This window comes from Mobula hypostoma, chromosome 2 (assembly GCF_963921235.1).
Source record: "Mobula hypostoma chromosome 2, sMobHyp1.1, whole genome shotgun sequence".
Lineage (NCBI taxonomy): Eukaryota > Metazoa > Chordata > Chondrichthyes > Myliobatiformes > Myliobatidae > Mobula > Mobula hypostoma.
In genome coordinates, this window is record NC_086098.1 from 85,922,324 (window position 1) to 85,994,412 (window position 72,089).

The window sequence follows — 72,089 nt, forward strand, 5'->3', positions numbered from 1 at the left end:
TATCAGGCAAGCGGTACAAAACCCTGAAAGCACGTTCAACAATCGCTTCTATCCGGCTTCTATTCAGTAGCTTCCAATCAATAAGATTATTGAATGGCTCCCTTCTACAATAAGATGGACTCTTGACCTTGCCATCTAACTCGTTAAAGCCTCGGACCTTCTTGTCTGCTGGCACTGCACTTTCTGTGTAAATGCACCACTGTCATTGCCTTCCCTTGCACTGCCTCAATGCAGTGTTGTAATTAAATGATCTGTGCAAATAACATGCAAAACTCACCTTTACACTGCACCTGGCTACCTACAGCATTAATAAACCAATTTATTGGCTTACCAGTGTGGGTGTCCAACAAAATCTGAATACCCAGCACAAAGCACAAACTTTGAAGTAACTCCAAGTAACTCGGAAGTTGAGTGACATGTTGGGTTCAACTACAGAAAGATTGGAGTGCAAGACAATGAAATCTTGTCGACTTATGGGATTTGAGGAGATCTCTAATACTCAAAAATATTATTGTAACACTTTAAAGCAATTGACATTTAAAATACAAACTTTTAAAAAATCTTTAAAAGTTTGAAAACAATCTTAAGAGCACCAGGAAGCAGTTAAGTACGCTTCATTGTAGGAGGGGGAGCCAGCTTGTTCATTCCCCTCACTCAGCAGCCTAAGCCAAACAAGAGCAGATGTTACAAGAGTGGAAATCAGCAATCCTAGAGATCGGACTTACATCTTTGCTTTGGATTCCAAACGTCCGAGGTCATACAGGCTCCAAGTAGAATTGCCATGTTATTCCCAGAGGACTAGAATATAAAAGCAAGGATGTAATGCTAGGGATTAATAGGTCACTGACCAGACTACATTTGAAGTATTCTGAGAAGTTTTGTGCCCCTTATCTAAGAATGGATATGCTGACATTGGAGAGGGTCCAGAGGAGGTTCACAAGAACAATCCTGCGATTGAAAGGGTTAATGCAAGCTTGGATATCCAGCATCTACAGATTTTCTCTTGTTAATGTATGAGGAGTGTTTGATGGCTCTGGGCCTGTACTCACTGGAGTTCAGAAGAATGAGGAAGAGATCTCATTAAGACCTATTGAATATTGAAAGGTCTAGATTGAGTGGGGAGTCTAGGACCAAGGGTCAAAGCTTCAGAATAGAAGGACATCACTTTAGAACAGAGATGAGGAGGAATGTCTTTAGCCAGAGGGTAGTGAATCTGTGAATTTGTTGTCACAGACAGTTGTGGAGTCTGAGTCAGTGGGTATATTTAAAGTGGGGGTTGATAGGTTCTTGATTAGTAAGAGTGTCAAACGTTGCAGGGAGAAGACAGGAGAAGGAGTTGAGAGGGAAAATTAAATCAGCCATGATCAAATGGTGGAACAAACTTGATGGACCAAATGGCCTAATTCTGCTTCTATGCCTTATGGTACTTAGCAATAGGTTGAGCCATTAATAGCTTAGGGGAACTGGAATTGACAGAGGTCACAATGTGGCCCTGCCTGCACTCAGTAACTCTCTGACGGAGGAGGGAAGTCAGTGGGTTCACGCTAGAGACAATAATTCTGGCCAATGTTTTTAGTATAAAATTGAAGAGCTGCTGGAAATGATACCTTCGAGAGGAGACATTAAACTGGAGCCCACTGAGCAATTTGAAGACCAGCGGAGAAGTTCTCGCCAGTGTCTATATTTATCTCTAACACCTCCAAAGAGCTGGCTATTATCAAATCACTCGCTGTAACAAATTGACCGCAGTGCTTCCTACACTACAAGATTGATTACCTTGCAAAAGAAGAAAACGTTGGCTGTTTTCATGCCTTGGGACTTCCTGAGGGTGTGGAAGATATGATAGAAATGCAATCTCATTTCTTCAATTGCTTCTTGGCTAGTAATTGTCAAACCGCACTGTTCAGTCCAGCAATAGTCACATCAATCTCCACGGGCCTGACAATCAGCTAGGGAACAAGCTCTTTGTATTGGATTCTATGCTGGGTGCATCTAACGGCTGGCCGTAGGCATATAAACTCTAGCCTCGTTTTTATCACTTGTAATGCAAACTGTATGCTCACTGCCCGTTACTGCTGCCTGACACACTGACGCAGAACCCGTCTGGTTTTATGTGCGTGTGTGTGTGTGTGTGTGTGTGTGTGTGTGGAGGGGGGTGCTGTCTACACACTTACACAATCCCTCTCTGGGTTTTGTCTGAGTGTGTGGGTGGTTGCTGTAGATACGCATGTGTGGCCTCTGCTTCGTGTCTCTGTGTGTGTGCGTGAGTGCGCACATGAGTCTGTGTGTGTGAGCATGTGCGTGTGTATGGCTGTTTACACACTCACACAAACCCTCTCTGGGTTTTCTCTGAGTGTGTGGGTGGCTGCTGTATTATTAATATAGGACATGCATGTGTGGCCTCTGCTTCGTGTCTGTGTGTGCGTGTGTGTGAGAGCGTGCGTGTTAACATGTGTGTGTGTGTGTGTGAGTGAGTGTGCAATGCCAGCTTGAGCTGACATGATTGTTACTAAAGTCATGTCACAACTCAGCAGTCAGTGCACAATAGAAATCCCTATTTGTGACTGACTCGCTGCTCTGTGAATCTCACATGAAGCTTTGAACAATCTCTGCAGCTTTTTCATCCTCTCCGTGTTGCAGAGATCGCGACCGAGGTAAAATCTAACAGCAGACTCAGGAAAGAAAAAGGATGAATCTCTGAGAAGTATATATTTACAAGGGCCCAGAGAAAGAGTAGAGAGCTAGTATCAGTTTGATGGGCCAATCAGCTGGTGGTCTAAATCATCCTAATGAGTTATTTTGCATCTGTAACTCCAGCCTTTTAGGTAACATAAACCGGGCAGCACAGTCAAGTAGCGGTTATTGTAACATTTTACAGCACCATTCAATCGGGGTTCATAAGGAGTTTGTACGTTCTCTGCGTGACCACATGGGTTTCTCTGGATCTTCCAGTTTCCTCCCACACTCCAAAGACGTACCAGTCAGGGTTAGTAAGTTATAGGCACGCTGTGTTGGCCCTGGAAGCATGTTGACACTTGCAGGCTGCTCCTGTACATTCCTTACACTACGTTGGTTGTTGACACAAACGACACATTTCATTATATGTTTTGAGGTTTTGACGTGCATGTGACAAATAAAGTTAATCTCTCTTTAATCAATTATTTACCTTTGAAATGAAATATTAATCTACACTTAGTGGCCACTTTATTAGGTACACCTGTACATCTGCTCGTTAGAGCAAATCTCTAATCAGCCAATCATGTGGCAGCGACTCAAGGCATAAAAGCATCCCGGCATGGTCAAGAGGTTCAGTTGTTGTTCAGAACAAACATCAGAATGGGGAAGAAATGTGATCGAAGTGACTTTGGCTGTGGAATGATTGTTGGTGCCAGAAGGGGTGGTTTAAGTATCTCAGAAACTGCTGATGTCCTGGGATTTTCATGCACAACAGCCTCTGGAGTTTACAGAGAATGGTGCAGAAATCTAAAACATCCAGTGAGTGGCAGCTCTGTGGGTGAAAATGCCCTGTTAATGAGAGAGGTCAGAGGAGAATGGTTAGACTGATTCAAACCGACAGGAAGGCAACAGTAACTCAACCACGTGTTACAATGATAATGTGCTGAAGAGCATCTCTGAACGCACAACACATTGAACCTTGAAGCAGATGGGCTACATCAGCAGAAGACCACAAACATACACTCAATGGCCACTCTATTAGCTGCAGAAGGTACCTAATAAAGCAGCCACTAAGTATATTTTGTTGAGAGGTTGATTGACAATATTGGCTTAAACACTGGGGAGAAACTCTTATTGTTCCTAAAATAGGATTATTATGCCTGCCTGAACTGGTGTCACTGTCTGATGTCTCATCTGTAAGATGAATGTCACAAGGCACAAATCACACACCCCCCACCTCGTCCTCATTGTTCTTCAAATAAAAGATGGCTTTATTTTTGAACAACAGCTCCTTGAAAGGTTAAACATTCTTCTTTTTCTCAAAGGTTAACACTGTATAAACACAGCTTGTGTGAAGCTTTGGCCAAATACTTTCAATGCACTCAGTGTTTTGGGGAATTTAAGTACACAGAGTGACCTTTATATTTTTAAACGGTTGGAGTACTGTATATAGTCAGGAAATGGTTAAAGGATTTACTAGGGTTATGTGGGAAAACTATTATCTCTAAAGAGCTCATGGCATAAATAAGAGCCCAGACTACCAGCAACAATGTTCCACACATAACAAAAAACTCCCAGAACCACCTATCTACCTTACCTCACCTGCCAGTTTGTACTACTTCCCCTTCCCCACACCCCCACCTTCTCACTCTGGTGCTTTCCCCTTCCTTTCCAGTCCTGACGAAGGGTCTCAGCCCAAAACATCAACTGTTTATTCCTTTCCACAGATGCTGCCTGACCTGCCGAGTTCCTCCAGCATTTTGTGTGTGTCTAGCTACACAAATTGGAGTTAATTGGAGTGGCTAAATAGATAAAAATATATTAAATAACATGGCAAATAAAATAAAAAGGGAAGTTAGGTGCAGATGAACAAAATCCAGCCAAGCGTTGGCATGGTCTTAAAGCACTGAATGCCCTCCTCCTGTAACCATGGAAACAGTTAAGGTAATATTGTTGAGACGCCTACAGTTTGTCACAGAATAGAATGGGAATAAATCTGTTTCTCTCTGAAGCCAGGTTCCTGCCAGAGTGTGAATTGCTGAGAAAAATCAGACAAAGGACACTCTCTGTTTGTACCAGGAACATCCATGTAAGATTTCCTCAGGGTAGTGTCCCAATTCCAGTGATTTCACCAACTTCTGGCAGTTTCTCCCACACCCCCCCCCTCTTTTTCCATACACCATTCTGGCTTTCATCCCTTCACTTCTCTCTCGTGCCCCTCCTCCTTCCCTTTCTCCCATGGTCTACCTTCTCTCCTATCAGATTCCTTCTTCTCCAGCCCTTTACCTTCCATCTATCACCTCCCAGCTCCTTACTTTATCCCTCCTCCCCACCTACTCACTTACCCCTCACCTGGTCTCACCTATCACCAGCCACTCCCCCACCTTCCTATTCAGGTGTCTTCCCCTTTCCTTTCCTGTCCTGTCCCAATGAAGGGTCTTGGCCTGAAACGTTGACTGTTTATTCCCCTCCAGAGATGCTGCCCAACCTGCTGAGTTACTCCAGCGTTTTGTGTGTCCTGCCCAACCATCTTCACCAGCTGCTTCATCGATGACCTTTCTTCAGTCGTAAGGCCAGAGGAAGAAGTGGTCGCTGATGACTCACAACGCTCAGCACCATTCGCAACTCCTCAGATAACGAAGCAGTGCCCGTCCAAATTCAGCGAGACCCGGACAACGTCCAGGCCTGGGCTGATAGGTGACAAGTAAAACTGAGGCCATACAGGGGCCAGGCGATGATGATGTCAGACACAGAAAGTCCAGTTATCACCCCGTAATGTTCAATGAATCCCACACCATCAACATCCTGGGGGTTACCTCTGACCAGAAACTAGCTGGAGTAACTATATGTTCAATGGGCCAGAGGCTCAAATCCCATGGTGATAACTGCTCTCCGGACTCCCTGAAGCCTGCTGGCCGACCACAAGGCTCAGGTCAGCAGTGATGGAATAAGACCAGGAAAAGGACAGCTTCAACAACACCTGAGAAGCTCAAATCTACACAACACTTTGCAGCCTGCTTGAGACAGCCTATCCAAATACTACAGACACGTCCCCATTCCCAGTGTGGGTATGGAATGTTCCTGTAGTGTTACAGACCCGTCCCCACTCCCAGTGTGGGTATAGAATGGTCCTGTAGTGTTACAGACACATCCCCACTCCCAGTGTGGGTATAGAATGGTCCTGTAGTGTTACAGACCCGTCCCCACTCCCAGTGTGGGTATAGAATGGTCCTGTAGTGTTACAGACACATCCCCACTCCCAGTGTGGGTATAGAATGTGTTACAGACCCGTCCCCACTCCCAGTGTGGGTATAGAAAGGGGGTTACATTGTCTCTAGTGCTGTCGCCTGGTTTCTACCTGGTGACCGACAATCCCAATCAGAAATATTCGCTAGGTTTTCCTTTGCCCCTAACTAAGTTGCACATACAGTGGAGAACGTCACAGTAAACTCCCAGAGGTGGTGCCTCCTATGGGGAGTGTCCTTCTATAGTTAGGGCCTGACACAGAGTCAGCCTGTGGCCAGCAGCTACAACCTCTCACACAGGTAGCCGGAGTTCTCGCTGTTGGGGAGATGAGACCATTCCCTCTCACCGCCTGCTGGGCCCTGCAGCTGCGAGTGGAGACTGCCCTTGGGCACGGCCACCTCCGGCTCCGGGCCCCACTTCACTTGTCTGAGCCTGACACCCTCCTTGTCCGAGGCACAGAGCAGGAGCACGCGTATGTCCCGTCGGAATTTGGAGTTCATCCCAAAGTAGATGAGGGGGTTGTAGAAGCTGGCAGACTTGGCGAACAGGCTGGCTAACAGACTGGTCAGCTTTGGCACATGGCGGCCGCTGGCCGACCACATGGAGATCACGGCGTACGGAGACCAGGCAACGATGAACACTGTGCAGACCACCATGGAAACCTGTAACCATAGACCAAGGACAGGTTAGGGGAGGGCAGCTCAGTAACGTCTTCAAACCTGCGTGGTGTCAAGAACTGGTGACCAAGCACTTCCATCCCCTGACTCCCTTCCAGAACAGTCCAGCAACACAACATGGTATCGCATGGCAGTGGAGTGGGGTACCTTCCTTCCAGCATCTGACTATTCAGAGCATTAATACTTCAAACCAGCCATAGGGAGTGTGGGGAGTCTGTCCCTCCAGTGGTGGGGAGACAAGGAACACACACACACTCTGCCCTGTGACACACTCACTGCTCTCTGACACACTCACTCTGCCCTGTGACACACTCACTGCTCTCTGAAACACTCACTCTGCCTTGTGATACACTCACTGCTCTCTGACACACACACTCTGCCCCGTGACACACTCACTGCTCTCTGACACACTCACTCTGCCCTGTGACACACTCACTGCTCTCTGACACACACACTCTGCCCTGTGACACACTCACTGCTCTCTGACACGCTCACTCTGCCCTGTGACACACTCACTGCTCTCTGACACACACACTCTGCCCCGTGACACACTCACTGCTCTCTGACACACTCACTCTGCCCTGTGACACACTCACTGCTCTCTGACACACACACTCTGCCCTGTGACACACTCACTGCTCTCTGACACGCTCACTCTGCCCTGTGACACACTCACTGCTCTCTGACACACACACTCTGCCCTGTGACACACTCACTGCTCTCTGACACACTCACTGCTCTCTGACGTACTCACTCTGCCTTGTGATACACTCACTGCTCTCTGACATACTCACTCTGCCTTGTGATACACTCACTGCTCTCTGATACACACACTCTGCCCTGTGACACACTCACTGCTCTCTGACACGCTCACTCTGCCCTGTGACACACTCACTGCTCTCTGACATACTCAGTCTGCCTTGTGATACACTCACTGCTACCTGTCACACTCACTCTGCCCTGTGACACACTCACTGCTCTCTGACACACTCACTGTGCCTTGTGATACACTCACTGCTCTCTGATACACACACTCTGCCCTGTGACACACTCGCTGCTCCCTGACACACTCACTCTGCCCTGTGACACACTCTCTCTGCCTTGTGACACACTCACTCTGCCCTGTGACATACTCACTGCCCTGTGATACACTCACTGCTCTCTGACACACTCACTCTGCCTTGTGACACACTCACTGCTACCTGTCACACTCACTCTGCCCTGTGACACACTCGCTGCTCTCTGACACACTCTCTCTGCCTTGTGACATACTCACTCTGCCCTGTGATACACTCACTGCTCTCTGACACACTCTCTCTGCCTTGTGACATACTCACTCTGCCCTGTGATACACTCACTGCTCTCTGACACACTCTCTCTGCCTTGTGACATACTCACTCTGCCCTGTGATACACTCACTGCTCTCTGACACACTCACTCTGCCTTGTGACACACTCACTGCTCTCTGACACACTCTCTCTGCCTTGTGACATACTCACTCTGCTCTGTGATACACTCACTGCTCTCTGACACACTGACTATCCTGAGGCTCTGGTCAGGTCACTGGTCTGAGTGCTACTGGTACCATGTAACCCAGTACTACCTGTCGCATGGTTGGGTGGTCGGCGACTAAACCGACTCCCCCACCAGGCTTGCCTGGGTGAGGAGGGTGGCTAGACACCCTGCAGGATGAGAAACAAGACCTGTCAAAGGGCGGATGAACCCTCTCGTAGGGTCAACAGCCATCTAGCAAACACGTGCCGTGAAGCATGGAAAGGGCATCCCTTGCATTGAAGCTTGGTGTGGCCATTTACTGCAACAGAACTTCCCCCAGCCGTCTTGGACCCCACCATGCCGCTGGATTGGGGGGGGGGATTTCGAGAGGGTGGGTCTGGACCTGTGCAACCCCCTACTCACCTAAAATCCATTCACACACGCTGTTCCTTTCTGAGGAGTGGGGTACCCCACTAACTGACAGAAAGGAGCCGTCATCATCCTATGGGATGGATAACCAGAGAGAGAGATCCTGAGGGAGACTCACACTGCGCTGTGACACATTCATCATGCTCCCTAACACACTCACTCACCTTGCTCTGTGATACACTCAGTGTCCTGTGACACACTCACATTGACCTGTGACACACTCACTATCCTGAGACACACTCACCCTGTCCCGTAACACACTCACACTGCACTGTGACACACTCACTAACATGCGGCACACTCACCCTGCCCTGTGACACTGTCACTGTCCTCAGACACACTCACTCTGTCCTTCAACACTACCCGTGTGAAGACGCGCTGTTTGTGGCCCGTACGACGGAGTCTGTGACAGGGGTACAAACTTTATCCTCCCAACCCCAGGGTCCACACAGTCACACAGCTCACCCGAGTCACGTCCTGCTCCAGCTTCCTCTGACAGTCCCCCACCTTGGCACCCTCCATCAACGCCCGGTTTGACTTGACCGTCTTGATGATGGAGACGTACGAAAAAATCATGACAGCCACCGGCAGGAAGAAGCAGCAGGTGAAGACCGAGATAATGTAGGACTTGTAAACAGTGGAGAATATTGCTGTGGCCCAGTCGATCTCACATGTTCCGTATTGCCGGTCTGCGTTGGAAGGAAAGATTGTGAAAAGGAATCAGAGAGGGAGAGTGACAAACAGGGAGATGGAGGAATAGAGGAGACTAATTTCCTGACATAGCCGGTTGGTGGTATAGTGGCATCAGCGCTGGACTTCAGAGCGAAGGCTCCCGAGTTCGAATCCAGCCGGCTCCCTTGAACACTTTCCATCCGTGCTGGGTTGAGCGTCGAGCTAGCAACTCGGCCTCGTAAAAATAAGAAAGCCTGCTAAAAAAAACTCTGTCATGACAGCATCCTGATGACTCCACTCGGAGTTAAGGGCTTTCTCCTTCTTCTTCAATTTCCTGACATTTTACTTGCCTTGGCAGCTCAAACTTAACTACGTTAATGGATGACAGGAGTCACACATCAATGCACCAGTACATTTCCGCAGATGTATCGTGGAGAGATTTCAGACTGGTTGCAGCACCATCTGGTATGGAGGCTCCAATTCACAGGATCGATAAAACTCCGAGGGTTGTAAACTCAGCCTGATCCATCACAGACACCGGCCTCCTCACCACTCCACATCATCACTCCACATCATCACAAGGCAATGCCTCAAAAAGGTGGCTTCCGTCATAAAGGGCAGGCAACACCCTCTTCTCATTTCTACCATCAGGGAGGAGCTACAGGAGCCTGCAGACCCACACTCAATGTTTTCAGGAACCTCTGCCACCAGATTTCTGAACGGTCCATGACGGGATGAACACTACCTTTTTGTAGTTTTTAAAATATATTCTTTTTGTAATTTGTAGTAATTTTTATGTACTGAACTGCACTGTCACCACAGAAAAAAACAAATTTCATGACACATGTTGGTGATAATAAGCTTGATTCAGATTCATACATTGGCCCAAACTCACAAAGGCAGAAAGTTCTTAATACAAACGCATTCACCTTCTGAACAGTGAAACTTAATTTATATGACAATCTCTATGATTTCATGGTACAAATTGCCTCTTTATTTAAACTGAATTCAAAGCTCTAAAGATCTAACTGGGATAATAGTCTGAATCCATTAACTAACAGCCAGGATTTTGGGATTAACGGTTTGAAATTTGAGATTAACAGTCCAGGTTTCCTGACTAATTGTCAGAGCCTGCGGTTAACTGTCTGGGTCCACAGATTAAACCTCCTCTATGGACGGTCCCAAGCCCGGCTGCGAAACAATGAGGGGTGGGCTCAGGGTTAGCAACCCCATCCCGTAAAATCCCAGAGCTACAGAAATGGCAAGAGAAACTGAAAGACCTGATCCCAGGGGGAGGAAGGATATTTAAAGATGAGCTGTACCTGGGGACAGTTTGAAAGACTGGCCCAGGGCAGAGGGCTCTGGTGAGCTACTGTTGGTGGTCTATGTCCCAGTCGGGGTGATGGGCGTAACTAACTAACCCTACAGATTAGGAGCCCTGGTTTTGGAATTGACAGACTGGGTCCGAGCTGGTGTCTGTAAGGAGTTTGTATGTTCTCCCTATGGCCATGTGGGTTTCCTCCGGGTGCTCCGGTTTCCTCCCACAGTCCAAATGTACACGGGTTAGTAGGTTAATTGGTCACATGGTGTATTTGAGCAGTGCAGACTCATTTGGTTTGAATGGCCAATTACTGTGCTGTATCTCTAAATAAAAATAAATTATTAAACAATAATAATCCATGCTCAAAATTACCATGGCACGTGAGAGAATTTTTTAGAAGGTTGTTGCCAGTTTAGGTACACATTCTCTAAAACGTTCGCCAGCCTGAGACTAACACGTCCCGTTATCACAGCGCACTGTTCCCACAGCCAATGAGAACGTGAATGGAGCCAACCCTGGCCTGTTCAGATGCTTCTTCAGGTATCTCCGATCTCAGATACTTCTACCGTTAATAATCAAATGTCATTATACTGACGTTATTTATTTAGAGATACAGAGCAGAACAGGCCCTTCTGACTTAACGAGCCGCACCACCCAGCAACCCACCTATCTAAACCCTAGTCTAGTCACAGGACAAGTTACAGTCACCAATTAACCTACTGACTGGTACATCTTTGGACTGTGGGAGGAAACTGGAGCAGCTTGAGGAAATCCGCACGCTTCACGGGGAGAACGTACAAACTCCTTTCAGACAGCAGCAAAGTTAAACTCTGATCTCTGACACTCCCAGCTGTAATGGAGTCATGCTAACCACTACAGTACCATGGGGCCCCACGGTGGTATCTTTTGTCTAATATCTTCTGTGTCTTTCTGTGGGTATTTTTTGCTCGAGGTTAATCTACAGCTGCAGGAACCCGCAAAGTTCAAAATAAAGTTATTATCACGGTACGTATATGTCAGCATACACTACCCTGAGATTCATTTTCTTGCAGGCATTCACTGTAGAACAAAGAAGCACAATAGAATCAATGAAAAACTATGCAAAGACTGACAAACAACCAATGTTTCAAAGAAAATAACTGGAAATAACAACATCAATTAAAAGTAATAATAAATAATCATTCAAAGTGAGTCCATAGGTTGTAGTCAGTGATCATTCAACAAGATCCCACCTGTGTAACTCCCCCAGCCAAACAGCGGTGCGGCAGACCAGAAGAGAGCTGCAGCCCAGACCAGCGTCAGCAGCACGATTATACTCCCATTGTTGATGCAGTGAGCTGTGGAGATACCACACCAAGGTTAGACCGAGGACCGGGACCTAGAGACAGGAATGTTCCACAACATTCCTCCCGTCTCTGTCTCTGCTAAAAAGGTGTCCGTCCCACCAGCTATTTCAGCAACCCAGGTGCTAATCTTCATCTACAATCCCCTCCCCATCCTTATTCCCAGCCCCATCCTCTCATGCCCAACCCATTCCTCCATCTTAATCTTCTTTCTTGTTCTTCCATCCTTAAGCCCGCTTTTGTTCTTTCCAGATCCCATCCCATTCCCCATTCCCCTTCTATTGCTCTTGCCCATTCTCCAATTCCCACCTCATTCCCATTTTCCCAAGTCCATTGTTAAATCCACGCGCCAACCCATTCCAATCCCCCGTTCTCCAATACATAAGACCATAAAACACAGGAGCAGAATTAGACCACTCAGCCCATCAAGTCTGCTCCACCATTCCATCATGGCTGATTTATTTTCCCTCTCATCTCCCTTCCTCTGCCTTCTCCCCATAACCTTTGATGCCTTTACTAATCAAGAATCCATCAAACTCTGCTTCAAATATATTCAATGACTAGGCCTCCACAGCCTTCTGTGTTCCACAGATTCACCATCTTTGGGCAAAAGAAATTCCTCTTCATCTCTGTTCTAAAGGGATGTCCTTCTATTCTGAGGCTGTGCCCTCTGGTCTTAGACTCTCCCACTATAGGAAACATCCTCTCCACATCCACTCCCTCTAAACCTTTCAATATTCGAGAGGTTTCAATAAGATCCCCTCTGATTCTAGTGAGTTCAGGTTCAGAGCTATCGAAAGTTCCTGTTATTTTTTTTCTTTTCCAGGATTATTCTCGAGAACCTCCTCTGAGACCTTCTCCAATGTCAGCACACCCCTTTTTAGATAAGGGGCCCCAAAACTGCTCACAGTACTCCAAATGAGGCCTCACCAGTGCCTTATAAAGCCAGACTCATTCCCATCCTTGTTTTTCCCAAAGCTACTCTCCCACACTACTTCCTAACCCTACCTCTTACTTCCCAGTCTTGTCCTGCACCTCCATCCTGGTATTCCCACCTCCACTCCCATCATCTTCACCCATTCTCATTCTTGGATCCCAGTTCGCATCACCAACCCCCTCTCCTCCTCCCATTCCCCATTTACCCACCAACATTTCATTGCAAGAGAACTGTTAAAACTATAGTCAGCGACACACGCACACCCACACACACGCACACACACACGCACACACACACGCACACACGCACACACACGCACACACACACACGCGCACACACACACGCACACACACACACGCACACACACACGCACACACACACACACCCACATACACACACGCATGCACACACACACACATGCACACCCACACACACACACGCACACGCACACACGCACACACACACACACACGCGCACACACACGCGCACACACACACACGCACACACACACGCACACACACACACACCCACATACACACACACATGCACACCCACACACACACACGCACACGCACACACACACACAATGCAGATGGAACTCAGCAGGTCAGACAGCATCTTTGGAGGAGAATAAACAGTCAATACTTCGGGTTATGAGTGGGTATGAGAATCCAGTCCAGTAAAGAGTCTCGGTACAAAACGTTATTCCCCTCCATAGATGTTGCCTAACCTGCCAAGTTCCTCGCGTACTGTGTGTGTGTTGCTCTAGGCTTCCAGCGTCTGCAGAGCCTTTTGTGGAACTACGACAGTTACCTCTGTATGGTTGACACCCTTTCATGTACCTTACGATACTGATCACTGTCAGTGTATTAATGCTGACCAGACCAAAGAGAAGTGTGAGGAAGCCATCGACCTAAAACACAAAGGCCACACGTTATGCTGTCTCCCTGAGTTTAGAAACAGCTCTAACATCATGAAGGGAAGAACTGGGAGAAGGAGGGGAAGGAAAGAACAGAGGAGATAGACTACACAGGAATTCCAGAAACTACGAGCAGGAGTAGGTGTTAAGATTGGAGGAAAGTAGGAAGAAGGTGAGGGGTTTGGAGGGAGGTGGGAGGTAGGTATTGGGATTGGAGGGAGGTGGGAGGTAGGTATTGGGATTGGAGGGAGGTAGGAGGTAGGAGGTAGGTGTTAGGATTGGAGGGAGGTGGATTATTAAGGATTATCCACGAGCAGGATTAGTAAAGATTTAAAGATTAGCTTTATTTGGAAGCATATAATGAGATGCATTATTTGTGTCAATGACCAACACACTGTGCTGGGGGCAGTCTGCAATTCCGGCGCCAGTAGAGCATATGCCTACAGCTGACTAGGTCTCACTAGCCCGTATGTCTTTGGAAGGTGGGAGGAAAGCGGAGCACTCAGGTGGTCACGGAGAGTACGTATAGGCTCCTTACAGACAGTGGCAGGAATCGAACCCCGATTGCTCGCGTGGTACAGTGTTACACCAGCCGCCCAAAACAGTCACAGCTGATCTGCCCCAGGTCTCCACTCCTCTTCAGTGCCAGTTCCCAAGAGTCCTCAATCCCCCAAACTTTCACATTCTTATCTCTCTCCAGTTTAAATATAATCCAGTGACTCAGTTTTCACTGTCCTTGGCAGCAGAGAATTCCACAGATTCCTCTCCCTCTGAGAGGAGACATTTTTACCCACCTCAGTTTTAAATAACCGGCCCTTATCTCTTACAAACAAGAGAAAATCTGCAGTTGCTGGAAATCCAGGGCAACACTCACAAAATGCTGGAGGAACTCAGCAGATCAGGCAGCATCTATGGAGAAAAGCACAGTCAACGTTTCGGGCCGAGACCCTTCGTTGTGTTTCCTTGTTCATGACTGTCCCTCCAATCCCAGCACCTACCTCCTACCTCCCTCTAATCCCACCTATCTCCCACCTCCCTCCAATCCCAACACCTACCTCCCACCTCCCTCTAATCCCACCTACCTCCTACCTCCCTCCAATCCAACACCTACTTCCCACCTCCCTCCAATCCCAACACCTACCTCCCACCTCCCTCCAATCCTAACACCTACCTCCTACCTCCCTCCAATCCCAACACCTACCTCCCACCTCCCTCCAATCCTAACACCTACCTCCTACCTCCCTCCCAACACCTACCACCCAGCTCCCTCCAATCCTAACACCTACCTCCTACCTCCCTCCAATCCCAACACCTACCTCCCACCTCCCTCCAATCCTAACACCTACCTCCTACCTACCTCCTATCTCCTATGTCCCTCCAATCCCTGTACCTACCAGATGAAGAGTGTCAAGGCACCTGGGTGAAAGGAACACTAGTCTATGTGGGAGGGAACAGTTGGCACAAAACCTCTATGTATACCATGGTACATCACACCATTCTTTAAACACATTCATGTAACTTAGATGAGATTTTAAAATATATCGTTTTTCAAATCTTTTTTTCCCCTAGTATGACGATTAACTGACTGATTTCCATTTGTACTTCAAAGCATGATTATATAGATTATCAATCTACCCTTTGCTCTCACAACACGGTAGCATCGTGGTTAATGTAATGCTAGTTCAGCCCCAGAGACCCGGGTTTGATTCCACCGCTGTCTGTAAGGAGTTTGTACATTCTGCCCGTGACTGAGTGGGCTTCCTGCAACATTACAAAGAATGTATGGGTGCAAAGTAAATTTATTACAAAAATGTAGATTATTAAGGACCCCCACCATCCAGGTCTATAGAGGGGATTAAACAGTCAACATTTAGGAATGAGACCTTTCATCAGGACTGGAAAATTCCTCCTCCTTCACCCATCAGCATTTCTGAACTAACCTCTAGAAAGCCCTCAGACTCTAGAAACTACAGCAAAGTCGTGGTGATTCAGAACTGCCAGAGGAGACTTCCGGTAGCGCTCATGGAGTGAAGTCGCGTTCTTGACTCGCTCCATTACCTCTGAGTTTTTTTTCTCTATGGTCAGCTATACTTTAATTAACCATTAAGGCATCAACTCTTACAATACGTTGAATTAAACTGAATTCTCCGACAACTGGATGGAACTTAGATCTGCTATGTCTAAGAACGAGAAAGACGGCAAGGATGGTAAACCTCCGGTTAAACCGAAAGTTACGGATTTCCCCCCGACTGAATCACCGGTGACTTTGAAAGCGATAGCGGAGTTAATTCAGAGGGAAATCTCAACCTCTGTTAGGGAGATGATTCGTACGGAAATTGCAGGCCCTGTTAAAGACCTGATTCATACGGAAATCTCAACTAATTTCCAGAAAATTGCCGATTTAATTGATAAGATGCAAACATGTATTGCGGAACATCAGTCGGCTATATCTGATCTTCAAAAATTCGCGCAACAAAGTGAGCTTAAGATGGGGAAAATCGAAGAAACAATTAATGTAATGAAGAAGAAACTGGACTTTTTGACTTTTAAAAACTCTGACTTGGAATCCAGAATGCGACGGCAGAATTTACGAATGATTGGCGTCAGGGAAGCTGTTGAAGCCAATAACCCCATGAAATATTTCTCTCAACTTTTAAAAGATGCATTCCCTACTGTATTTCCTGACCAACCACCGCTACTGGATCGTGTTCACAGAATCCCATCATACTCGTCTAGGTCAGATAGACCTAGGCATGTTATTTTACGTTTTCATTACTTTCAAGACAAGGAGAGACTGTTTCGATTCGCTCGATCTAAAGGTTTCATTGATTTTTCGGATCTTAAGTTCCGATTCGTGGAAGATTTCAGTAAACCAATCTGGGACCAACGGGTCCGTTACAGATCCGTGATGTCGGAATTCTATAAGAGGGATTTAAGACCAGCGCTGCTGTACCCTGCACGTCTAAGGATTCGCATGTCAGATGGAGCCCTTCGTTTTTTTGATTCTCCATCGGATGCCCAGAGTTATCTGGATTAACTTTCATCTCCAACATCTTAATTGCTTTCTTTTTAATTTTCTCCGTCGATCGGAGGCTGTGAATTGGTTGGTTTTAACTTTTCTGTGCCCTATTTGGGCAGAAAAGTTTACTTTCGATTTCTTAATATGGCTACTAAACTTTCTTTTTAACTGCGTCATTTCTTTCTTTTCCCAGGGGATTCTGGGTGGTTACTTCCCTTTTGTCATCTTACGTATTTCCTGTGCGGCCTTAAATTTTGTAGTTTTTGTTTAAATTTTATTCTGTTTTGCTTTTTATAATCACTTTATGTTAATAATCCTATTTTTTTTTGTTGCTGTGTCTATTCATGAGTTTGAGGTTTATTGTGGTTTTTTTTAATATATATTTTCCGGCTTTTGTTCTGTTCTGTGTGTATTCTAATTGAGCTAACTTTTTTTTACTTATTTTTTTACTGTTTTACAATTAGCTGATCCTTTTCATATTTATACCTTTTTTTTAGGGAGCGTATACCGGAAGTCATGGGGGTAGTTTTAGCGCTTGCTTCTTTCTGGCGGGTCTGCTTTAGATTTTGCCTTGGGGTCTTGGGCTGGGGGGTGGCGGGAGGGGCTTCACGTTTTAGTTTGTTTTTCTTTGGGCTATATACATTATTGAAGTACTGGTTGCGTCCTTTTCCCCGGTATCTTTTGTATGTTCTGTTCCCTCTCCGGGTTTGTGGGTCGCGCCTATTGTCAATCCTCCCTGTTGTGGGTTGACTTTAGGATTTATGGAGTCTATTATTAATTTTGTCTCCTGGAATACTAATGGTCTTAATCATCCTATTAAAAGAAAAAAAGTTTTTAAAGTGTTCCGGAGACTTAAAGCACAAATTTTATTTTTACAAGAGACCCATGTACGGAGGGGGGACAGACTACGTTTTTTCAAATTCTGGAAGGGACAACAATTTCATTCGAACTCCAATGCTAAGATTCGAGGCGTCTCTATTTTTATAGATTCCTCAGTTACTTTTATACAACAGGATATTATCTCTGATCCGAATGGTAGATTTTTATTGGTTAGTGGTTTACTATTTAATAAAAAAGTAGTTTTGGTTAATGTTTATGCTCCTAATATGGATTGTCCGGAATTTTATAAATCATTGTTTGATCAGTTTCCGAATTTGAACGAGTTTTCATTGATTTGGGGCGGAGATCTTAATACCTGTTTATCTCCAGCTTTGGACCGTTCAGCTCCTTTACGGACTTTACCTAATAAATCTGCAAATTTGATTAATTTTTTCCTTTCTGATTCTGGGTCGACGGATATTTGGCGTTTTCTGCATCCTCAGGAAAAAGATTTTTCCTTTTTTTCACATGTTCATCATTCCTATTCAAGAATTGATTATTTTTTTATTGATTCTCGTCTCATTCCTTCAGTGATTAAATGTGATTATGATTCTATAACCATTTCGGATCATGCTCCACTTAAGCTTTCTATTAAAATTATGGCCAATATACCAAACAATAGACAATGGCGTTTTAATTCGCTGTTGCTTCAGGACTCGGGCTTTGTTAATTTTATGAATGAACAGATTGAGCTTTTTTTTATAATTAACCATACAGAAGATATTTCGGTTAACACTCTTTGGGACACTTTTAAAGCCTATATTCGGGGTCAGATTATTTCGTATTCCGTTGCTTTGAGGAAGAAACAGAAGCAGGAGGAGATGGCAATTGTGGACAAGATTAAAGAAATTGATAAGAAATATGTTATGGCTCCTTCTGAGGAGCTATACAAACAAAGAACTGAACTTCAAATGGAACACAGTTTACTACTCTCGTCCTCGATTGTAAACCAATTAAAGAAAACAAGAAGTGATTTTTATGTTCACAGTGATAAAATTGGCAAGCTGCTGGCTAATCAATTGAAATCTAATTATGTTAAATCTCAAATCAATCAGATTTATAACCAAAATGATCGATTGATATTGGATCATGTGGGGATTAATCAAACCTTTTGTGATTTTTATTCTTCTTTATATCAATCAGAGTCTCCTCGAGATTCTAAATATATGAATGATTTTCTAGATAAGTTAGACTTTCCTCAGATTTCACAGGATATGTCTTCTTTATTAGATACTTCCATTACAATGGATGAGATTAAGAATGTTATTTTTTCTATGAATCTGGGGAAAGCTCCTGGCCCTGATGGGTTTACCGTTGAATTTTATAAATGTTTTGCTTCTTTATTGATTCCCTGGCTCTATAAGGTTTTTGAGGCTTCCTTGAAACTTGGTAAACTTCCGGAATCTTTTAATAGAGCATCAATTTCTTTAATACTAAAGAAGGATAAAGACCCTGCTCAATGTGCATCTTATAGACCAATATCTTTATTAAATGTTGATTCTAAAGTCTTTTCTAAGCTATTAGCAAATAGACTAGAAAAAGTACTTCCTTCTATTATTTTGGAAGACCAAACGGGTTTTATTAAAGGTCGTTACTCTTTTTATAATATTCGTACATTGTTAAATATCGTTTATACTCCCTCACAAAATGTTCCTGAGTGTGTTATTTCTTTAGATGCCGAGAAAGCTTTTGATAGAGTAGAATGGCCTTATTTATTTAAGGTGCTTGAAATGTTTAATTTTAGCCTGAAATTTATATCCTGGATTAAACTGTTATATCACTCCCCTGTAGCCTCGGTTCGTACTAACTCTTTAAACTCACCTTTTTTTCCTCTCTTTCGTGGTACTCGACAAGGCTGTCCTCTTAGTCCCCTATTATTTGATATTGCATTAGAACCTCTTGCAATTGCTATTCGAGAATCTTCAAATATTACTGGGATAACTCGGGGATTAAAGTCCCATAAATTATCACTCTATGCTGATGATTTACTTTTATATATTTCTAATCCTGAGAGATCTATTCCTGCTGTTTTAGAGTTATTAGCACAATTTGGTCTTTTCTCAGGTTATAAATTAAATCTTAGTAAGAGTGAACTTTTTCCGATTAATAAACATCTTCCCTTATATTATAAATTTCCATTTAAATTGATTAATAATTACCTTTCATATCTTGGGATTAAAATTACTTGTAAACATAAAGATTTATTTAAGACTAACTTTTTACCATTAATAGACCATATTACTCAACTTTCATCTAAATGGTTTCCTTTATATTTAACTTTGATTGGTCGTATTAATGCAGTTAAGATGGTTTTTTTGCCAAAATTTTTATATGTGTTTCAGGCATTACCAATTTTCGTTCCTAAATCTTTTTTTGATAAAGTCGACTCTAAAATTTCTTCATTTATTTGGCAGAATAAGAATCCGAGACTGGGTAAAATACATTTACAGAAAGCTAAGAGAGATGGAGGTTTAGTATTACCTAACTTTAGATTTTATTATTGGGCTATTAATATTCGACATATGAAATTTTGGTTACTTGACCGGGATATACTATCTATTCCTAAATGGGTAGCATTGGAATTACAATCTGTTCAGGGTTATACACTTGGTTCTATTTTAGGTTCATCTCTTCCTTTTGATTCGAAACGCCTTAAGCAGGTCTCTAACCCGATCGTTAAATATGCTTTGCGTATTTGGTTTCAATTCAGAAAATTTTTTGATCTTAATCAATTCGGGTTAGCGATTCCTATTTTAGGTAACATATTTTTTCCTCCCTCTTTTACGGATCGCGCTTTTCAAACTTGGAAGACTAAGGGTATTTTACGGTTTTTGGATTTATTTTTAGATGGTTCCCTTATGTCTTTTGAACAATTATCTAATAAATATAACCTATCAAGAATACATTTTTTTAGATATTTACAAGTTAGAAATTTTCTAAGTACTATACTTCCTTCCTTTCCAATGCTTCCTCCTATATATATTTTAGATTCGATAATTAACCTTAATCCATGTCAGAAAGGTGCATCGGCTATGATTTATAATATTATTATGAAACTCAGGAAAGCTCCATTTGATAAGATTAGGGTAGATTGGGAACAGGAATTGGGGCTTACCATTTCTGTGGATGATTGGGGGCAGATTTTACAATTAGTTAATACTTCCTCTATTTGTGCTAAACATTCCCTAATTCAATTTAAAGTGGTGCATAGAGCACATATGTCCAAAGATAAGTTAGCGCGTTTTTACTCGCATATTAATCCTTTCTGTGATAGATGTTCGGGGCAGATAGCCTCTTTAACTCATATGTTTTGGTCTTGCCCTACTTTGGAAACTTTTTGGAGAGATATTTTCAATATTATTTCTAAGGTATTAAATATAGATATCTCTCCTCACCCTATTACTGCTATCTTTGGACTACCTAAAATTTCTAGTAATCTTTCCCCTTCAGCCCGTAGAATGATTGCATTTCTTACTTTAATGGCGAAAAGATGTATTTTACAACATTGGAAAGAGCTTAATGCTCCAACTACCTTTTTTTGGTTTTCTCAGACGATTTTATGTTTGAATTTGGAGAAAATTAGAAGTAACCTTCATGATTCCTCATTTAAATTTGAACAGATTTGGGGACCTTTTATTCGATATTTTCATTTAATGTAATATTTACCCTTCTTGTTTTTTTTTCACTGTTTTAATGGAGGTCGGGATTGAGGACGTGATTTTAAGTTTAACTCTGTTTGGTTTCAAGTCAGCCCATTGCTTTGCTTTGCTTTTAGTTAGTTGCACGGTGGGGTTTTTTTTTGGGGTTTTTTTTTTCTTTTTTTCCATTGATATATATAAAATCTAGTATACTATTATGTTATTTTGGTTTCTTATGCTTAAATTACATTGTTTGTAGTATTTTCTTTTTGGTATTGTTATCTTTTGGAATTTTATTATACTTTAACATTGTATTAATGTTTATATGGCTTACCTTTTTTGTATACTTAATAAAAAGATTTAAAAAGAAAGAAAGATTCAGAACTGCCAGCAACTTCCCACTCTCTCCTCTGAAATAGCATCACAGAATCTTAAACACAAGAGATTCTGCAGATGCTGGAAATAGTCGCCATTTCAGGCCGAGACCCTTCACCAGGACTGGAAGGGAAGGGCAAAGAAGCCAAGATAAGATGGTAGGGGAGAGGAAAGAGTACAAACTGGAAGGTGGTAGAAGGGGTCAGGTGAGGGGGGAAGGTGGGTGGGTGGATGATGTGAGAAGGTAGGAGGTGATAGGTGGAAATCTCTCTTCCTATTCCTCCTTCTCTCTTTTTCCATTCCCTATTCTGATTACCTTCTTACCTCATTTATCCATCATCCCCTTCCGGTGCTCTTCCGCTTTCCCTTTCTTCCATGGTCCTCCATACTCTCCGATTAGTTCCCTTCTTCTTCAGCTCTTCACTTCTTCCACCCATCTCCTCTCAGCTCCTTACTTCAGCCGCCCACCTTCTCTCTCACCTGTCTTCTTCACTTGGCCTCCTTCCCGTTCCCCCACCTTCTCAATCTGGCTTCTTCCCTTTTCCTTCCTAATCCTGATGAAGGGTCTCGGCCCGAAACATCGACTGTTTATTCCTCTCCATCAATGGTGCCTGACCTGCTTGGTTTCACCAGAGAGTCTTCCCACTAGTGGGAACGCAGTTTAAAGGCTCATCTGAAGTAGCTCCGATGCCTTGGAACTATTCTCCAAGGGTTGGACTAGAACACACCTGAAATCTCTGGGATAGACTTGAGCCCATAGTCCTTGTATTCAGTCAGTCCCTTACTGCTGAAGCCAAGGACAATGTGTGAGAGGAAAGCCCACTGCCTGCACTGGCTATTGCAGCTTACCTGACACGTCCATATGGAAGTAATCAGAAAACCCTCATCTCGGAATACATTGAAGATCTCTATAATCCCACGGGAGTAGCCGAAGAGGGAGATACTGGCATCAGAGATGGCCAGGTTAAAGGTTAAGTAATCGTGCAGTTGTAGTGTTGCCCTCTGTCTGTAGAGCACAAAGATCACCACGCTGTTTCCAAACCAGGAGAGCCAGCCTAGAGGGAGCAGAAACACAGTCAACAGGCTAGTTACTGGGCTGATGCCTCCTGTCGACCTTGAAGAAGTTAAACCCTGGTGGGGGGGGTGTGTGTGTGTGTGTGTGTGTGTGTGTGTGTGTGTGTGTTTATAGTTATATCTGAGTCTGCAGACTTGCACCTCCCGCCTACGTCCCCACTGAAACGGAGACATTGACTGTGATCTGTCAGAAGGCTTCAAAGGAGAAGGTGGTCTGACAAAGGATTGAAGTCCTAGTTTCCACTCAGAGAGAAGTGACACCAGATAGTGGCAGGGACACAGGGAAACACAAGCGAACGCGGGTGTGAAGGAGCTCAGAAGGCTGAGTGGCATCTGTGGGGGGGGGGAATGGAGAGTCAGGATTTCAGGATCATTCTTCATCTGGACTGTACGGGAGAGAGGAGATTGCCAGTATAAAAACAAGGTGAAAGGAAGGGGTGGAGCAAAAGCAGGCAGATGATAGGTGTTCAGATCAAACTGTCTGTTAGTGTGCTATTCAAGAGAATAATAATTAGCTTTATCTGTCACGTGTAAATCGAGACGTACAGTGAAATGCATCATTTTGTGTCGACAAACAACAGTCTGAGGAATGTGCGGAAGGCACCCCACAAATGTCACCATTCTTCCAGCGCAAACATAGCATGACCACAATTAATTAATCCGAACTGTATGACTTTGGAAAGTGGGAGAAAACCAGAGCACGTGGAGGAAACCCACATGGTCACGGGGAGGAAACCCACATGGTCACGTGGAGGAAACCTACATGGTCACGGGGAGGAAACCCACATGGTCACGGGGAGGAAACCCACATGGTCACGGGGAGGAAACCCACATGGTCACGGGGAGGAAACCTACATGGTCACGGGGAGGAAACCCACATGGTCATGGGGAGAAAAACCAGAGCACGTGGAGGAAACCTACATGGTCACGGGGAGGAAACCCACATGGTCATGGGGAGGAAACCCACATGGTCACGGGGAGGAAACCCACATGTTCATTGGGAGAAAAACCCACATGGTCGTGGGGAGAAAAACCAGAGCACGTGGAGGAAACCTACATGGTCATGGGGAGGAAACCCACATGGTCATGGGGAGGAAACCCACATGGTCATGGGGAGGAAACCCACATGGTCATGGGGAGGAAACCCACATGGTCATGGGGAGGAAACCCACATGGTCATGGGGAGAAAAACCAGAGCACGTGGAGGAAACCTACATGGTCACAGGGAGGAAACCCACATGGTCACGGGGAGGAAACCCACATGTTCACGGGGAGGAAACCCACATGGTCATGGGGAGGAAACCCACATGGTCATGGGGAGAAAAACCAGAGCACGTGGAGGAAACCTACATGGTCACGGGGAGGAAACCCACATGGTCACAGGGAGGAAACCCACATGTTCACGGGGAGGAAACCCACATGTTCACGGGGAGGAAACCCACATGGTCATGGGGAGGAAACCCACATGGTCACGGGGAGGAAACCCACATGTTCATTGGGAGAAAAACCCACATGGTCGTGGGGAGAAAAACCAGAGCACGTGGAGGAAACCCACATGGTCACGGGGAGGAAACCCACATGGTCTCTGGGTAAACATACAAACTCCTTACAGACAGTGGCGGGAATCAAACCTGGGTGCGTAATTGCAGGTGTTATAAAGCACTTGCTCTAACCGCTACACTACTGTGCATATGCTATGTCATTCAAAACAACATAGTACAGAGTATAATCATCATGTAACTCTCACAATCTATGTAAATAATCTATTTCTACACAGTATGTGTAATGATACTTAATACCTGTAAACCTGTACACAGGTGACGTATGTGACGTGCGTATAATCTCCACACAGAGTTGGTGTTCTACGTACCAAGACTCAGCAGGTAGATGCCAATTGCCGTCTCCCCTTGTTCTGAGATGTAAGACTCCTTGAGGGGGAAGGTACTGTTCTGACTCCTCCAAGGACTATTGAGGAAAGCCATCCTTCTGACACCAGTCACTTAAAGCTCACGCTCACGGACCTCAGGCTGAGAGTCAAACATCGGGCGGAGGACACCCACCGTAACCTCGCGGGATGAGGGTGGAAGCTATGGAAGCGGCAATGCCACTCCAAGAGCCAGTCACTTGCCTTTGTTTTAGGTCCTAAACCTTACTGACATCAGTTTCTTGACTAAGCCTGACGTGAGCCTGGCTAATCTCCTTTCTTCAGGATATTTTCAGCTGAGGGAGGTCAACCAGATGGTTGGGATTATGGTAATACTCAGGAGGTATAATTCCATGCTGTAATTGTTATACGGTTATATGAGGTCACCTCACTCTCAAAGCTGTGACTAGAGGATGGTGACTGATCTCCGGGACTGTTCACCTGAGCATGCGGGGGGTGGGGGGGTGTGAGGAGAATTCCCCTGCACCATCAAATCTGCGTTGGCTTCATCAACCCGTCTTCAAAGTCAGTCAAAGTAAATTTATTATCGGAGAACATAGATGTCACCTTGAGATTCACCTACTTGAAGGCATTTAAAAATACAGTGGTATTTATGAAAAACGATACAAAGACTGACAAATAACTGTGCAAAAGAAGACAAACTGTCTAAATAAAAAATAAATAATACTGAGAACATGGGTTGTAGAATTCTTGAAAGTGAGTCCATAGGTTGTGGAATCGGTTCAAAGTTGAGGCGAGTGAAGTTATCCACGCTCGTTCAGGAGCTGGGTGGTTGTAGGGTAATAACTGTTCCTGAGCCTGGTGGGGTGGGACCAAAGGCTGCTTTCCTTCCTGCCCAAGAAGAGTGCATGGCCTGGATGGTGGGGGTCATTGATGATATCTGCTGTATAAATGTGCTTGTGGGGAGGGCTTTGCCTCTGATGGACTGGGCTATATCAACCACTTTCAGTAGACTTTTCCATTGCTAGGCATTGGTGTTTCCATACCAGGCTGTGATGCAACCAATTAGAAAAGTTTAAACCTTATGATTTTTACCATTTGCCACCAATCATCGTCACTGTGCTGCTATTGGTTATCTGTCATCTCCAAATCTCATTGGTCATTTTTATGATCCACTTATTTGTTGTTCATCCTTGGGGCAATGCCTTGGTCAGCGGTCACCATCACAGTCCAGTGAATCATCGTTCACAGTCGGTCAGCGGTCACCATCACAGTCCAGTGAATCATCGTTCACAGTCGGTCAGCGGTCACCATCACAGTCCAGTGAATCATCGTTCACAGTCGGTCAGCGGTCACCATCACAGTCCAGTGAATCATCGTTCACAGTCGGTCAGCGGTCACCATCACAGTCCAGTGAATCATCGTTCACAGTCGGTCAGCGGTCACCATCACAGTCCAGTGAATTATCATTCACAGTTGGTCAGCGGTCACCATCACAGTCCAGTGAATCATCATTCACAGTCGGTCAGCAGTCACCATCTCTGTCCAGTGAATCATCATTCACAGTTGGTCAGTGGTCACCATCACAGTCCAGTGAATCATCGTTCACAGTCGGTCAGCGGTCACCATCACAGTCCAGTGAATCATCGTTCACAGTCGGTCAGCGGTCACCATCACAGTCCAGTGAATCATCGTTCACAGTCGGTCAGTGGTCACCATCACAGTCCAGTGAATCATCATTCATAGTGGGTCAGCAGTCACCATCACAGTCCAGTGAATCATCATTCACAGTCGGTCAGCAGTCACCATCACAGTCCAGTGAATCATCGTTCACAGTCAGTCAGCAGTCACCATCACAGTCCAGTGAATCATCGTTCACAGTCGGTCAGTGGTCACCATCACAGTCCAGTGAATCATCGTTCACAGTCGGTCAGTGGTCACCATCACAGTCCAGTGAATCATCGTTCATAGTGGGTCAGCAGTCACCATCACAGTCCAGTGAGTCATCATTCACAGTCGGTCAGCAGTCACCATCACAGTCCAGTGAATCATCATTCACAGTCGGTCAGCAGTCACCATCACAGTCCAGTGAATCATCATTCACAGTCGGTCAGCGGTCACCATCTCTGTCCAGTGAATCATCATTCACAGTAGGTCAGTGGTCACCATCACAGTCCAGTGAATCATCATTCACAGTCGGTCAGCGGTCACCATCACAGTCCAGTGAATCATCGTTCACAGTCGGTCAGCGGTCACCATCACAGTCCAGTGAATCATCATTCACAGTTGGTCAGTGGTCACCATCACAGTCCAGTGAATCATCGTTCACAGTCGGTCAGTGGTCACCATCACAGTCCAGTGAATCATCATTCATAGTGGGTCAGCAGTCACCATCACAGTCCAGTGAATCATCATTCACAGTCGGTCAGCAGTCACCATCACAGTCCAGTGAATCATCGTTCACAGTCAGTCAGCAGTCACCATCACAGTCCAGTGAATCATCGTTCACAGTCGGTCAGTGGTCACCATCACAGTCCAGTGAATCATCGTTCATAGTGGGTCAGCAGTCACCATCACAGTCCAGTGAATCATCGTTCACAGTCGGTCAGTGGTCACCATCACAGTCCAGTGAATCATCGTTCATAGTGGGTCAGCAGTCACCATCACAGTCCAGTGAGTCATCATTCACAGTCGGTCAGCAGTCACCATCACAGTCCAGTGAATCATCATTCACAGTCGGTCAGCAGTCACCATCACAGTCCAGTGAATCATCATTCACAGTCGGTCAGCGGTCACCATCTCTGTCCAGTGAATCATCATTCACAGTAGGTCAGTGGTCACCATCACAGTCCAGTGAATCATCGTTCACAGTCGGTCAGTGGTCACCATCACAGTCCAGTGAATCATCATTCATAGTGGGTCAGCAGTCACCATCACAGTCCAGTGAATCATCATTCACAGTCGGTCAGCAGTCACCATCACAGTCCAGTGAATCATCATTCACAGTCGGTCAGCAGTCACCATCACTGTCCAGTGAATCATCATTCACAGTCGGTCAGTGGTCACCATCACCGTCCAGTGAGTCATCGTTCACAGTCGGTCAGCGGTCACCATCACTTCCAGTGAATCATCATTCAGCCTTGGGATCTCACAATCAGTCAGCAATGGGAACCTGGAGTCATTTCACTCCAACACAGCACTGGGAAATTTGCAGATCAACGCAGGCAGGTCAACGCCATTCATTTTGGAAACTGTTGAGCTCCTTACAGAGACATAGTTATTGAGTGGTACAGCATAGAAGCAAGACTTGTGACCCATCTAGTCCACACTGAACTGGTCCCATTGACCCACACCTGGACCAATACCCTTCGTACCCTTCCCATCAATGTCCTTACTCAAACTTCTCTTAAGTGTTGCAAACAAACCCGCATCCATCATTTCTGCTGTCAGCTCGTTCCATACTCTCATCATCCTCTGACTGAAGAAGTTCCCCATTGTGTCCCCCTCAAACATTTCACCTTTCACCCTTAACCTATGACCTCCTGTGTATAAGATCATGCCATAGCTCCCAGCAGTTTATTTATTTTACCTTTTTGGAGATACAGTAGAACAATCCCTTAGCCCCAAATGAGCTGCACCGTCCAGAAACCCACCTAATAATAATAATAATATAATAACAACAACAACAACAACAACAACAACCCTGGCCCAATCACAGGACAATTTATAATGACTAAGTAACCTAGTAACCAAGGACAAAATCCATATGGTTCACAGGGAGAACGTACGAACTCCTTACAGAGGGTGTCAAACTCCAGAATGCCATATACAATAGAGTAGCACTAACCACTACGCTACCTCGGTGCCCAAGTTTAAATAGAGAAAACGTTATCAATTATTTGTTGTTTGCTACTAGTCTGAATAGGGAGCTGGTGTAATCAATTCCAACCTTTCTGACTTCAGATTTGTGACAGAGAATGTCAGCCTCTGGCAAATTGCAGTTAAGATAAAGCATTTCATGTTTCTGAAGTGATTTGGGCTATCCGTCTGACTTGACTGTGTTTTAAACCTTACACAGCATGCAAAATAATGTATAAGCTGAAAAGTCATAAGCTGTATAAAACAAAATAAAAAATATTTTTAAAGTACTTCACATTTAGAAAACTTTAATTGAGGGCATTATAGTCATCTCACATAAAATTAGCTCCTAGAGAGAGTCCGATAAACAATAATTATGGTTTAGTGCAACTTTAAAAACTCAACTACAGTTCATCTGACAAAATGTAATGTTTCCAGAGTCTTTTACAGCAAGAATAGTTTGCTCTCATTTCACCATACCACAAAGAATATGATGAAGAAGGCCAGCACAGTCAGCGGAGGAGCAGAGATAAACCAGCAGAATTTCCTATATTCCCTTGTGTCACAGACATGCAACAGGAATTTCTGTCAGATTCACAGTGTAATAACAGCAAGCACTGCAAAAATACAACCCACGTTCAGAGCATCTGTCCTATCAGTGGGTGTCAATTGTTTTAATCTCATGGAGCGTCATTTAAAAGCTGATGTGGCCACTCTATTAGGTACACCTGTACACCTGCTCACTAATGCAAATATCCAATCAGCCAATCATGAGGCAGCAGCTCAATGCATTAAAGCATGCAGATATGGTCAAGAGGTTCAGTTGTTATTCAGACCAAACAGGGAAGAAATGTGACCAAAGTGACTTTGATCATAGAATGATTGTTGGTGCCAGTTGGGATAGTTTGAATATCTCAGAAACTGCTGGTCTCCTGGGATTTCCATGGACAGCAGTCTCTATAGAATGGTGGGAGAAACAAAAAAGAAATCCAGTGGGCAGCAGTTCTGTGGGTGAAAACACCTTGTTAATGAGAGAGGTCACAGGAAAATGGCCAGACTGGTTCAAGCTGACAGGAAGGCGACAGTAACTCAAATAACCACGCATTACAACAGTGCACAATACGAGGGGTGATCGATAAGTTCGTGGCCTAAGGTAGAAGGAATCAATTTTAGAAAACCTAGCACATTTATTTTTCAACCTAGTCCCCTCCTACATGTACACACTTAGTCCAGCGGTCGTGGAGCAGACAGATCCCTTCTTTGTAGAAGTCGGCATCTTGGACCTCCAGTAAGTGGTCCACAGCAGGGGTGATTGATAACTTTGTGGCCTAAGGTAGAAGGAGATGAATTATACAGCTCTCGTTACATGCACGTGCAGGTCAACTCTTTGAGTGATTACGCAGAAAGTTTGAAGTTAATAACTCATCTCCTTCTACCATAGGCCACGAACTTATCAATCACCTCTGCGGGATCTATCCTGGGCCCAAGATATATTGTTGCAATTATAAATAAAGCATGACTGTGGCTATATTTCATTTGGGGTTTAAGGAGACTTGGTATATCACCAAAAACACTCGCAGGTTTCTACTGATGTACCGTGGAGAGCATTCTAACTAATTGCATCACTGTCTGGTACGGAGAACCAACTGCACGGGATTGGAAAAAGCTGCAGAAAGTTGTAAACTCGGCCTGCTCCATCATGGGCACTAGCCTCACCATCATCGAAGACAACCTGTCTCTGAATGTGAACAAAACAAAAGAGATGGTTGTTGACTTCAGGAGGACACGGAACAACCACTCTCAGCTGAACATCGACAACTCCTCTGTAGAGATCATTAAGAACACCAAATTTCTTGGTGTTCACCTGGTGGAGAATCTCACCTGGTCCCTCAACACCAGCTCCATAGCAAAGAAAGCCCAGCAGCGTTTCTACTTTCTGCGAAGGCTGAGGAAAGTCCATCTTCCACCCCCCATCCTCACCACATTCTACTGAGATTGTATTGAGAGCATCCTGAGCAGCTGCATCACTGCCTGGTTCGGAAATTGCACCGTCTCGAATCGCAAGACTCTGCAGCAGATAGTGAGGTCAGCTGAGAAGATCATCGGGGTCTCTCTTCCTGCTATTACAGACATTTACACCACACGCTGCATCCGTAAAGCAAACAGCATTATGAAGGACCCCACGCACCCCTCATATAAAATACATCCAAAATATATCTCCCCCTCCCCCTTTCAAATCTCTTACTAACTCTTCCCTCAGTTAGTCCTGACGTAGGGTCTCGGCCTGAAACGTCGACTGTACCTCTTCCTAGAGATGCTGTCTGGCCTGCTGCGTTCACCAGCAACTTTGATGTGTGTTGTTCTCATTTTTACTATGTTCTGTACCAGCAGTTATGGTTGAAATGATAATAAAAAGTGACTTGACTTGACTAGATCTTCAAAAGCTGGTGCCTCACAAGGTGGTCTCCATCATTAAGTACCCCATCACCCAGGACAAGCCCTCTTCTCATTGCTACCATCAGGGAGGAGGTACAGTAACCTGAAGACACACACTCAATGATTCAGGAACAGCTTCTTCCCCTCCACCATCAGATTCCTAAATAGACAATAAATCTATGAGCATTTCTTCAGTATTTATTTTCCTCTCTTTTTGCACTATGTATTAAATTAATGTTTATATACTTCTTATTGTAATTTATTTTTTATTATTATGTATTGCAATGTACAGTTGGTGAAAACAGCAAATTTCTCAACATTACTGATTCTGATTTTGAACATGATGCATTTGATGTATGCTTTGATGTAAATCTGAAACTGAATCTGAGATCTGAGGGGGAACTTTTTCACTCAGAGAGTGATGACAGTGTTAAACAAGCTGCCCGAGGAAGTACTGGTTGGGGTTTATTGTAACATTTAAGAGAAGTTTGATTAGATACCTGGAAGGGAGGGGTATGGAGAGCTAAGGTGCACGTGTAGGTAGATCTTATGGGACTGGGCAGAAGATCAGAATCAGAATCAGGATCAGGTCTATTATCATTGACATTTGTTGTTTGTGGCAGCAGTACAATACATAAAATGTTACTCTGTGTTACGATAAGAAATACATGAGAGTAAGTACATCGTCCAGGAAGAGAGCAGAGTGGTGAGGTAGTGCTCATGGTCCATTCAGAAATCTGATGGCAGAGGGGAAGAAGCTCTTCCTAAGATGTTGAGTAAGCATCTTCAGGCTCTTGTACCTCCTCCCTGATGGTAATGATAAGAAGAGGGCATTTTCTGGGTAGTGGGAATCCTTAACAATGTGTGCCCACTCCTTGCAGCGTAGCCTTTTCAAGATGCCGGGAGGCTCGTGCCCATGATGGAGCTGGCTGGGTTTGCAAAGCTCTGCAGATTTTTCTGGTCCTGTGCACTGGCTTCTCCATAAAATATCGTGATGCACTCAGTTAGAATGCTCTCCACAGTGCAACTGTAGAAATATAATAGAGTCTTCGGTGACATACCAAATCTCTTCAAACTCCAAATGAAACATGCCTTCTTTGTAATTGCATTAGAATCAGGACCCAGGATAGATCTTCAGAGACGCTGACCCCACGAACACAGAAAATGCTCACCCTTTCCACTGCTGACCCCGCAATGAGAACTGGCACGTGCCCTCCTGATGTCCCCTTCCTGAAATCCACAACCAATTGCTTGCTTTTGCTGACATTGAGATCTGGTGAGCATGGATCGATGGGCCAAGGGGCCTGTTTACTTGTTGTAGTGCTCTATGATTCTATGATTCTGTTGGTCTGGTAACTTCGCTGGAGAATTCAGGGCTGCTTATTTCAATAGTTCAATACTTCCATTTAATGTCAGAGAATGTAGACAATACACAATCTGAAATTCTTGCTCTCTGCGGACATCCTCGAAACAGAAGAAAAATACCCCCAAAGAATGAATAACAGAAAAAATACACAAGAACCCCAAAGCCCCCTGCCTCCTCCCACACATAAGCAGCATCAACCCTCCCACTCCCCCCACTTATTCTAGCATAAAGCATCAGCATTCTCACCACCCACTATGCCAACAACAGCAAAGCCCCTAAAGAGGGTCCATGGTCATCAAAAACAAACTGTTCACTCCAACATTTACATTCCATATTCCTGATGTTCTTATCGTTGAGTCAGAAGTCTGGCTGTAACAAATGGCATCTCCAAATGGCAGCCCAGCCAACACATAGACCAGTCAATCAATGAAACTCAGGTAGGTTAATATAACTGTGCCACAGTGTCACAGCTGGTCGAGTCTCTGCCTCAAAAATCCAGCTGGATCGTAACTGTATGTGACTGTACTGGATCGTAACTGTATGTGCTGTGTGCGACTGTACTGGATCATAACCAAATGTGCTATGTGTGACTGTACTGGATCATAACTGTATGTGACTGTACTGGATCGTAACTGTATGTGCTGTGTGTCACTGTACTGGATCGTAACTATATGAGCTGTGTGACTGTACTGGATCATAACTATATGAGTTGTGTGTGACTGTACTGGATCGTAACTGTATGTGCTGTGTATGACTGTACTGGATCATAACTGTATGTGACTGTACTGGATCGTAACTGTATGTGCTGTGTGTCACTGTACTGGATCGTAACTATATGAGCTGTGTGACTGTACTGGATCATAACTATATGAGTTGTGTGTGACTGTACTGGATCGTAACTGTATGTGCTGTGTATGACTGTACTGGATCATAACTGTATGTGCTGTGTGTCACTGTACTGGATCGTAACTATATGAGCTGTGTGACTGTACTGGATCATAACTATATGAGTTGTGTGTGACTGTACTGGATCGTAACTGTATGTGACTGTACTGGATCGTAACTGTATGTGCTGTGTGTGACTGTACGTGCTGTGTGTGACTGTACTGGATCGTAACTATATGAGCTGTGTGACTGTACTGGATCGTAACTATATGAGTTGTGTGTGACTGTACTGGATCGTAACTGTATGTGCTGTGTATGACTGTACTGGATCATAACTGTATGTGACTGTACTGGATCGTAACTGTATGTGCTGTGTGTGACTGTACGTGCTGTGTGTGACTGTACTGGATCGTAACTATATGAGCTGTGTGACTGTACTGGATCGTAACTATATGAGTTGTGTGTGACTGTACTGGATCGTAACTGTATGTGCTGTGTGTGACTGTACTGGATCGTAACTGTATGTGCTGCGTATGACTGTACTGGATCATAACTGTATGTGCTGTGTGACTGGACTGGATCATAACTGTTTGTGCTGTGTGTGACTGTACGTACTGGATTGTAACTATCTGAGCTGTGAGTGAATGTACTGGATCGTAACTATATGTGCTATGTGTGACTGTATGTACTAGATCATAACCATATGTGTTGTGTGCGACTGTACTGGATCGTAACTATATGAGCTGTGTGTGACTGTACTGGATTGTAACTATATGTGCTATGTGTGACTGTACTGGATTGTAACTGTATGTGCTGTGTGTTACTGTATGTACTGGATTGTAACTATATGAACTGTGTGTGACTGTACTGGATTGTAACTATGTGTGTTGTGTGTGACTGTACTGGATCATAACTATGTGAGCTGGGTGTCACTGTACTGGATCGTAACTATATGAGCTGTGTGTCACTGTACTGGATCGTAACTATATGAGCTGTGTGTGACTATACTGGATTGTAACTATGTGAGCTGGGTGTCACTGTACTGGATCGTAACTATATGAGCTGTGTGTCACTGTACTGGATCGTAACTATATGAGCTGTGTGTCACTGTACTGGATCGTAACTATATGAGCTGTGTGTCACTGTACTGGATCGTAACTATATGAACTGTGTGTGACTATACTGGATCGTAACTATGTGAGCTGTGTGTCACTGTACTGGATCGTAACTATGTGAGCTGTGTGTCACTGTACTGGATCGTAACTATATGAACTGTGTGTGACTATACTGGATCATAACTATGTGAGCTGGGTGTCACTGTACTGGATCGTAACTATGTGAGCTGGGTGTCACTGTACTGGATCGTAACTATATGAGCTGTGTGTCACTGTACTGGATCGTAACTATATGAACTGTGTGTGACTATACTGGATCGTAACTATGTGAGCTGGGTGTCACTGTACTGGATCGTAACTATGTGAGCTGGGGGTCACTGTACTGGATCGTAACTATATGAGCTGTGTGTAACTGTACTGGATCGTAACTGTATGTGCTGTGTGACTGGACTGGATCATAACTGTTTGTGCTGTGTGTGACTGTACGTACTGGATTGTAACTATCTGAGCTGTGAGGGAATGTACTGGATCGTAACTATATGTGCTATGTGTGACTGTATGTACTAGATCATAACCATATGTGTTGTGTGCGACTGTACTGGATCGTAACTATATGAGCTGTGTGTGACTGTACTGGATTGTAACTATATGTGCTATGTGTGACTGTACTGGATTGTAACTGTATGTGCTGTGTGTTACTGTATGTACTGGATTGTAACTATATGAACTGTGTGTGACTGTACTGGATTGTAACTATGTGTGTTGTGTGTGACTGTACTGGATCATAACTATGTGAGCTGGGTGTCACTGTACTGGATCGTAACTATATGAGCTGTGTGTCACTGTACTGGATCGTAACTATATGAGCTGTGTGTGACTATACTGGATTGTAACTATGTGAGCTGGGTGTCACTGTACTGGATCGTAACTATATGAGCTGTGTGTCACTGTACTGGGTCGTAACTATATGAGCTGTGTGTCACTGTACTGGATCGTAACTATATGAACTGTGTGTGACTATACTGGATCGTAACTATGTGAGCTGTGTGTCACTGTACTGGATCGTAACTATGTGAGCTGTGTGTCACTGTACTGGATCGTAACTATATGAACTGTGTGTGACTATACTGGATCATAACTATGTGAGCTGGGTGTCACTGTACTGGATCGTAACTATGTGAGCTGGGTGTCACTGTACTGGATCGTAACTATATGAGCTGTGTGTCACTGTACTGGATCGTAACTATATGAACTGTGTGTGACTATACTGGATCGTAACTATGTGAGCTGGGTGTCACTGTACTGGATCGTAACTATGTGAGCTGGGTGTCACTGTACTGGATCGTAACTATATGAGCTGTGTGTAACTGTACTGGATCATAACTATATGAGCTGTGTGTCACTGTACTGGATCGTAACTATATGAGCTGGGTGTCACTGTACTGGATCGTAACTATATGAGCTGGGTGTCACTGTACTGGATCGTAACTATATGAGCTGGGTGTCACTGTACTGGATCGTAACTATATGAGCTGTGTGTCACTGTACTGGATCGTAACTATATGAGCTGTGTGTCACTGTACTGGATCGTAACTATATGAGCTGGGTGTCACTGTACTGGATCGTAACTATATGAGCTGTGTGTCACTGTACTGGATCGTAACTATATGTGCTGTGTGTCACTGTACTGGATCGTAACTATATGAACTGTGTGTGACTATACTGGATCATAACTATGTGAGCTGGGTGTCACTGTACTGGATCGTAACTATGTGAGCTGGGTGTCACTGTACTGGATCGTAACTATATGAGCTGTGTGTCACTGTACTGGATCGTAACTATATGAACTGTGTGTGACTATACTGGATCGTAACTATGTGAGCTGGGTGTCACTGTACTGGATCGTAACTATGTGAGCTGGGTGTCACTGTACTGGATCGTAACTATATGAGCTGTGTGTAACTGTACTGGATCATAACTATATGAGCTGTGTGTCACTGTACTGGATCGTAACTATATGAGCTGGGTGTCACTGTACTGGATCGTAACTATATGAGCTGGGTGTCACTGTACTGGATCGTAACTATATGAGCTGGGTGTCACTGTACTGGATCGTAACTATATGAGCTGTGTGTCACTGTACTGGGTCGTAACTATATGAGCTGTGTGTCACTGTACTGGATCGTAACTATATGAACTGTGTGTGACTATACTGGATCGTAACTATGTGAGCTGTGTGTCACTGTACTGGATCGTAACTATGTGAGCTGTGTGTCACTGTACTGGATCGTAACTATATGAACTGTGTGTGACTATACTGGATCATAACTATGTGAGCTGGGTGTCACTGTACTGGATCGTAACTATGTGAGCTGGGTGTCACTGTACTGGATCGTAACTATATGAGCTGTGTGTCACTGTACTGGATCGTAACTATATGAACTGTGTGTGACTATACTGGATCGTAACTATGTGAGCTGGGTGTCACTGTACTGGATCGTAACTATATGAGCTGTGTGTCACTGTACTGGATCGTAACTATATGTGCTGTGTGTCACTGTACTGGATCGTAACTATATGAGCTGTGTGTCACTGTACTGGATCGTAACTATATGAGCTGTGTGTCACTGTACTGGATCGTAACTATATGAGCTGTGTGTGACTGTACTGGATCGTAACTATATGAGCTGTGTGTCACTGTACTGGATCGTAACTATATGAGCTGTGTGTGACTGTACTGGATCATAACTATATGAGCTGTGTGTGACTGTACTGGATCGTAACTATATGAGCTGTGTGTCACTGTACTGGATCGTAACTATATGAGCTGTGTGTGACTGTACTGGATCGTAACTATATGAGCTGTGTGTCACTGTACTGGATCGTAACTATATGAGCTGTGTGTCACTGTACTGGATCGTAACTATATGAGCTGTGTGTCACTGTACTGGATCGTAACTATGTGAGCTGTGTGTCACTGTACTGGATCGTAACTATATGAGCTGTGTGTCACTGTACTGGATCGTAACTATATGAGCTGGGTGTCACTGTACTGGATCATAACTATATGAGCTGTGTGTCACTGTACTGGATCGTAACTATATGAGCTGTGTGTGACTGTACTGGATCGTAACTATATGAGCTGTGTGTCACTGTACTGGATCGTAACTATATGAGCTGGGTGTCACTGTACTGGATCATAACTATATGAGCTGTGTGTCACTGTACTGGATCGTAACTATATGAGCTGTGTGTGACTGTACTGGATCGTAACTATATGAGCTGGGTGTCACTGTACTGGATCGTAACTATATGAGCTGTGTGTGACTGTACTGGATCGTAACTATATGAGCTGTGTGTCACTGTACTGGATCGTAACTATATGAGCTGTGTGTCACTGTACTGGATCGTAACTATATGAGCTGTGTGTCACTGTACTGGATCGTAACTATATGAGCTGTGTGTCACTGTACTGGATCGTAACTGTATGAGCTGTGTGACTGTACTGGATCGTAACTATATGAGCTGTGTGTGACTGTACTGGATCGTAACTATATGAGCTGTGTCACTGTACTGGATCGTAACTATATGAGCTGGGTGTAACTGTACTGGATCGTAACTATATGAGCTGTGTGTCACTGTACTGGATCGTAACTATATGAGCTGTGTGTCACTGTACTGGATCGTAACTATATGAGCTGTGTGTCACTGTACTGGATCATAACTATATGAGCTGTGTGTCACTGTACTGGATCGTAACTATATGAGCTGGGTGTCACTGTACTGGATCGTAACTATATGAGCTGGGTGTCACTGTACTGGATCGTAACTATATGAGCTGTGTGTCACTGTACTGGATCGTAACTGTATGAGCTGTGTGACTGTACTGGATCGTAACTATATGAGCTGTGTGTCACTGTACTGGATCGTAACTGTATGAGCTGTGTGTCACTGTACTGGATCGTAACTATATGAGCTGTGTGTCACTGTACTGGATCGTAACTATATGAGCTGTGTGTCACTGTACTGGATCGTAACTATATGAGCTGTGTGTCACTGTACTGGATCGTAACTGTATGAGCTGTGTGACTGTACTGGATCGTAACTATATGAGCTGTGTGTCACTGTACTGGATCGTAACTATATGAGCTGTGTGTCACTGTACTGGATCGTAACTATGTGTGTTGTGTGTGACTGTACTGGATCGTAACTATATGAGCTGTGTGTCACTGTACTGGATCGTAACTATATGAGCTGTGTGTCACTGTACTGGATAGTAACTATGTGTGTTGTGTGTCACTGTACTGGATCGTAACTATATGAGCTGTGTGTGACTGTACTGGATCGTAACTATATGTGCTATGTGTGACTGTACTGGATTGTAACTGTATGTGCTGTGTGTAACTGTATTTTGCACCCTGTTCCAGAGGAATAATGTTTGGTTTAGCTGATAACATGCGGGTGGTTGAATGACAACAAACATGAATCTGGTTTCCCCCGGGTGCTCCAGTTTGCTCCCATGTGCCTAAGACATGTGGGCTGATAGGTGTAATTGGGCACCTAAACTGCCCCTGGTGTGTAGGTGGGCAGTGGAATCTGGGCAGGAGCTGATGGGAATGTGGGGAGAATAAAAATGAGGGCAAAGATTCTGGCTTGTTCTCCTTTCCTTTCCAGTCCCAATGAAGGGTCTCGGCCTGAAACACTGACTGTTCATTACTCTCCGTAGATGCTATAATTGAGGATTAATGTGGGTGGGTAGTTGTGGTGAGTTTGAGGACTTCAGGACTGTGACCTTATGAGATTACCCATTCCCATGCCTGGGAGACTGTAACTGGTGGCTAAATTTCTGGCTCACAGCTTCAAATATCTATGACACTCTGAGGATGTACACAGTACAAAGGGACATTCTTTTGATAAGTTGACACAGTTGTCATACAAAACCAACTCAGGTCAAAGTACTGCAGCCAGGGCGGCCTGGATTTGTGGTTTCAAAAATAAACAGAAAGATTTGCCCTCAACTGGTATGACATCTGCAGGTGTAGAATTGTCTCATCACTTGGGGGTGGCAGTGGTAGTATAACACTGTTACAGTGCTGGTGATCTGGGTTGTTTCCTACATTCTCCCTGTGGCCATCTTTCGGCTGCTCAGCTTTCCAGCCTCACTCCAAAGGCGTTCGGGTTTTGTATGCTAATTGGCCACATGGTTGTCACGCCCATTCCAAAGGCGTTCGGGTTTTGTATGCTAATTGGCCACATGGTTGTCCACGCCCATTCCAAAGGCGTTCGGGTTTTGTATGCTATTTGGCCACATGGTTGTCACGCCCATTCCAAAGGCGTTCGGGTTTTGTATGCTAATTGGCCACATGGTTGTCACGCCCATTCCAAAGGTGTTCGGGTTTTGTATGCTATTTGGCCACATGGTTGTCCACGCCCATTCCAAAGGCGTTCGGGTTTTGTATGCTAATTGGCCACATGGTTGTCCACGCCCATTCCAAAGGCGTTCGGGTTTTGTATGCTATTTGGCCACATGGTTGTCCACGCCCATTCCAAAGGCGTTCGGGTTTTGTATGCTATTTGGCCACATGGTTGTCACGCCCATTCCAAAGGTGTTCGGGTTTTGTATGCTAATTGGCCACATGGTTGTCACGCCCATTCCAAAGGCGTTCGGGTTTTGTATGCTATTTGGCCACATGGTTGTCACGCCCATTCCAAAGGCGTTCGGGTTTTGTATGCTAATTGGCCACATGGTTGTCCACGCCCATTCCAAAGGCGTTCGGGTTTTGTATGCTAATTGGCCACATGGTTGTCCACGCCCATTCCAAAGGTGTTCGGGTTTTGTATGCTAATTGGCCACATGGTTGTCCACGCCCATTCCAAAGGCGTTCGGGTTTTGTATGCTAATTGGCCACATGGTTGTCCACGCCCATTCCAAAGGCGTTCGGGTTTTGTATGCTAATTGGCCACATGGTTGTCCACGCCCATTCCAAAGGTGTTCGGGTTTTGTATGCTATTTGGCCACATGGTTGTCACGCCCATTCCAAAGGCGTTCGGGTTTTGTATGCTATTTGGCCACATGGTTGTCACGCCCATTCCAAAGGTGTTCGGGTTTTGTATGCTATTTGGCCACATGGTTGTCCACGCCCATTCCAAAGGTGTTCGGGTTTTGTATGCTAATTGGCCACATGGTTGTCACGCCCATTCCAAAGGCGTTCGGGTTTTGTATGCTATTTGGCCACATGGTTGTCCACGCCCATTCCAAAGGTGTTCGGGTTTTGTATGCTATTTGGCCACATGGTTGTCACGCCCATTCCAAAGGCGTTCGGGTTTTGTATGCTATTTGGCCACATGGTTGTCCACGCCCATTCCAAAGGCGTTCGGGTTTTGTATGCTAATTGGCCACATGGTTGTCCACGCCCATTCCAAAGGTGTTCGGGTTTTGTATGCTATTTGGCCACATGGTTGTCACGCCCATTCCAAAGGCGTTCGGGTTTTGTATGCTAATTGGCCACATGGTTGTCCACGCCCATTCCAAAGGCGTTCGGGTTTTGTATGCTATTTGGCCACATGGTTGTCCACGCCCATTCCAAAGGCGTTCGGGTTTTGTATGCTATTTGGCGCCCATTCCAAAGGCGTTCGGGTTTTGTATGCTATTTGGCCACATGGTTGTCACGCCCATTCCAAAGGTGTTCGGGTTTTGTATGCTAATTGGCCACATGGTTGTCACGCCCATTCCAAAGGCGTTCGGGTTTTGTATGCTAATTGGCCACATGGTTGTCCACGCCCATTCCAAAGGCGTTCGGGTTTTGTATGCTATTTGGCCACATGGTTGTCCACGCCCATTCCAAAGGTGTTCGGGTTTTGTATGCTAATTGGCCACATGGTTGTCACGCCCATTCCAAAGGCGTTCGGGTTTTGTATGCTAATTGGCCACATGGTTGTCCACGCCCATTCCAAAGGCGTTCGGGTTTTGTATGCTAATTGGCCACATGGTTGTCACGCCCATTCCAAAGGTGTTCGGGTTTTGTATGCTATTTGGCCACATGGTTGTCACGCCCATTCCAAAGGCGTTCGGGTTTTGTATGCTATTTGGCCACATGGTTGTCACGCCCAATCCAAAGGTGTTCGGGTTTTGTATGCTATTTGGCCACATGGTTGTCCACGCCCATTCCAAAGGTGTTCGGGTTTTGTATGCTAATTGGCCACATGGTTGTCACGCCCATTCCAAAGGCGTTCGGGTTTTGTATGCTATTTGGCCACATGGTTGTCCACGCCCATTCCAAAGGTGTTCGGGTTTTGTATGCTATTTGGCCACATGGTTGTCACGCCCATTCCAAAGGCGTTCGGGTTTTGTATGCTATTTGGCCACATGGTTGTCCACGCCCATTCCAAAGGCGTTCGGGTTTTGTATGCTAATTGGCCACATGGTTGTCCACGCCCATTCCAAAGGTGTTCGGGTTTTGTATGCTATTTGGCCACATGGTTGTCACGCCCATTCCAAAGGCGTTCGGGTTTTGTATGCTAATTGGCCACATGGTTGTCCACGCCCATTCCAAAGGTGTTCGGGTTTTGTATGCTAATTGGCCACATGGTTGTCCACGCCCATTCCAAAGGCGTTCGGGTTTTGTATGCTATTTGGCCACATGGTTGTCACGCCCATTCCAAAGGTGTTCGGGTTTTGTATGCTAATTGGCCACATGGTTGTCCACGCCCATTCCAAAGGTGTTCGGGTTTTGTATGCTAATTGGCCACATGGTTGTCCACGCCCATTCCAAAGGCGTTCGGGTTTTGTATGCTAATTGGCCACATGGTTGTCCACGCCCATTCCAAAGGCGTTCGGGTTTTGTATGCTAATTGGCCACATGGTTGTCACGCCCATTCCAAAGGCGTTCGGGTTTTGTATGCTAATTGGCCACATGGTTGTCCACGCCCATTCCAAAGGCGTTCGGGTTTTGTATGCTAATTGGCCACATGGTTGTCCACGCCCATTCCAAAGGCGTTCGGGTTTTGTATGCTATTTGGCCACATGGTTGTCACGCCCATTCCAAAGGTGTTCGGGTTTTGTATGCTATTTGGCCACATGGTTGTCACGCCCATTCCAAAGGCGTTCGGGTTTTGTATGCTATTTGGCCACATGGTTGTCCACGCCCATTCCAAAGGCGTTCGGGTTTTGTATGCTAATTGGCCACATGGTTGTCACGCCCATTCCAAAGGCGTTCGGGTTTTGTATGCTAATTGGCCACATGGTTGTCCACGCCCATTCCAAAGGTGTTCGGGTTTTGTATGCTAATTGGCCACATGGTTGTCACGCCCATTCCAAAGGCGTTCGGGTTTTGTATGCTAATTGGCCACATGGTTGTCCACGCCCATTCCAAAGGCGTTCGGGTTTTGTATGCTAATTGGCCACATGGTTGTCCACGCCCATTCCAAAGGCGTTCGGGTTTTGTATGCTAATTGGCCACATGGTTGTCCACGCCCATTCCAAAGGCGTTCGGGTTTTGTATGCTAATTGGCCACATGGTTGTCACGCCCATTCCAAAGGTGTTCGGGTTTTGTATGCTAATTGGCCACATGGTTGTCACGCCCATTCCAAAGGCGTTCGGGTTTTGTATGCTATTTGGCCACTTGGTTGTCCACGCCCATTCCAAAGGCGTTCGGGTTTTGTATGCTATTTGGCCACATGGTTGTCACGCCCATTCCAAAGGTGTTCGGGTTTTGTATGCTAATTGGCCACATGGTTGTCACGCCCATTCCAAAGGCGTTCGGGTTTTGTATGCTAATTGGCCACATGGTTGTCCACGCCCATTCCAAAGGTGTTCGGGTTTTGTATGCTAATTGGCCACATGGTTGTCCACGCCCATTCCAAAGGCGTTCAGGTTTTGTATGCTAATTGGCCACATGGTTGTCCACGCCCATTCCAAAGGCGTTCGGGTTTTGTATGCTAATTGGCCACATGGTTGTCACGCCCATTCCAAAGGTGTTCGGGTTTTGTATGCTAATTGGCCACATGGTTGTCACGCCCATTCCAAAGGCGTTCGGGTTTTGTATGCTATTTGGCCACTTGGTTGTCCACGCCCATTCCAAAGGCGTTCGGGTTTTGTATGCTATTTGGCCACATGGTTGTCACGCCCATTCCAAAGGCGTTCGGGTTTTGTATGCTAATTGGCCACATGGTTGTCCACGCCCATTCCAAAGGCGTTCGGGTTTTGTATGCTATTTGGCCACATGGTTGTCCACGCCCATTCCAAAGGCGTTCGGGTTTTGTATGCTATTTGGCCACATGGTTGTCCACGCCCATTCCAAAGGCGTTCGGGTTTTGTATGCTATTTGGCCACATGGTTGTCACGCCCATTCCAAAGGCGTTCGGGTTTTGTATGCTATTTGGCCACATGGTTGTCACGCCCATTCCAAAGGCGTTCGGGTTTTGTATGCTATTTGGCCACATGGTTGTCACGCCCATTCCAAAGGCGTTCGGGTTTTGTATGCTATTTGGCCACATGGTTGTCACGCCCATTCCAAAGGCGTTCGGGTTTTGTATGCTAATTGGCCACATGGTTGTCACGCCCATTCCAAAGGCGTTCGGGTTTTGTATGCTAATTGGCCACATGGTTGTCCACGCCCATTCCAAAGGCGTTCGGGTTTTGTATGCTATTTGGCCACATGGTTGTCCACGCCCATTCCAAAGGTGTTCGGGTTTTGTATGCTAATTGGCCACATGGTTGTCCACGCCCATTCCAAAGGCGTTCGGGTTTTGTATGCTAATTGGCCACATGGTTGTCCACGCCCATTCCAAAGGCGTTCGGGTTTTGTATGCTAATTGGCCACATGGTTGTCCACGCCCATTCCAAAGGCGTTCGGGTTTTGTATGCTATTTGGCCACATGGTTGTCACGCCCATTCCAAAGGCGTTCGGGTTTTGTATTCTATTTGGCCACATGGTTGTCCACGCCCATTCCAAAGGCGTTCGGGTTTTGTATGCTAATTGGCCACATGGTTGTCCACGCCCATTCCAAAGGTGTTCGGGTTTTGTATGCTAATTGGCCACATGGTTGTCACGCCCATTCCAAAGGCGTTCGGGTTTTGTATGCTAATTGGCCACATGGTTGTCACGCCCATTCCAAAGGCGTTCGGGTTTTGTATGCTATTTGGCCACATGGTTGTCCACGCCCATTCCAAAGGCGTTCGGGTTTTGTATGCTAATTGGCCACATGGTTGTCACGCCCATTCCAAAGGTGTTCGGGTTTTGTATGCTATTTGGCCACATGGTTGTCCACGCCCATTCCAAAGGCGTTCGGGTTTTGTATGCTATTTGGCCACATGGTTGTCCACGCCCATTCCAAAGGCGTTCGGGTTTTGTATGCTATTTGGCCACATGGTTGTCCACGCCCATTCCAAAGGCGTTCGGGTTTTGTATGCTAATTGGCCACATGGTTGTCCACGCCCATTCCAAAGGTGTTCGGGTTTTGTATGCTAATTGGCCACATGGTTGTCACGCCCATTCCAAAGGCGTTCGGGTTTTGTATGCTAATTGGCCACATGGTTGTCCACGCCCATTCCAAAGGTGTTCGGGTTTTGTATGCTAATTGGCCACATGGTTGTCACGCCCATTCCAAAGGCGTTCGGGTTTTGTATGCTAATTGGCCACATGGTTGTCACGCCCATTCCAAAGGCGTTCGGGTTTTGTATGCTAATTGGCCACATGGTTGTCCACGCCCATTCCAAAGGTGTTCGGGTTTTGTATGCTATTTGGCCACATGGTTGTCCACGCCCATTCCAAAGGCGTTCGGGTTTTGTATGCTAATTGGCCACATGGTTGTCCACGCCCATTCCAAAGGCGTTCGGGTTTTGTATGCTATTTGGCCACATGGTTGTCCACGCCCATTCCAAAGGCGTTCGGGTTTTGTATGCTATTTGGCCACATGGTTGTCCACGCCCATTCCAAAGGCGTTCGGGTTTTGTATGCTATTTGGCCACATGACTGTAATGGGTGTAACACTATCTTTAGTAGGCTTGTTGGGCTGGAATGCCTACTAGCATGCTGTATCCCCAAATAAAAAGAAGTTAACATTTTAAAAAAATCTTCAATGGTTGTAAAGTGGCTGGCTTCACTGCAGAGCTGGCAGGTCAGTTCATAGATCAGGGAACATAGAACACCACAGCACCATACAAACCCTTCAGCCTACCATGTTGTGTCAACCTTTTAGCCGACTCTAAGATCAACTTAACTCTTCCCTCCCACGTAGCCCTCCATTTTTCTATCATCCATGTGCCTGTCTAAAACTTTCTTAAATGCGCCTAATGTATCTGTCTCTATCACCACCCCTGGTAGGGCATTCCACGCACTCACCACTGTGTAAGGAACTTACCTCTCACATCCCCCCTATACTTCCCTCCAATCATCTTAAAATTCTGTCCGCTCATATTAACCATTCCCACACTGGGAACAACTCTCTCTGGTTGTCCACTCTATATATTTCTCCTATAATTTTGTATGCCTCTGCCAAGTCATCTCTCATCCTTCTTCACTCCAAAGAGAAAAGTTTTGGCACACGCAACCTTTCCTCATAAGTCAGTCAGTCAGTGGGTGCCGTCCCGAATCCAGGGTTGGCCGCTATGCACCTCCATCTTCTTCGATCTTACGACAGCACCGAGTACAGCCTCTCCTCCAGTTTGTTCTTGCTGGCCGCCTTGGCACCGCCCACCGCCGCCCCCGCCGAACTCGAGCCCGAGGCCATGTCGACCTCCAGCCGCGGCGGCTTCTTCGAGCTCAGCCCCTCCTTAGGCGGAGGCCTTAGGCAGGTCCAGGCACACGGTTCATCATGTCTCTTCTAACTAAGTGCATAGCATACGATTCGTAGATACGTGGTGAGGCTTTAATCTCTTCCACAGGAGCTCATCCGCCCTTTGTCAGGTCTTGTTTTCTCAGTTCTGCTGGGTGTCCTCACATGAGCAATATCTCACTATTCTTTCTCTACTTATTTATTTTTAAAATATATATTCCTTTTTATAACTTATAGCATGACTTTATATATTGCACTCTACTGCTGTAGTAAAACAACAGATTTCACAACATGTATCAATGGTAAGACCATAGGGGATATGAGCAGAACTAGGCCATTCAGCCCATCGAGTCTGCTCCACCATTCCATCATGGCTGATTTATTATCCCTCTCAACCCCATTCTCCCGCTTTCTCCCCATAACCTTTGACACACTTACTAATCAGGAGTCTATCACACTTTGCTTTAAATACATATCCAATAATTTGGCCTCTACAGTTGTCTGTCCAGCTCTCTCGCTAAAGCAGTTTCTCCGCATCTTTGTTCTAAAGGGACATCCTTGTATTCTGAGTGCGTCCTCTGGTCCTGATAATAAATCTGATGGTGATTTGGATTCTGAATGGCACAAAGGCAGCACCTTCCCGTAACAACTGTAGTATCTCAGAAGGCGGTTAACTACTAACATCTCCAGGAGTGACAGGAGAGGAATATTTTTCCCAGCAATCCTCAGATCCTAGGAATGGAAAGTAATCCCTGATACTTCAAACAGTGGAATTTCCTGCAGGAACAGTGAAATCTACATCAAGTCTGATATGAAAGAATAGGAACTGAATTCTAGCTGACAAGGCTTTCTTCAGTTAATATCGAAACACTAGAAATTCTGCAGGCGCTGGAAATCCAGAGTAACACACACCTAACACTCTAAGATGGTGCTGGCGATTTATGGCGATGTTTTACAGGCAGCTAGCAAAACAAAGCTAATACAACTACTGACTATTCTACTAAATATACTTCTGGACTGGAATCACTGCAGTCAGCAGCCTGTAATTTCCTTTTGTGAGTTGTACTTTTGAACTGTCTGAACGATCTGGCATTTTTGTGGTCTCCTGAAGGATTCAGCAAACTAGGCTCTTGAGAATGTAGGTGCACCCATCACCATGGTTGTGGGCAAAAAAAACGAATCGATGTTTAGCCGATTTAAACAATGAACCGGATTAAAAAGATTCAGACGCCAAGGCTGAGGGCAGAGGACGAACCAGTGTTCAACACCCTTCTCCGTGTCACCCCCAGAGCCCATCCTGTTTGCCTGTGCTAGGCTGCCTCACTGCTGCCATCTGGTGGAAGGTGCAAGAGTCTTGCCAGCAGCATTGTCACTGCGGCCATCGGGCTCCTGGACCAGAGGCACTTGCCTCAGAGCTGAACTGTCTCCGTGGCTGTGGACTCACTTTCAGGGACTCTGTGTATGTGGTCTGTGTGTTATTTGCTTACTTCATTATTGTTTGCACAATTTGTTCTTTTTTCGTGTCAGCCTCCGTGGTTGAATACACTACTTGCTGCGTGTGGTGATGGTAGAATTGGTTGAAACAGGGCCACAACGTGAACGCTTCTACCTTGGCCCCAGTGCACTTGCTCTTTGCTATTCCACTGTCGAATACGCCTGCCCTGCATGGGAAAGATCTACTCATGCTAAGAAGATGGTTGCCATTCTGAATGCAAGCTGCTGACTTATCACGGGTTGTTTAAAACCAACAAACACCAACAGCCTATATATCCTGGCGGGTATCGCTCCCCCTGATATAAGAAGAACAGTAGCCAGCCAGCAAGAAAGAATGACTCCATCAAGCACCAGATGAGAGGCACCTTCTACATGGTCATACACCTACACCCAGCCGCCTAGAGTCAAGGAAGAGCTTCATGAACAGTGTTGTTCCATTACAACCAACCCCATCTGAAGCCCGCATCACCTTGTGGAAAGACCAGCTCGCCCGTCTCAAACAACGCCCAACGATGGGAATTCCACCGGATGAAAGCCTTCTCCCAGGAGCTAATTGCAACTGGGCAACCTGGAAGCGCCTGAATAGACTTAGGACTGGTGTAGGTCATTCAAAGGTGTCACTAAGCAAATGGGGATATACAACCAGCCCGACAACTTGTGAATCTGGAACTGAGCCACAAACTATACAACATCTCCTGCAATGCCCATTGCTACGGGAACCCTGTACTGTTGCAGATCTTGCCAAATTCAACAACAAGGTGCAAAAATGTGTCCAGTTCTGACTGGGCCGTGTATAGACTGTCCGTGGACACGATAAGAGGAAGCCTATGCGGTGTGGGTTTTTCATGGGTTCTATTGCATTTCTTTGCTTTGTGGCTGCCCGCAAGAAGGTGAATCTTAAGGTGGTACAGAATATAATGTTATATACTTGTGTGCTTTCAACTTTGGACTCATGAAAGGTCTTGGCTTGAAACGCCAACTCTTTATTGCTGTCCATAGATGCTGTCTGATCTGCTGAGTTCCTCCAGCATTGACTGTGTCACTCAGTTAATATCCTACATCCTGATGAGTGAAACTCACCTCTACTTCCCATTCCCATTCCGACATGTCAGTCCATGGACTCCTCTACTTGCAGGATGAGGCCACACTCAGGTTGAAGGAGCAACACCTTGTATTCCATCTGGGTAGCCTCCAACTTGATGGCATGACCACCGATTTCTCAAACTTCTGGTAATTGCACCGGCCCCCTTCACCATCCCCCTCTCTCACCTTATCTCCTTACCTGCCCATCACTTCCCTCTGGTGCTCCCACCCCTTCCCTTTCTTCCATGGTCTTCTGTCTTCTCCCATCAGATTTCCCCTTTTCCAGCCCTTTATCTCTTTCACCAATCGAGTTCCCAGCTTTTTACTTCATCCTTCCCCCTCTCCCGGTTTCACCTATCACCTGCCACCTTGTCTTCTTCCTCCCCTCTCTCTCTCCCTTGGTTTCACCTGCCACCTTGTCTTCTTCCTTCCCCCTCTCCCCACCTTTTTATTCTGACCTCCCCTCCTTTCCAGTTCTAATGAAGGGTCTTGGCCCGAACATTGTTTACTCTTTTCTGTAGATGCTGCCTGGCCAGCTGAGTTCCTCCAGCATTGAGTGTGTGTCACCTCTAATGGTGAGATCTCTCCCCACACACCTGGCATACATCAGATAGAGCCTTTCATTCCAGGCTTGCCAGTACATGGTTGAACTGAGCCGAGGGCTGGCAATAGCTGGTGAGCTCTGGGAAACAGATGCGCTATGAGTTGTACCAAAGATAAGAGGAATAGCTGATGGAAGTGGGTGAAGTCCAGTGGGATCTCCTGGATTGGATTTAGTCGCCTGTAATACACAGAGCACAGAGCACAGGAACAGGACCTTCTGCCCACACTGCTGTGCCAAACAAATTCAATTAGTAATTGAATGGCCAACTAAACTTTCTGCCTACACAATGTCCATATCCATTCACTTGCTTCACATTCTAAACATCGCCAATGTTTCTCCTCTACCACCACCCAGGCACTCACCACGCCCGGAAAAACTCTTGCCCCTCACGCCTTCTTTGAAATTATCCACCCCCCATAAATACATGCCATCTGGTATATGATATTTCAACCCTGGAAAAATGATATTGTCTGTCCACTCTATCTATGCTTTTCTCATAATCTTATAAACCTCTATCAGATACTCCCTCAGCGTCTGCTGCTCCAGAGAAAATGACCCAAGTTTGTCCAGCCTCTTGTTATAGCACCTGCCTTCTAATCGAGGCAACATCATGGTAACCGTCTTCTACACCCTCTCCAAAGCCTCGACATCCTTCCTATAACCAGAACTGTATGTAGTACAGCAGATCCAGTCTAACTGGAGTTTTATAAACATAACTTCCTGACTTTTGAACTCAATACCTCGACAAGTAAAGGCAAGAATGCCATATGCCCTCTTAATCAACCCTATCAACCTGTACAGCCACTTTCAATGACCACAAGATCCCTCTGCTCCTTCTGCTCATCCACGTTATTAAAGGTCTTGCCCTTAGCAGCGTTTACATTTGACCCACCAAGCGCAACACCTCACATTTGGACCTTTCAGCTCATCATGTCTGCTCCACCATTCCATAATAGTTGATTTATTTTCCCTCTCAATCCCATTTTCCTGCCATCTCCCCGTCTTCTTTGGTGTCCTCTGACTAATCAAAAACCTATCAACCTCCACTTTAAATATACTCAATGACTTGGCCTCCACAGCTGTCCTTGGCAATGAATTTCACAGATTCACCACCCTCTGGCTAAAGAAATTCCCCCTCCTCTCTGTTCTAAATGACCATCCCCCTGATCTGAGGCTGCGCCCTCTGGTCCAAGACTCCCCCACAACAGGAAACATCCTCTCCACATCCATCTTATCCAGGCCTTTCAATATTTGATAGGTTTCAATGAGATTCCCCTCCTCATTCGAGTCAACTTTCAAGTTGAACTTTGGGGAATCCTGCACAAGTCCCTTTGTACCTCAGATTTTTGAATTTTTTTCCCCATTTAGAAAATAGTCTACGCCTTTATTCCTTCTACCAGAGTGCATGACCACACACCTCCCTACACTATTCCATCAGCCATTTCTTTGTCCATTCTCCTAATCTGTCTAACTCTTTCTGTAGACTCACTACTTCCTCAAAACTACCTGCCTCTCCTCCTATCTTTGTATTGTCTGTAGACTTAGCCACAAAGCCATCAATTCCATCATCCCAATAGTTGACATACAATGTGAAAAAAGCGGTCCCAAAACTGACCCTTGTGGAATACCATTAGTCACCGCAGCCAAACAGAATAGGCTCCCTTTATTCCAATACTTTGTGTCCTGTCAGTCAGCCAGTTTTCTCTACATGCTCATATTTTTCCTGTAATACCATGGTCTCTTATCTTGTTAAGCGGTCTCATTTGTGGCACCTTGTCAAGGGCCTTCTGAAAATCCAAGTGTACAACATCCACCAATTCTCCTTCGTCTGTCCTGCCTGCTATTTCCTCAAAAAATTCAAACAGATTCGTCAGGCAAGATTTCCCCTTAAGGAAATAATGCTGACTTTGACATACTTCATCATGTGCCTCCAAATAATCACTGAGGTCAGGCTAACTGACCTATAATTTCCATTCTTCTGCCTCCCTCCCTTCTTAAAGAGTGGAGTGACATCTGCAATTTTCCAGTCCTCCAGACCCATTCTAGAATCTGGTGGTTCCTGAAAGATCACTACCCTCCACAATCTCTCCAGCTACCTATTTCAGAACCCCGGGGTGAAGTCCATCTGGTACAGGTGACTTACATCCCTTCAGAACTTTCAGCTTCCCAAGCACCTTCTCCTTAGTAATAGCAACTACGCTCACTTCTGCCCCTGACACTGTTGAATTTCTGCCATACTGCTAGTGTCTTCCACAGTGAAGACTGACGCAAAACACTTACTAAGTTCATATGCCATTAATTTGTCTCCCCATTACTACCTCACCAGCATCATTTTCCAGCAGTCTGTTATCTACCCTTACCTCTCTTTTACTCTTCCTATATTTGAAAAAATACTTTTGGTGTCCTCTTTTATATTGATTGCTGGCCTTACTTTCCATTTAATCTTTTCTCACATTATGGCTTTTCTAGTTGCCTTCTGGTGGTTTTTAAAAGTTTCCTAGTCTTCTACCTTCTCACTAGTTTTTGCTCTATTTTATGTTGCTTTTACACTGCCTTTGACTTCCCTTGTCAGCCACAGTTGCTTCCCCTTCCCTTTAGAATACTTCTGCATATTTGCTATGTATCTATACTGCGCCTTCTGAATTGCCCCCAGAAACTCCAGCCTTTACTGTTCAACTGTCATCCCTGCTAGTGTACCCCTTCAATCAACTTTGGCCAGCTCCCCTCTCAAGCCTCTGTAATTTAGCCAGGTTAAACTGTGCTTCCTCTTGGATGTCATCTGCAATCCTCTGCATGCATCTTAAACACGTCTGTCAAGCAACCTTGCATCTTCCAAAGAGAAAGGGCTAGCTCACACTACCTTTCCCTATAAGACAGGTTTGACTTTATTTAGAGTAACAGGCCCTATCAACCCAACGAGCCCACGTCACCATGTGGCCAATTACTGTATGTCATTGGAATGTGGGAGGAAGCCAGAGCACCTGGAGGAAACCCATGCGGTCCTGGGGAGAACGTACAAACTCCTTACAGACAGAGGTGGGAACTGAAGCTCATTTGCTTGCGCTGTTATATAGTGTTACACTACCGTGCCACCTTGAGTGCGAGAGTTGGTGAGGTGGGAGTATTAATGGTTACAGAACCAAGACAAGCGGATGGAATTAGGATGCAGATTAACAGAGGGGAACAGGCCTGCTCCTGAAATTAAGTTCAGCCCTTTGTGATGAAGGCAGTCGTGCGATCGATATTCAAACTGTCTACTGTAGAGTTATTTAGATTTATTCCCCTCAAACAGAATTCAAGCCCATGCAATGTACAAACAGGACAAGCCCTGCTGCCTTACCAAGAATGTTCATGTCAGGAATCATGCAAGATTGAACAGTGCACCACTCCTTAACCCTCTACATCACTGAATGGAACTAATCCCCAGGCTAAACATATCAGTGCTATCAGATATTGGCACGTATGACTAAGCCCTGCATATTGACAGGTTGTTTACCTGGAGGTTCTGTCACATTATCCCCTGACATCCGGCCATTTCAACGTCAAAACCTGTACTTATTCAGGCACAGCGAACATCCCAAGACACTTAAATCAAGCACACTGTGACGTTAAAGAGATAGCAGGATTGGTAACCATCACTTCAGTCAAAGAGGCAGGTCTGAAGAAACACCTTAATGAAGGAGAGAGATAGAGGCTTGGCAAACAACTTCTTGTTCCCAATACTAGTAATAGAAATAGTCAAAATCCTTTCCAGACCTGATGAAGGATCTTGGCCCAAGACGTCGACTATTTATTCCTCTCCACAGATGCAACCAGACCTGCGGAGGTCCTCAAATATTTGTGTTTGAACATGGGCCATTGAACATAGAACATTACAGCACAGTAGACGACGTGCTGACCTTTTAATACACCCTAAGATCAATCTAACCCTTCCCTCCTACATAGCCTCCATTTTTCTATCATCCATGTGCCTATCAATGAGTTTTTAAATTGTCCCCGATGTATCTGCCTGTACCACCACCCCTGGCAAGGTGTTCCACACACACAGCACTCTCTGTGTAAAACATTACATCCTGACATCACCTCCTATACTTTCCTTAATCACCTTAAAATTACACCCCTTCGCTGTAGCCACTCCTGCCACTGGAAAATGCAAGATAGTGCAAAAGATTCAAGATTCAAGCTTATTTATCACATGCATATTGAATCATACAGTGAAACGTATTCTTTGTTGTCAACACACCCGAGGGTGGGCCGGGTCACCCCTCATTCCATAGCATGCCGACATAGCTCAGCAGAACAACACAGAACACAACAAGTAACAAAGCACCAACAGCAAAACAAGCGCCGTTCTTCACCACCCCCACCCCCACCCCCACACACACACACACACACACACACACACACCCCAACACACACACTCCTCTAACCCCAGGACAGGCCTGCAGCCTCCAGCAGACTCGGGTGTGAAATTGCTTTGACACAGTGGCAGATCAGAGCCCAATAGTCCTGTCAACATGGGCTTGTGTTTGCTGGTAAAGACGCTCCTATAGATGCACAGTGGAGAGAATCCTGTCTGGTTGCATCAAGGCCTGGTATGACTTTAGCACATCGGTTGCTTTCCAGTCTTTGTGTGTGTCTAGTTTTTCATTGATTTTATTGTATTTTCTTGTTCTACTGTGAATACCCACAAGAAAATGAATCTCAGGGTTGTATATGGAGACATGTACATCCTTTGATAATAAATTTGCTTTGAACTTTGATATAAAGGCCCGGAGCACATTGTAAAGTAATGAGGCTGTGGACAAGGTGGATGGTCGTAGACTTGTCTCCGTGATTGGAAGTCCAAAACCCGAGGGCACAGATATGGGATGAGACTGAAGATTGAAGAGACCTGAGATGTAATTTCTTTACACAGATGGCAGAGAGTATTTGGAAGGAGCTGCCAGAAGAAGTGGCCGAGGTGGGTACAGTTGGCCCACCAGCGCCTTTACTTCCTGAGAAAGCTAAAGAAATTTGGCCTGTCCCCTAAAACCCTCACTGATTTTTATAGATGCACCATAGAAAGCATTCTTCTAGGGTGCACCACAACCTGGTATGGAAGTTCTCCTGTCCAAGACCAGAAGAAGCTGCAGAAGATCGTGAACACAGCCCAGCACATCACACAAACCAATCTTCCGTCCTTGGACTCACTTTACACCGCACGCTGTCAGAGCAGTGCTGCCAGGATAATCAAGGACACGACCCACCCAGCCAACACACTTTTCGTCCCTCTTCCCTCCGGGAGAAGGCTCAGGAGCTTGAAGACTCGTACGGCCAGATTTGGGAACAGCTTCTTTCCAACTGTGATAAGACTGCTGAACGGATCCTGACTCGGATCTGGGCCGTACCCTCCAAATATCCGGACCTGCCTCTTGGTTTTTTTGCACTACCTTACTTTCCCTTTTCTATTTTCTATTTCTGATTTATAATTTAAATTTTTAATATTTACTATTGATTTGTACTCCAGGAAGCGAGAAGCGCAGAATCAAATATCACTGTAATGATTGTACGTTCTAGTATCAATTGTTTGGTGACAATAAAGTATAAAGTATAAAGTAATTGTAACAGCTATGAGGCATTTGGACAGGTACATGGATGAGAGTGCTTTGGAGGGTTATGGGCCAAACGCAGGTGCAGTGCAGTAGCATAGCAGTTCATGTGCACCAGCAATTGGGAGACTGGGGTTCAATTGCCTCTGTGTCTGGAAGGAGTTTATACATTCTCCCTGTGACTGTGGGGTTTCCCACATTCCAAACACATATGGCTGGAGTTAGGATTAGTGAATATGTTGGTGCTGGAAGCACGGCAACACTTGCAGGCTGCCCCAGCACGTCCTGGGGCTGTGTTGGTCATTGATGCAGATGACACGTTTCACTGTGTGTTTCGATGTATATGTGACAAATAAAGCTAACCTCTCTTCAAACACAAGTAACTAGGATTAGCAAGGAGAATGCTGTGGTTACCATGGACCGGCCAGACTGTAGGGCCTGATCCACGCTGTACTATTCAATGACTTTACAACAGATCTACGATCAGTGAAGAATGTGCTCTGTCCAAGAACCCACGTGGCTCCCTACTCCATTGAAGTCTTCCCCCACCATCGGCCTGAAACTCAAACTCCGTGTAACATCCGACAGAATCCTGGCTTTGAGACTGCTGGAGTGAACCAGGCTTAAAGACAACTTCAAACTGACTATCAACAAAAAAACATGGGAATGCAGGCAGCTTCAGAACGAATAAAATAGTGGCTGAAATTTGAGAGACTTGAAAAACAATAACCACATTAGAGGAGTGCCAGATTGATCAAAGTGACCATTTCACCAAAACAATGTTAGTTGGCTGCTTATCCTTCAAAGCTTTTATGAGTAAGTTTTACAAGAGAGGACTTTTTAAAAATTAAAACAAACGTAATTCATAACAATAAAAAATAACTACAAGAATAAACTGCACAATGCCTTTTCATTCTTTACATTCACAGTCAGTGCTTTCTGTACTGTTCTCGTCCATTCCTACACATCAGTAGCACCGCTGGCACTTGTGGCCCCCTGGGGTGGTATATTGTTACAATAATTGAGGGGCTTCCTCACTAAATCAGGCCCCTCCCTCCCCAGTAGCAGAAGAACCCTATAATTTGTATTGGGTGGTCCTTCCCCACCGAGTCCTTGCAGTGGCTGCTCCAAGCTGCAGTGTGTCCCTCAGCACGTACTCCTGCAGCCTGGAATGTGCCAGATGGCAGCATTCCTCCACGGACATCTCAAAGTGTTGCCAGACCAAAAGCTTTCGGGCAGACCAAAGGGTGTCTTTCACCAGGTTGATGGTCTGCCAGCAGCAATTGACGTCCATCTGTGTCTGTGTACCTGGGAACAGCCCGTAGGTCGGAGGGTCCTCTGTCACACAGTTTATCAACCTGAACCGCGACATAAGCCCTTGCGTCTTTCCCCACACCCTCTTCATAAACCTACAGCCCACAGGGAGGTGAGCGATTGTACATTTCCCACTACAGCCATCCCACAGGCAGTGCGGGGTGGGTCTGATTGCAACCGAGAAATTACTGTTTCATCAGCCTCTATCCCAGACTTAACTAGCCAAAGCTAACATGTACTCTGTCACGTCACAACACCTAGCACGGTCCCTGCTAAACTAATCTTCAAAAATAATCCCTACGAAACATTGTTCTCATCTGTCATTTCCTTCAAATTGCTTCAATAACTTCAATGCAGCCTACAAACTTGTGAGGAGTTTTCTGCACCTTGAAAACTTTGTAGAGCAATGCTGTGAGACAAGACAGACTCGCTGCCCCTCTCCTGAAGTCAAGTTCTTACAAAAAAATGGCAGGTGTGAACACAAACTCTACTTCACCAGATGGAAAAAACAGATCAAATTCCATTGTAAACAGGAGAAAACACGTGAAGCCTCAGAAACACAGGAAGTTGCAGAGATTGATTGCTAAAGTCCTTGAATTATCCAAGATTTGACAGTAAATCTCCAATAATGTGCTACAGGGATCTACAAGTAGCCTTAGGTCCCACACCACGAGGTTCAGGAACAATTATTATCCTACAACGATCAGGCTCTTGAATCAGCTTGGATAACTTCACTCACCTCAACATTGAACTGATTCTGCAACGTATGGACTCACTTTCAATTCATGTTCTCAGTATTATTTATTATTACAATATTTGTTCTTTGTATTTGCATAGTCTGTCTACTCTTGCATATTGGTTGTCAGTCTTTGTGTGTGGTTTTTCATTGATTCTATTGTATTTCTTTGTTTTACCGTGAACATCTGCAAGAAAATTAATCTCAGGGTAGCAGATAGTGACATATACACATCTTGATAATAAATTTACTTTGAACTTTGAATTCCCAATGGCTCACCAGGTGATGTTCACTGCTTTTCCCATCCAACTGCCAGGTCACCTTCCACTTTCCACAGTCCCATTTCCTGCTCTTCCTTCCTCCCTACGGACCACAGTTCCTGCACTCCCTTCCTCTCTCCAGGACCCCAGACCTTGCACTTCCTTCCTCTCTCTAGCATCACAGTTCCCGCATTTCCTTCCTCTCTTCAGGACCCCAGACCTTGCATTTCCTTCTGCTCTCTAGGATCACATCCTTTAATCTAACCTTCTTTTATTAATCCTATTCACTTGAAAATTACCTGGTTTGCTGAAATGTTAGTTATTAAGCAACATTTTTAAAAAAAAAATGAATTAAAAGATTCAGATTTATTTATCATGCATACTTCACCCAGGGATGTGCTGGGGGCAGCCCAGAGGAGTCGCCATACATTCTGGTCCCAACATAGAGGGCCCACGGTGCCCAGCAGAACAACACAGAGCACAACTAAACAGAACATTCCAAGCAACAAAGCAACAAGAGCAAAACGAGCCCTGTTCCTCTCTGCCAAGACACACACGCAGTCCTCTAACCCCAGTACAGGCTTGTCTTCAGCCTCCAGCCAAAAGAACTTTAGAGTATTAATAACATCTGATAGTCCAGAAAATGGCAAGCCCCAGTTGTAGAGGATTGCTGGAGTATTATCGTACATTGAACTGAAATTTGTAATGTGGCAATAGCATCACATTGGATTAGGGTGTAGAATTTTAGTTTTATAGTATTTTTCTTGTAGTTTAACTTTCCTATGTTTGCTAATAATTTTATATAATTACCTACAGTATATATTGAAAGTGTAATTGTTCAGTAAATTTTCCAGTAGTTGAAGCAAAGCTGATTCATTTTTTTTGCAGTGAGTGCCATACCACTTGAATCCAGCAGTTTTATAGGCTAATTGTTCTCATTGGAATGTTGTTCTCTTTTTTGTCAAAGCTTTTTTTTAATATATGACCATAATTTATTTTTTCTTCATTTTTTTTCTTTGTTCTTGTAACACTTACTAAACTGCTGTAACCACCAAGTTTTATGTCCCATTTTTGACTTCCAAAGAATATTCGGATCACAAAATCGCCAGGATCCAACATTAGATAACAGTATCTTCTCTGATGGGAACAAGCTGTGAATGACAAGGACAGCCTTGATTTACACTGCCATGAACATCTCATGTTTATAGGCAAAGGAGTCCAAGTCAAATTTATTATCTAAGAATGCATATGTCACCAATAATACTACCTTGTGATTCGTTTTCCTGCAGGTATTCAGCAGTGTACCTGTATACCGTCAAATGAAACAATGTTACTCCGGACCAAGGTGTGCAACATAGAACACTCAACTTACCCATAACACAGAAGGTAATATTACCACAAATAAATTAACAAATAATAAGATGCATTTACAACACAAGTTAAAAAGTATAATACTACTGGTGCTTCATTAGTGATGAGACTTGGGGGTGGCAGGGAGTTCAGTAGTCTACAGCCTGGGAAGAAGCTGTTTCCCATCCTCACAGTTATTGTAATAATGCCTGCCTGATGGTAGGGGGTCAAAGAGATGGTTGGATGGACGGGAAAGATCATAGACAATGCTAAGGACTCTGCATATGCAGCGCTCCTCATAAATATCTCAGATGGTGCATTTTTACAGGAAGATAAAGAACTACAAAAGAATCCATAAAAATTCATACATACATGAAGTATGACAAATAGCAAAAGTTGAAAAGAAGACAAATTGTCCAAATAGATTTAAAAAAACTGAGAACATGAAGTTGCAAAGAGTCCTTGAAAGTGAGTCAATAAAAGTTAATAAACCAACCATAACCACCAAGATTTAGAGCTTCTGTAGAACTCTGGGATCAACATCACTGAATCCAATAATGATAATTGTATCTGTGATCAAAAGGTAGTTTTTACATATTTTAATGCAGCATTATGGCAAGTTTGTGACAGATCTGGTCTTTCCAACACCCACTCCTCTACCTGCCCCATGTGTATCACGGTGGGTAAGGAGTTGCCCATCCACTCTAATAATCGTTCGTTTTGCTGCAGTAAGTTCACCTGAACAAAATCAAATGCATTCTCTGTTCCAGAGAACATGAAAGGGAAGTTTCACAAACGGAAAAGCCAGGAATATGACCACCCAGAAAGAAAGGAGAGCAGAGCCAAGCAGTAAATGGTTTCTCACCACTGTGGAAATGATGACAAAGCAAGTGTTAAAATGTGTGCTAACCAAACAGTGCAGGCACTTTGTACAGCCTTTCTCTGTGTTGAAGCTTGCTAAGAAAACAGTCAAGACAAGTGAGTAAGGTGTGAGTAAGGTGTGATTGAGGGACGAGTGCAAGTTGTTGGAATCCAGTTAGTCAGCATGCACACCACCAACAGAGATCTTCTCTAGCAGCAGTGGCTGTGAACGAGATTCTGATGTTGGGTTGTTATTGCCATATGAAGCTAGCATTGTAACATAGACTTTACAACTCCCTCCAGAGGCTTTAATTCCTGCCTTTATCTGTACACTTTCCCCGTGACTGCATGGGTTTCTATCATGTACTCTTGTTTCCTCCCACATTCCAAATATACATGCAAATTAGGATTAATAAAGGTGGGCTTCTATGTTGGCAGAGGAATTGTGGTGCCTGCAGCACATTCTTGGACTGTTAATAGTTGACGCATATGATACACTTCAGGGAACACAGAACACTACAACACAGTAAGCCCTTTCAGCCCACGATGTGGTGCTGATATTTCAACCCACTCTAAAATCAATCCAACCTTTTCCCTCCTCCAAAGCCCTCCATTTTTCTATCATCCATCGCCAAACTGTTTCGATGCATATGTGACAAATGAAGCTAATCCTTATCTTTTATGTGCCAAGATACAGTGAAAAGCTTGTGTTTTGCATACTGCTTATACAAACCATTACACCGTTCACTGAGCTAGAAGAGGGTAAGACAATAACAGAATGCAGAATAAAACATAAAAACTACTGAGAGTGCAGTGCAGGTAAACAATAAAGAGCAAATTCATAACAAGGTAGACTCTGAGGTCAAGGGCCCATCTTATCATACAAGAGCCCCAGTAAAGAGTCTGATAACAGTGGGATAGAAGTTGTCCTTCAACCTGGTGGTACGTGCTTTCAGAGTTTTGTATTTTCTGTCTGATGGCAGAGGGGAGCAGAGAGAATGTCTGGGGTGGGTGGGGTCCTTGATTACAATGGCTGCTTTACTGAGGCAGCAGAAAGTACAGAGAGAGTCTTTAGAGGGGTGGCTGCTTCCTGTGATGTGCTGGGTTCTGTTCACAACGCGGTGCAGTTTCTTGCAGTCAGATGCCAAACCAAGCCATCATGCATCCAGATAGGATGCTTTCTATGGAACCCCGTTCTGTCACAGTGGGCATTTAGGGGGCTCGAGAGTATGGACTGACCCCTGCTCAGTCAGAGTTACTCATTGGACCAAAGGCCCGAAATCTCACCCGGGAGCCGGTCCCACACAACAGGAGCTGCTTGGCCATTTTGTGATGCGTCAGGCAGTTTTATATGGTGTCCTACTGGACACCGAACACATTTCTGGCCTTGTCTGTTTTACCACCGGCAGTAAGGGAAGTCTCCAGTGGGGATTCCTTGTGCATGAATTCACTCCATTCACGTTGGGGATTTGGGGTGCAAAGTCTTGCACAGAGCAGTACTGTGCAAGATTCTTCGGTTGGTTTATGGACCCCCCACTCCTGCCTGTCATTTCTGCAGCCGGGAGGAATTGGTGTAATCGTTCACGTATGGAGTATGAGAGGCTGCAGTCTCTGAGTACCTGAAGGGGCCGCTCCTCAGGAATTGGCTGCACTTCGGCCTGACACTCCTCACCTTCAGTCAGCCAGTGCAGGAGGGCAAGGGTGGGTGGATCTCCTGATTCTCTGCGTCTGAGCCTGGCCAAAGTGGCCATTCATGGGCCTAGGCAGTGGGCAGTTGAGGGTTCTACCTGAGCCAATCGCCAGCCACTCTTATGATTGTACCCATGTGACCCTGGAGAAGGAGCACACAGTCTCCAATGGGGAATTTCCAAGACAAATGGGCAGCACTCATACTCCTGTGCATTCTGGCTAGATAGGAGTGTGTTCTCATTTGACCGTAGGGCAGGTTAACAGGTCTGCACAACATTGTGGGCTGAAGGGCCCGTATTGTGCTGAAATGTTCTATGTCATGAAATTTGGTGTTTTGCTGCAGCAGCAGTACTGTACCATACATAAAACTACTATAAGTTACAATTAAATATATTAAAAAATAAGCAGAACCCTCGACTGGCTGCAACCTATATCCGCAAATGGCCACTTGGCTGGACTAGGACAATCACACCTCGTAGGAAGTAGGAAGCTGTTGGAGAGCCAAATCAATGAACTGTGAAGGAACAGGCAGACAATCAGAGAACTTTCCCCACCCCCAGAGTCTTCATATAGATTCTATTTTTTTTGGTGAAAACTATCTCTGGGGGTGGAACTGATAGCATGCAGAAGCTCTCCAATTAATTCCACTCCCCCTTCTCCTTCCCCAGAGCCCTGAATACCTTCCTCTGTTATGTATCACTGTAGTTCCAGCTCATAATTGGTCAAAACTTAGATGATTGTGTTCAGTTCTGGTTGCCTCAGTATAGAAAGGATGTGGAAGCTTTAGAGAGGCTGCAGAGGAGGTTTACCGGGATCCCAGCTGGACTAAAGGGCATGTCTTGTGAGGATAGGTTGAGTGAGCTGGGGCTTATCTCTTTGGAGTGAAGGAAGATGGGTGGTGACTTGATAGAGGTGTATAAGATGATAAGATGTACAGATTGAGTGGACAGCCAATACATTTTTCCCCAGGGCAGAAGTGGCTAATATGAGGGGGTATAATTTCACGGAGATTGGAGGAAAGTACAGGGGGATGTCAGAGGTGTGTTTTTTTTTACACACAGAGTGGTAAATGTATGGAACATCCTGTGGGTATTGGTGGTGGAGGCAGATAGATTCAGGACATTTAAGAGGCACATGGATGAAATCATAAACAAAAGAGATTCTCCAGATATTGGAAATCCAGAGTAATGCACACAAAATGCTGGAGGACCTCAGCAGGCCAAGCAGCATCTATGGAGAGGAAAAACAGTCAATGTTTTGGGCCTCAGGAATGAAGGGCTATGTGGATTTTTGAGTACAGGCCAAAGGGTCTGTACAGTGCTGAACAGATCTTGCGGGGGGCGGGGGGCGCGGTAATGGGGATCGGTGTTCATACCATCAGGTTGGGGGCTGCCCAGGCAGAGTGTGACGTGTTGTTCCTCTGAGCTGGGCATGGCCTCGTTGTGATGCTGGAGAGGGCCAAGGATGGGTGTGTCGGAGTGGGACTGGGAGGTGGAGTTGGGATGGGCGGCCTGTGGGAGTTCCCGCTTGTTGTGGCAGACAGAGTGTAGATGGTCTCCAGGTCTGCTTTGGGTCTCATTAATGCATGGGAGGCCACGCCGGGGGCACCGAGCACTGCCCAAAGCCTCCCTCGAGTGCTTTGTCCCCCTTTTCCTTTCTTCCATGACCTTCTGTCATCTTCTATCAGACTCCTCCGTCTCCAGCCCTGTCTCTTTCACCAATCAACTTCCCAGCTCTTTACTTCATCCCTTGCCAGGTTTCACCCATCACCTAGTGGGTCTCTCTCCCCTCCTTCCCACATTTTAACTCTACCCTCATCTCTTTTTCTTCAGTCCTGCCAAAGGGTCTCGACCTGAAATGTTGACTGTACTTTTTTCTCTAGATGCTGTCCAGCCGGCTGACTTCCTCCGGCATTTTGTGCGCGTTGCTCAGATGCAGCATGTGATCATTGCAGGAGCATTGTTTGGTGAACTTGTACTGCATGTCCGGTGTGTCACGTGTGTACATATAGGTGCCAATGTGTACAAGCTATAATCACGCTACTATAGAATTCTATGCTTGTAGTGTATGTGTACATCAACACGAACACTGAGTCATACAGGGTGCAGATTGATGGTGCGGGGAGACAGACAGCTGCAGGTTCTCTCTGACTTGTCAGAGTTAGTGAAAGCAGAACTGTGCCTTGGGGGCAGTAACTGAACTGGGCACGTGGAGCAGGTCTGGAGATGATCTCGGGGGAGGCCATGTCAGGAGGAGAAAGTGACAGCAAAGAGACGAATGGGGGCCTTTCTAAGTCCACACAGTTCCGCATGAGAAATATGGACAGGAACAATTGGATTCACACAGCCACTGCCCCTCGCATTCCAACGTACAATATCTCACCTGACAAATGCCTGCAATTCCTTTATGATATAAGTCTTCTCCTTCCATCCTGTCTTATCTTGCTCAGTCCTGAACAGGCAGAAGCCTGGAGGTTGCCGGCAAGTGAAAAATGGTCGCCTTTGACCTTTATCCCCAGGCCTGTCCGTCTGACACAGTGCCACAGAACAGCCTGTTGCATTTGCCACGTCTGCTCCCTGTCCTTCAGGACAACGCTGGTGAACGGGCTCTCTCTCTCTCTCTCTCTTTCAGTGTGGACTGGGCAACAGCTAACAGCATCTTCCTTCAATCCTCAAGGGGTTAAGTGAAACCCTCAGGGACCGAGGCTGTCTGCATTTGCAAACTGCAGCAGCTGAACATGGTAACGCTCAAAGTATATCCAGGAGTTAGTCCCAAACACAAGATATTTTGCAGATGCTGAGCAACACACACAAAGTTTCAGGTTGAGGAAGGACAGAGAATTATTTGAGGGGAACCTGAGGGTGAGCTTCTTCGCCCAGAGGGTGGAAGTGAGGAATGAGCTGCCAGTGGAAATGGAGGATGTGGGATCAATTGCCCTCCTCACTCCCTCCCCTCCCATCCACCACCACCACTCCCTCACCCACCACCCCACTCCCCTCCTCTCTCACCCACCACTACTCACTCTCCCTTCCCTCATTCTCCACCTCCCACCTACAATCACCAGCCCAACACCCCCCACCTCTCACTTCCCTCCTCCCACACCCATCACCCCTCCGTCCTTCCCCCAGTCCCCCGTGCGTTCCACTGCTATCGTGGGGCTGGGTAGGCCGGGAACAGCCACTGTGCCTGGAGCTGTAATTAGAGTGAAGCTGGAAGGGACATCAATCAGCATCAGACAAGTTCCAACATCTCCTTGGGCTACAAATAGGCCTGCATTCAAATTTAACATTGGATACATTACCAAGTGTCACGATAAGAAAGGTGTAAGGAGAGGGATGGAAAATCAAGTTACAATTTTCTCTCCTTCTCACCAGTCTTTTTTAACGGGTTGGTATTAACCAACGAAAGGGAGTAGATCTTCAAGCTTGGGTACAAAACATTCACGATAACTGAATTGTTTTACAAGTCCTTTTGAGTTGAATTTCATAAGAGTATGCTGGCTAACTATACAAGCACAAAATAAATAATTTGAGATTAAAATAACAGTGTTATTTGACAATACACTGTGTGCAACTGAAGGCATTTGCTCTAAACAGAAAAGCCCTAGTTTACTCAATCTTTCTTCATAAGGCATGCTCTCCAGTCCAGGCAACATTCTTGTAAATCTCCTTTGAACCCTTTCTATAGTTTCCACATCCTTTCTGTAGTGAGGTGACCAGAACTGAGCACAGTACTCCAAGTGGGATCTGACCAGGTCCTATATAGCTGCAACATTACCTCTCGGCTCTTGAACTCAATCCCACGGTTGATGAAGGCCAATGCACCATATGCCTTCTTAACCACAGAGTCAACCTGCACAGAAGTTCTGAGTGTCCTATGGACTTGGGCCCCAAGATCCCTTTGATCCTCCACACTGCCAAGAGTCTTACAATTAATACTATATTCTGCCATCATATTTGACCTACCAAAATGAACCACCTCACATTTATCTGCGTTGAACGCCATCTGCCACTTGTCAGCCCAGTTTTGCATCCTACCGATGTCCTGCTGTAACATCTCACAGCCTCCACACTATCCACAACACCCCCAACCTTTGTGTCATCAGCAAATTCCCATCCCTCCACTTCCTCATCTAGGTCATTTATAAAAATCACGAAGAGAAAGGGTCCCAGAACAGATCCCTGAGGCACACCACTGGTCACCAGCCTCCATGAAGAATATGACCCGTCTACAACCACTCTTTGCTTCTGTGGGCAAGCCAATTCTGGATTCACAAAGCAAGGTCCCCTTGGATCCCATGCCTCCTTACTTTCTCAATAAGCCTTGCATGGGGTACCTTATCAAATGCCTTGCTGAAATCCATATACACTACATCTACTGCTCTACCCCCATCAATGTGTTTAGTCACATCCTCAAAAAATTCAATCAGGCTCGTAAGGCACAACCTGCCTTTGACAAAGCCACGCTGATTTTTCCTAATCATATTATACCTTTCCAAATGTTCATAAATCCTGCCTCTCAGGATCTTCTCCATCAACGTAACAACCGCTGAAGTAAGACTCACTGGTCTATAATTTCCTGGGCTATCTCTACTCCCTTTTTTGAATAAGGGAACAAGTTCCACAAACCTCCAGTCCTCTGGAACCTCTCCCATCCCCATTGATGATGCAAAGATTATTGCCAGAGGCTCAGCAATCTCCTCCCTCACCTCCCACAGTAGCCTTGGGTACATTTCATCTGCTCCCGGTGACTTATCCAACTTGATGCTTTCCAAAAGCTCCAGCACATCCTCTTTCTTAATATCTACATGCTCAAGCTTTTCAATCCGCTGTAAATCATCCCTACAATCGCCAATATCCTTTTCCGTAGTGAATACTGAAGCAAAGTATTCATTAAGTACCTCTGCTATCCCCTCCAGTTCCATACTCACTTCTCTACTGTCACACTTGATTGGTCCTATTCTCTCATGTCTTATCCTCTTGCTCTTCACATACTTGTAGAATGCCTTGGGGTTTTCCTTAATCCTGCTCATGAAGGCCTTTTCGTGGCCCCTTCTGGCTCCCCTAATTTCAATCTTAAATTCCTTCCTGCTAGCCTTATAATTTTCTTGATCTCTATCATTACCTAATTTTTTGAACACCTTTTGTAAGCTTTTTTTCGCTTCTTAACTAGATTTTCAACAGCCTTTGTACACCACAGTTCCTCTACCCTACCATCCTTTCCCTGTCTCATTGGAACATACCTATGCAGAACGCCATGCAAATTTCACCTCAACATTTGCCACATTTCTGCCATACATTTTCCTGAGTACATCTGCCCCCAATTTATGCTTCCAAGTTCCTGCCTAATAGCTTCATATTTCCCCTTATTCCAATTAAGCATTTTCCTAGCTTGTCTGCTCCCATCCCTTTCCAAAGCTATGGTAAAGGAGATAGAATTGTGATCATTATCTCCAAAATGCTCTCCCACTCAGAGATCTGACACCTGACCAAGTTCATTTCCCAATACCGGATCAAGAACAACCTCTCCTCGTGTAGGCTTATCTACATATTGTGTCAGAAAACCTTCCTAACAAACTCCACCCCATTTAAACCCCTTGCTCTAGGGAGATGCCAGTCGATATTTAGGAAATTAAAATGTCCCACCACGACAAACCTGTTATTATTACACCTTTCCAGAATCTGTCTCCCTATCTGCTCCTTGATGCCCCTGTTACTATTGGGTGGTCTATAAAAAGCACCCTGTAGAGTTATTGACCCCTTCCTGTTTCTAACTTCCACCCACAGAGACTCAGTAGACAATCCCTCCACAACTTCCTCCCTTTCTGCAGCCGTGACACTATGTCTGATCGACAGTGCCACGCCCCCATCTCTTTTGCCCCCCTCCCTGTCCTTTCTGAAACATCTGAAGCCTTGTACTCTAAGTAGCCATTCCTGCCCCTGAGCCATCCAAGTCTCTGTAATGGCCACAACATCATAGCTCCAAGTACTGATCCACACTCTAAGCTCATCCGCTTTGGTCATGATGCTCCTTGCATTAAAATAGCCACATCTCAAACCATCAGTCTGAGCACATCCCTTCACTATCGCCTGCCTATTCTCCCTCTCGCACTGCCTACAAGCTTTCTGTATTTGTTAGCCAACCGCCCCCTCTTCTGTCTCTTCAATTCAGTTCCCACCCCCCAGCAATTCTAGTTTAAATTCTCCCAAACATGAGAAAATCTGCAGATGCTGGAAATTCAAGCAAAACACACAAAGAATGCTGGTGAATGCAGCAGGCCAGGCGGCATCTATAGGAAGAGGTACAGTTGACCCTCGGCCAGGAGTCCTGACGAAGGGTCTCGGCCTGAAACATTGGCTGTACTACTTCCTATAGATGCTGCCTGGCCTGCTGCGTTCACCAGCAATTTTTGTGTGTGTTAAATTCTCCCAAATAACCTTATACCTCCCTGGCAGGATATTGGTCCCCCTTGGACTCAAGTGCAACCCATCCTTATTGCACAGATCACGCCTGCCCTAAAAGAGGTCCCAATGATCCAGAAATATGAATCCCTGCCCCAATCCCTCAGCCACACATTTATCCTCCACCTCACTCTATTCCTATACTCACCGTCGCGTGGCAGAGGCAGTAATCCCGAGATTACTACCCTTGTGGTCCTGCTTCTCAGCATCTTTCCTAACCTCCCTGTAGTCTGCTTTCAGGACCTCCTCCCTTTTCCTACCTATGTCATTAGTACCAATATGTACCACGACCTCTGGCTGTTCATCTTCCCACTTCAGGATATCGTGGACACGACCAGAAACATCTTGGACCCTGGCACCTGGGAGGCAAACTACCATCCGTGTTTTTTTCCTGCATCCATAGAATCGCCTGTCTGACCCCCTAACTATAGAGTCCCCTATCACTGCTGCTCTGGGAAAAAGAAATTGGCTTTCCACTTTATCTATTCCTCTGATCATTTGTACACCTACATCTATCAAGTCACCTCTCATCCTCCTTCGATCCAACGAGAAAAGCTTGGCTTACTTAACCTACTCTCATAAAATATGCTCTCTAATCCAGGCAGCATCCTGGTAAATCTCCTCTGCACTTTCTCTAAAGCTTCCACATCTGTCCTATAATGAGGTGATCAGAACTGAACCCAACATCCCATCCATGGTCTAGCCAGGGTTTTATAGAGCTGCAACATTACGTTATGGCTCTTGAACTCAATCTCTCAACTACAGGCGGCCAACACACCAGATGCCTTCTTAACCATTCCTTTGTCGAAAACAGCTTCAACATAGCCATCGATGTAACGGGAGAAGAAAGAGAGGATTGCAGGTAGGACTGACACACATCCCACAAAGAGGTAAGGGGAATTCAGACCTAGGTGGGCTTCCATGGTTACGTGAGCATAAACACCAGGTACACAGACCACTCTGAACACACAATGACCTGTCTGGTTGGAAGGCCTGTCTCTGTAATATGGGTTCAATGTGGTTTAGTGTAGACTGCTGGTTCTTATCATGCAGCTAACTCAACAAAGCCTCTTGCTGTGCTGTACCTTCTAGGACTGGTTTTAAAGGCACCTCTTTATCTTCCTCTCTGAAATGCGTATCTTACAAAAAGCATGCAAGGACCAGGACGCTGGATAACAGGCACACTTAATTCAGCTGCACAGGTTCATGTTAACGTTGACAGAGCACAGACAGCAACAGTGTCAACTAGGCAATTGGTTTCTTCTCCCTTAAGTAGTCCTGCTGATTCTGAATACTTTGCTTGATGTAAAGTGAGCAGCTTTTCAGGGAGGCAAAACAAAACAGTTAAAGTTAGCTTTTGTCTGTCACATGTACATCGAAACACACTGTCAACAACCAACACTGCCCAAAGATTGCTTGTGTCACCACACTTTTGATGCAAACATAGTGTGCCCACAACTCACTAACCTTAACTTGTACATGTTTGGGACGTGGGAGAAAACCAGAGCACCCAGAGGAAACCCACACGGTCACGGGGAGAATGGACAAACTCCAACGGACAGGGGGAATTGAACCCCACTTGGTGATCGTTGGCACTGTAAAGCGTTATGCTAACCGCTACACTACCATGGTGACAAAATGTAACATAATAACATTTCGTAGCATAATAAAATATAACATATAAATAGACAAAATGTAAAAATCTATATTTAACTGTGGCTCATTAATCACTCAGTGGCTCCAAGCACCCCATCCACCAACACCGACATTTATACAGGAAGATGCCAGAGGCAAGGCCAGCAATATCATGCTTAGCAACACACACAAAACACTGGAGGAACTCAGTAGCCCAGGCAGCATCGATGGAAAAAAGTACAGTCGACGTTTCAGGCTGAAACCCTTTGGCAGGTTTCCAGCATCTGCAGATTTTCTCTTGTTTGTAATATCATGAAGAGTCTTTCCCCACCCTGCTCATGGACTGCTTGTCCCACTCTCATCAGAGAGGAGGCTATGTAGCATCCACAACGGGACCACCAGACTCAAAAACAGTTACTTTCCCCAAGCAGGAAGGCTGATCAACACCTCCACCCACTAACCCACCCCTCCACACACCACCACAAGTACCGCTATCTAACCACCCACTAACCCACCCCTCCACACACCACCCACTAACCCACCCCTCCACACACCACCACAAGTACCGCTATCTAACCACCCACTAACCCACCCCTCCACACACCACAAGTACCGCTATCTAACCACCCACTAACCCACCCCTCCACACACCACCCACTAACCCACCCCTCCACACACCACCACAAGTACTGCTATCTTATGTATTTACTGTATGTCATGAAATGCGTTGTTTTAGACCACAAGACCAGAAGACATAAGAGCAGAATTAGGCCATTTGACCCATTGAGTCTGTTCCATCATGGCTGATTTATTATCCCTTTCAATTCTATTCTTCTGCCTTCTCTGTAAACTTTGATGTCCTTACAAACCAAGAACCCATCAACGTCTGCTTTAAATGTACCCAATGACTTGGCCTCCACAGTTGCCTGTGGCAACAAATTCCACAGATTCACCAACCATTGGCTCAAGAAATTTCTCCTAATCTCTGTTCTAAATGGACATCCCTCTATTCTGAGGCTGTGCTCTATGATCCTCTCCACATCCATCTATCTAGGCCTTTCAATATTTGATAGGTTTCAATGAGATCTCTTCCCCCTCCATTCTTCTAAACTGCCGTGAGTCATCAAACGCTCCTCATAGGTTAATCCTTTCTTTCATGGGTTTTGCAGCAGCTGCTCCATGCAATATGTAAAAATTTACTATGTTATTTAATATTTCAGTAATATTATGGAAATATTGTAAATATATTGATTGATTAAGCGTTCTTTGTTGTACATTACAGGTTATATATAAAAGTATGTGAAGGACATCCGTCATCCTGCCACCATGTCATGTGTGCATCTCGCTGAAAGTATTTCCTGGCTTCCTTGTTTTCTGATCAATTAGATTAATCTTTTGGAGTTACAAAATATAACAGTTACAATAAGAAATATTAAAAAATCTAGTCCAAAGAATGAGGTTGTGCTTGTGGTTTTCCAAGGTCCATTCAGAATTCTGATGGCAGAGGAGAAGAAGCTTTTCCTAAAAAGTTGAGTGTGTGCCTTCAGGCTCCTTATGGTAGCATTGAGAAGAGGTCATGTCCTGGATGGTAAGGTCCTGAACATTGGATGCCTCCTCTTTGAGGCATTTAATGAAGATGTAGATGTCCTCGGTAGTGGGGATAGACCCTCAGAGATGTTGATGCCCAGAAACTTGAAGCTGCTCACCCTTTCCACTGCTGACACCTTGATGAAGATTGTATAGTGATTGTATCTGATTCTATTACCTCTTCTGGAAGGGCACTTTTGATATCAAACACTCTCTTCGAAGAAAACTCATTCCTGAGATCCCTTAAAAAACTCTCACCTCTCACCAATGCCTTCTTGTTTTTGAAATACATACCATGGGAAAAAAGATTTCGACCTTCTACCCTTTTTGTTCCTGTCATAGGCTTATATACTTCTATCAGGTTATCCCTCAGACTTTTTCTGCTGCAGGAACAACATCCTGGCCTATCTGATCCCTCCCCATATCGAAGGTCCTCTAACACAGGCACCATCCTGGGAAACACCCTCTGCACACTCTCCTGCACAGTTACATCATTCCTATAGTGTACTGGCCAGAACTGCACATGAAGTGAGGTCCAACCTGTGATTTTCAAATTTGTAAAACCTCATTCTTGTGAACAACAGTGACATAAACTGACACCCAAACCTTCTTCAAGAAGTTTATGTTCAGGAATCGTGATTTTAATTTCTTTTTATTCTACTGACAGGACGTGTACATGAATACTAAACTCATTCCACTACCTATGGACTCACTTTCAAGGACTCCACAACTCATATTGTCAGCTTTCCTTCGCTATCTATTATTTATTATTTTATTTCAGTTTTGGTATTTGTACATTTAATCTTCTTTTGCAAATTTGTTGTTTGTCAGACTTGGTTTGTTCATTGATTCTGTTGTACTTTTTTGTTCTACTGTAAATGCCTGCATTAAGAAAATGAATCTCAGGGTAGTATATGGTGACATATACAGTGCTTATAAAAATATTCACCTCGTTCGGAAGATTTCAGGATTTATTTTTTACAACTTTGAATCATAGTGGATGTAATTTGGCTCTTTAGACTCTGATCAACAGAAAAATATAAATTCCAAATGAGAAGAAATTTTCAAAGTGAAGGCCACTGAATATCCCTTGGAGTACAGTTGTCAATCATCAAGAAATGGAAAGAATATGGCATAACTATAAATCTGCTTAGAGCAGGCCATCCTCAAAAACTGAGTGACAGTGCAAGAAGGAGGCCAAGAGACCGATGACAACTCTGGAGGAGTTACAAGCTTCAGGAGCTGAGATGGGAGAGACTGTGCATAAGACAACTGTTGCCTGGGTGTTTCATGGGAGATTTATGGGAGAGTGGCAAAGAGAAAGCCACTGTTGGAAAAAAAACTCACATGAAATCTCGGCTAGAGTTTGCCAGAAGGCATGTGAGAGACTGAGTTCAGCTGGAA

The 72,089-nt window shown here is 45.1% G+C and overlaps 1 protein-coding gene across 1 annotated transcript; it reads right to left on the bottom strand.

Moving 5' to 3' along the window:
- Positions 1–6,203: 6,203 nt before the first annotated feature.
- On the bottom strand, positions 6,204–24,681 carry LOC134357308 (opsin-5-like). The gene is made up of 6 exons (XM_063068708.1): positions 24,570–24,681; positions 22,475–22,680; positions 13,609–13,708; positions 11,748–11,852; positions 8,988–9,211; positions 6,204–6,584 (listed from the first exon to the last, which is right to left on the bottom strand). The coding sequence occupies exons 1-6, from the start codon at positions 24,679–24,681 to the stop codon at positions 6,204–6,206; spliced, it is 1,128 nt and encodes a 375-aa protein (XP_062924778.1).
- Between the last annotated feature and the right edge of the window lie 47,408 nt (positions 24,682–72,089).

Excerpts from the sequence above, each read along its gene's own strand:
- LOC134357308 (XM_063068708.1), bottom strand. The coding sequence starts at position 24,681 with ATGGCTTTCCTCAATAGTCCTTGGAGGAGTCAGAACAGTACCTTCCCC. Across the intron at positions 13,709-22,474 it reads CTTCCATATGGACGTGTCAG|GTCGATGGCTTCCTCACACT; the intron begins GTAAGCTGCAAT and ends TTTGTGTTTTAG. Across the intron at positions 6,585-8,987 it reads TGGAGCAGGACGTGACTCGG|GTTTCCATGGTGGTCTGCAC; the intron begins GTGAGCTGTGTG and ends CTATGGTTACAG.